We start from the raw sequence: 72,089 nt of genomic DNA, 5'->3' as shown, positions 1-72,089 counted from the left end.
CTCGAGTGCTACGTCCGACGAAGGTTCGGAGTTGAATAGAAGCCGACGCTCAAAGAAAGTGAAGAAGTCACAAGAATTCTTCAATCACCTTTCGGAAGAAGAGACTAACAACAGAGTTAGGAAATCCAAGTGTCAGAATTTTAGACTGGCAGATATAAAAGCCTTAGAGAAGGTTTCTGGAGAAATAAATTCTGTCTCGGCCGAACGATACATCGAAAGTTTAAAGACCTATCTAGATATAATGGAAGTTTCAGAATTTTACAGGTTGAAAATTTTACCTTCCTTAATGACAGTAAAGGGCAAATCCTGGTTTATAGCAAATGAAAGGAAGTGGAAGAGTTTTGATCAGTTCTGTTATGCATTTGGAAAGCAGTATGCTTCCTTAGAGGCTAAACAACGAGAAATGCAGCTGTTAAGGAATAAGAAATTTCAGAGGTCCCTTGGATTAACGTTAGAGGAATACTGCTGGGAAGTCTATGGAATCTACTGCAATCTGGTGGAAGTAGTAAATCAGGGTGAAGTCTTGCATTTGATAATCAGCCAACTTCCGGTGAAAGTTCGACAACTAGTATTGACTCGAGATCCTAAAACCATGGAACAACTAGCAAGTTATCTTAGTCGATATGAAGCTTCCGAACAACTGGAGATAAGTAGGGGAGATAACCCCAAGGTGGAAGACAGAAGGCAGTTTCAACCCAGAGTTAGGCAGACTAATATAGTTTCGTCTAGGTTTAACAACGAAAGTGAAGGAGCGACCAGAACGCCTCAGAATCCTAATAGGAACAATAATAGAAACCAGAGGGGTTACCAAGGGCGGAATTTCTATAGCAACGGCAATAGAAGTCAACCATATAGACGACCATGGAACCAATCCCGTTTCCCCAACAACCACTTCAATAGAAATTCTAATACAAAGGAAATCTCCTGCCAAACTGAAGAAGTCCCAACTGAGTTAAATCCTGTCGCTCCAGCTTGGGAAGGTTCAATGCTCCCAAATCAAAATTTAAACCAACCCTCGTTGTATATGAAGCTCTCTCATTTACAACGGAAGGGAAAACTGCATCGGAGAAAAATGAGAGTACCGACAATTTCCTCACCGAAGATTTTTTAGAAGTATTGCATTTAGAATTAGAAATCGAAAATGAGGAATGGGAAAAAAGAGAAAAACCTGAACATAGGGGAATATTGTTGTCCAAGAAACCAGAAATTATCGCCCAAATTTTAGGATTAAAAATTAAGTGCACTATAGATACAGGGAGTGAATGCACTATAATGAAATATAAAATTTGGCTTAAGTTACGGGACAGGTTACCCGGACTTAAACTTCAGAAATGTCCCGGAGTTAAACTACGAGATTTTACTGGAAAAGAAAGTTCTAGAATAGTAGGATGTAGAAGAATTCACTTTGAAATTGGGGGATGTGTATTTGAAGATTTGGTCTATGTAAGTCGGAATTTAGATGCTGACTTATTAATGGGCTACCCATTTTTGGAGAAATATCAAGCAAATTTAGATACAAAAAACCAAAGACTGTATTTAATGAAAGAAGGACTGCTGGTGGAAGAAGAATTATTAGGAAGAAATACCTTGACGGGAAAAAATACGTCGGACTTTGAAAACGGTATTAGTCAAGTAATCATTGATGCCTGGATGGCCAATGAAGAAGAAATAAGACAGAAAGCCTATTCTCCTGATATACTCAACTTTAAAAGGAGAGGAAGGAAAGATCAAATGGGAAACCAAATTGTTCCTGGCCTCATATAAACCAAGAACTCAGAAAAAGAAGAGCGAGCAAAGCGGATATATTTTGAACATCGGAGATTTAGTGTTAAAAAGAAATCGTAAACTGAGTTCGGCACCAAACAAAGAAATCGCCAAATTTTTCGAATATTTCCTAGGTCCCTATGAAATAATAGAAATAGGGAATAATGTGGCTTTGCTAAGGGATCCCTGGACGAAGGAAGTTTTAGGAAAGGAGAATTTCCACAACCTTAAAAAAATTAATTGTTCAGCCGAACGTAGAAAGGAATTGCTGGAGAAGTGGAGCTAGAGCCGAGGAGGACTGGAACCTAGAAAAACAGAAATTTAATAATAGTGCAGAACCTGAATGAGAAAGACCTTATAAACTGATCACAGGGAACCGAGGATGTTTCCATAAGCCGAGTAAGCGTTATTGCTTGGTAAGCCAAGGAAGGGCTACCAGGGGAAAATGTTGATTCCCTTACTCTTCGAGGATAGAAGAGAAATTGCTGTAACAATTTAAAGGAAGAAATTGTTATTTTAAGAGGCTGAGTCCTCATAGCGTTAGCAAAAATGGCTTAAATTGTAAACGTTTATACGAGAGGTCAAATAATAAGGAAGAGTGAGAAACTCTAGAATTAAAAGGTTCTACTGAGAAAAAGAGAGATCAATAATTATTACATAAAGGTCTAGGTCTGGCTCGAAATTCTTTAAAAAGCGAGATTATGATAAACGGTCAAGCATTACGTATCAAGATTGTTAGAGAACTAACATGGCTGAACGACAGAGCTCTGCTATTCAGATACCCAAAGAGTTAAGCTTAGCAGAACAACAAATTGTGGAGGAGTTCGACAAGTCCTACAAACAGTGGTTTCAACAATCCAACGCTTGGACTTCTGACAATGAAAGATTAGAGGGATATTTAGAGGATCTTACGAAAAGTTTTACCTCAATATTGACCCAAACTAGGCGAAAGGAAAACGAACGACTACAGGATACCTTTAGGAAGATCGAAGCTGAGCAGAGGCAGCATAGGGCTGAACTAAGAGACATACTAAACAAATTTTCCTCTAGTATTGAGACAGTCTCTAAGGAAGTTGGGAACGACAAAAACGTTAACAAACTAACCTGTGATGAGCTAGTGGACGACCTTCCTGTTGAAGCTTTGATAACCCTAGTGCGCAAGGAGTTAGTAAACGTCCCTGAACTAATTAATGACCATTTTTATGACGATCAACCTGCCCCGCTAGTTACTAGTCCTCTGAAGGAAGACAAGGTTCCTAAAAAGAATGTCCCTGATTGGCAAGGATGGTTCCTGGAGCTAAGCCCGGAAGTGAAAATGAACAAGAAGATTTTCCTCCAACTCTTGGCAAAGAAACTAAAGTTAAGTCGGAATGGTGCCAAGCGAGAAATGAAGAAATTGTTTAGTTGGAACGGGATGCGGTTTATTTTAAAGAAAACCTAATTAAAGAAAAAATGGTGATTACTGAAGTAGCTTATAACTGAACATCACCTTTACAGGAAATAATTAATCAAGCAACAAATTCTTGTTTAACTAAATGTGTGTAACCTTGATATGTTGTATTTGTTAATTCTTTAAAAACTGTTGTGTTGAATTGAAAAAAAAATATATAATAAAAAAAGAAAGCCGTTTAAAAAGTTGTGATCAAATATTATCGTTTGAGAATTGTATGATATGTTGATTTAACAGTTTAAAATTTGAATATAAAATTGTATTTAAGACATGTACTTAATTGAAATCTAACCATATAATTTCTAGTGTTGTGTTATAAATGTTGATAAAGCATTAATATTTGGGAAACAATATGATTATTAGTTGTACTGAACTAATCATTTAATTTGAAATAATAAACGCAATTGGTGTATATATAAAAAAATGTATAAGAAAGGCAAAGAGTTTAGAGAAAGAAAAATTTGTTTCACTTTCGTTTCTCAAATTTTCCTTTAAACTACAGAGGGGGGAACCTGTTACGACCTTACTTATTTTGTAACTTTGAGATTCCGTGTTAAAAGAAAATTGATATAGTGTTACCTCAAGTCATTGTTAATGTCCGTGATACTACATGTTGTGACGCAAATATGAACGCGCCAATCAAGGCGTTGTTGAACTAATGTATTCACCTTTCTGTAACTATCAAATGAAGACAGCTCGCTTAAGACAACGAGCATTTATTATGATGTAAATATAGATTTGCCAATCAAAGATTATCCATGTTTGATGAACTAACCTAATTGTAATTAAATAATGGCGGAACATTTAAATTTGTATATTTCCAAAATGTAAGATTTTATCAACGTTAAAGAAATAATTGTTAACTCAAATGAATATGTAAACTTTCTTTGTAAATTATTAATTGCCAAACTATGTATTTTTCAAATATCTTTCTATTGTAATTTAGAGTATTGTAATAAGAAATTACCTAAAGACAGGTGTTCGAGGCTGGAACTTTGGGTATAAATACGAAGGAATTTGGTCCGTAAGGAGGTCTGTTCTGGTGTCAGTCTAGGTAGAAGTGAATAGGTGCAAGCCGCTCTTCTTTAAAGACCTAGACTGGCCAAATAGGAACGGTCTAATCTAGGAAGAAGTGAATAGGTGGGGTGTAAGGGGTGCTGCTTCCACGTAGTGCACCCAAAAGTCAACCTCACTTCCACGTAGTGCACCCTGGACAAGAGACTAACGAGGCTCTGGCGACTGGCGCTATGGCCAGTATAATTTTGTGTGTGTTGTCCTGTTTTATGTCCATGTGAGTGCTGAGTGCGCGTGTACAGCCTCAGCTTTTAACAAGTCAGAACATTTTAAGGTTTTAAAGTTTTTAGTTATGCAACGTTTGAGTTGTAATTTGTAATGGTAAGGGGCTGGACCCCGTATAATGTGACGGGAGCAAATTAGCCTAAGTGCTGACGCTCCCAAAATTTTAAATTCAAATTCAAATTCAAGTGAATAGGTGTATGCCGCTCTTCTGTAAAACCTAGGTTAGCCGACCTAGGTTAGTTTGACCTTGAACGTAACACACTGCTGAGGTGGCCGTAGAGCAGCAGCTAGTGCATCGGAATTTAAGGACACATCTGCCAGCATTTAGACCATAGCTGTACACTGACCTTCACATTGGACACATCAGTGCTTCAGTATCCAGGTAGCTGTTGTCCAGTTTGCATGTGTTTATGAAGTGTTAAATTGTTAACAAATGTTTTGAATTGTTTTGTTTTAGTTTACATATTAACTGGTGTTTTCTGCAGTCTAATAATGATGTGCTATATGTACAATTTTAAACAACAAATTCTTAGGTATAAAAGGAATTTTGCAGCAGAATTCCTAGATATTCCTGTTTCACACAGACAGTGTTTGGAGACTTGTGCACACATTTAGGGAAACAGAGCCTGTTCTTCATAAGAAGCGAAGGGTAAAATAGTGTGTGCTTACTGAGGGTGAACTAGATGATGGTGGAGCATGATTGGAATATTCTCCTCAAAAATGTCTCCTGTGCCGTTCACAAGAAACATACATTTTTGTAACATCTGTGTGGCGAGCTACCAAGCTTTTATATCTGAAGCCATAACTTAGAAGAATTGAAAGAAATTAAAGAAAACACGAGGAAAAAAATTGAAGCAATTTTGGAAGAGAAACTGATACGTGTTAGTGAAAATTTCCCATAAATATGCCATAAATGAGTGGATGCAGGAAAACATCATTTCAAACAGCTCTTGTAACAAACTACATGTTCATTTTAATTGAAACTGTCATTGCAATTGTATGAGCTTATTACGTAGCTAACGATTCTAGTTATGCGGATGTTGCATCCAGTTTGCCGGTAGACATGCTTTTTCTTCTTGGTGCCCTAGCCGCCACTCCACGGTCACCTTGGTTGTGAAAAGCACTGTACATATATAGAATATACCTCCACCTGTTATATCTATTATCAGCTTATCTAAAAAAAATCCTGAGTATTAGTTCTTGACACAGGATTACTCATTGCCAGTATTTTGAACAGAATTAAAATTTTCAATGGTATTAAAATATGTGAAAAAATTTAGATGAATTAAATTATATTTATGGAACATTAAAATTGAAAAGTTTATTTTATATCTATAGAGTTTTAACAATGGTAACAAATAATTTTAACATTGAGTGACAATTCTATAACTATGAAAAATGAATCTTGTACTCGCAAAACTGCTAATGGCAAGAAGAGAGAGCAAAACAAATATTCATAAGATTTGCCAATGGCTATGAGATAACATTTCCATGCTCATGCTGTTGGAGAGAATTCATCTATGCCAAGGAATGTATATATGTATATATAATGTATATATAATATATGTATATATATAGTATATGTATATAAATGTATATATAATACTTTTTCCCCTCAGAAAAGGGAAATTCGATGGTATATTGTTACAATGCAAGCAACTACACAGAACTCGAAGCGATGAGCGAGAGGGAAGCAAGAGAAGAAACAAGTAACTATCCACCTTAGTTCATACGTTTGCTTGGGTTATCTCATTTTGGTAGAACTGATCTTCTTCATCTTACCCCATTTGGAGCATGACAGAGTCATAAAACACTTGGTGTCTTACCTTGAATGTTAGAGATAAGGACATTGATTGTAGAGAGTGAGAAAGAGGAGGGCAAATCATCTGACAGCGAATCTGGCTTTGAAAATTTACTAAATGCTTTCAAAGGAGAGGGAGAGTTGAAACAGTTTGTACATGATCAAAAAGTTCCCTGAAATGGGATATTCAATGGCAATTGTGAAAACATTGTCAGATGTGAAACTATCACATGTACCTACAGATCTGAATAAATAAGGAGGAATGTTTTTTTTAACCCCCTCCATGTAGGACTGCCTTGACAGGGCGAGGGAGCTTAGTAGGGAGGCCATTTTCATCTCATCATTTCACTCATTCTTCACATCCATACCTCACGTTTTCACCATTCCATCACGTCGTTCATCTCCATATCTTTGACCTCCCTATAACTAAGGGTCCTGCTAGAGGAGACAACCTCGATAAAAAAAAACTATTCCCAGGTGTGAGTTGCACGTGCCGATGGGACAGTGTTGGCTGCAGGGGTAGGTGCAGTCGCGAACGTGGCCTCTGGGATTTCGGTTTGGTCCTCGAGTAGCCTCCATTTTGGGGGGTAGGCCTTTCTCGGCACAGAGGGCATGTCGAGGCGACAATTTATGTACCCTCCACAATAATAACATTTTGTATACGGGTACAAAAAACAACACAAATGGGGGAATAACCCAAAATGGGCGTGGCCTTTGAGCCCGCTTCAATTGTTGGAAAAGACAAGTAACGTTGCACGTTATCTTGTAATTAGTATTGTTCAGAAGACCGATAGTAACGATGATTCTGCAACAAAAAAGAAACATGGACCTGCTACATTGAAGGACTTGTCACCATTTCTTATCAAGAAACAGCTAGACTACGCCGCTAGTTCAGATGTACCAGATATAAAAGGCTGAGAAACGGTAGTCTACTTATCCAGACCAGCACAGATCGCCAGACAAACAACCTTTTAAAGCTAGGATATTTGGGAAACTTCCCTGTTGAACCCCATCGTCAACTTGACAGTAGTAAAGGTGTGATTCGCCACTGGGATCTGCTAAATGCTGAGGCGGAAGAGATTCTTGAAGCACTCTCAGACATGTCACCGCAGTGCAGCGAATAAGGACGCGAAAGTCCGGAGAACTAGTACCAACTGCTTCACTTATGCTGACGTTTCAAACGACCATTCTCCCAGATAGGGTACGGGCTGGATATTTGAGACTGAAAGTCCGGCCGTACATCCCTAACCCGATGCGGTGTTTCAAATGCCAGCACTTTGGGCACACTCAGCCTTCCTGCAAGGCCACTAACACCCTTTGTGGTAAGTGTAGTCTGCCTGAGCATGGGACCGAACCTTGCTGTTGTGGTCCCAAATGCATTAATTGCCAAGGCGAGCACGCAGTCTGGCATCGTGACTGCCCCTCTTTCCAACAAGAGAAGACAATCAGAGAGTTGGTCGTCACAGAGAAAATCTCAGCTGGTGAAGCAAAACAACGTCTCCGTGAAAGTGTACGCACTACTTTACCTGTGCCATTCGCTACAGTTGCTGCAGCTGCTCTTACCCGTCGCAGTGTAGGTGTCCAACCAGCGACGTGTCCACCCAAACAACAATGCTTCCCGGAGTAGCTCGCCCTGCTTCGTGGAAACCAGCAACCACTCCTCGCTCCACACAGAAGAAGTTCAAGCAGGTGCATAGCAAGGAATATTTTCTCAAGTCCAGTAGCTCTCCAGTAAGGGCGGCATCGACCACCCGGCAGGTGCCAATAGCCCCCACCATCACTCCTCCTCCCCCATCCCCTTTGCCCTCAGTGTCCTTACCCGAGGACATGATACAGGACGAAGCTGCGGATGAAGAATTTATCAAGGTGACAGGTCCTAGAATTAGAGTACGCCTTAAAAGATAACTATCATACCTACAGCTATGGCTTATTGTCTCCAATGGAACCTTAACGGTTTCCGTACGCATCTCGAGGAACTGCAAATTCTAATATCCGAATTTGACCCTGCCATCATATGTCTCCAAGAGACACATTTTCGTCCAAATGAATCAGTGATTCTGAACGGATACATGCTTTACTGCACCGACAAGCTTCCTGAGGGTCGTCGCGCACACGGTGGTGTTGCAATAGGTGTTCGAGATACCATCCACTCAACGCCAATCTTTCTCACCACACCCCTCCAAACTATATCTGTGTGGGTCCATCTACAACAGTCAACATCTGTGTGCTGTGTCTACATCACAAAGGAGGAGCGATTCTCTCTTGAGGACCTCCTTTCTATATTCGAACAACTTCCGTCTCCTGTAGTTCTTTTGGGTGATTTAAATTCCTACCATCGTTTGTGGGGTTCCTTTCGTACAGAGCCCCGGGGCCAAATTGTAGATCAATTCCGTGAGGCGTCAAGTTTAACGTTGCTGAATGATGGGACTCCCACATATTTCAGTCCTTCCTCAGGCACACACTCTGCGTTGGACTTGTCCTTCGGCAGTCCCACCCTTGCTCCTACGACTTCTTGGAGCCTTCACCCTGATCTCTGTCGGAGTGATCACTTCCCACTCTTTCTAACTTTCGACCACCTTCAGCTCTCACGTGAACAACACCCTCACTGGCATCTCAGTCAGGCCGACTTGGGTGTCTTTGAGCGTGCAGTGGACCTTGAAGTCGATCTTGCGTCGACTTTGCCAGCCATCGACACCTTAGATATATTTGTGTCACGAGTGCATGATGCAGCACGCACCTCCATTCCACATCCCAGTGGACCTGCAAGGCCACGCCCAATCCCCTGGTACATCCTGGACTGCAGACTAACGAGGTTCTAGCGACTGGCCCAATGGCCAGTATAATTTTGTGTGTTGTCCTGTGTTTTGTCCTTACTTGAGCTGAGTGCTCCTTTAGAGCGCCACCTTTTAATGAAAGTCAGAAGATTTTACTATTTTATTATTTTATTTATGCAACGTTAGAGTTGTTATGTGTAACGATAAGGGGCTGGACCCCGTATAATGTGACGGGTGGAAAATAGCCTAAAACACCCAAAATTTTAAGTTGAAATTCATAAACTCAAAGTCCCCTATTGGACTGCGGAGATCAGTGCAGCCATCAAGGACCGCAATCATGCCCTAGATCGATTCAATAGGCACCACACTGACCAAAACTTCGAGCAGTTCCGCATTAAGCGTGCCCGTCGGCTCATTCGAGCCAGTAAGAAGGCGTGCTGGGTCCAATATGTGTCTTCTCTGATGAAGCAGGCTTCGTCGAAAGCCGTTTGGACCAAAGTACGTCGCATCCAGGGGGGTACATCTACTTCTCTGAGCGCTCTGGAGCACGATGGGATGTTGTGCACCGATTCCGGAGACATAGCTAATATCTTGGCCACGCAGTTTTCTGATGCGTCTAGCTCTGAAAATTATGAACCACGTTTCCGCCGTGAGAGGGACCGTCAGGAACGACGCCCTCTAGTTTTTCGAAGTCGTAACACCGAGCCATACAACTCTCCTTTCACTGAACGGGAGTTCGATCAGGCACTTCGAGATTCTAAGAATACAGCTCCTGAGGTGGACAAGATCCACTATGAGATGCTTCGTCTTCTGCCCATTGGAGCCAAAAATTTCCTTTTGGCGGTATTCGACAGGCTTTGGTTAGAGGACTCTTTCCCCACTTCCTGGAAAGAAGCTATTATTGTTCCCATTCTGAAACCAGGTAAACAACGCACCGCAGCCTCGAGTTATAGGCCTATTGCCTTAACTAGCTGTGTGTGCAAGTTGATGGAACGCATGACCAACAAGCGTCTCACCTGGCTTTTGGAGGAAAACTCATTGATAAGTAATTTTCAATGTGGTTTTCGCTCCAACCGTTCCACACTGGACCATCTGGTTCAGCTGGAAACACATATTTAGGATGCATTCCTCAACAAGGAACATTTAGTTGCAGTTTTCTTTGACCTCCAAAAGGCATGTGACACAACGTGGCGCTTTGGCATCCTAAAGCAGCTCCATGCTTGGGGCGTGCGTGGCCATATGGCGTACTTTATTGAAAATTTTTTATCAGATCGCTTTTTCCGCGTACGTGTTGGGAACTCCTTTTCGGATCTTCACGAACAAGAGAACGGTGTTCCGCAGGGCAGCGTACTTAGTGTGACTCTGTTTGCCATAGCAATAAACAGTGTTATGGCAAACATTCTTTCACCAGTACATGGCCTCCTCTATGTCGACGACCTCATGATCTTTTGTCGCTCACGGAATCTCGCGTCAGCTTCTCGTCAACTCCAACTGACGATAAACCGTTTGGTTGAGTGGTCCTCCCAAACAGGTTTCACCTTCTCATCCGAGAAATCCGTGTGTGTTCACTTTTGTCGTCAGCGTACATGTCATTTAGATCCTGACCTGTACATGGGGAAGTCTCCCCTGTGCTTCGTGAATGAGGTCCGCTTCCTGGGCCTCATTTTCGATAAGAAATTAACATGGCTACCTCACCTTCGCCAGTTAAAGTTCTCTTGTCTTTGAGTTCTCAACATTTTACGCGTTTTATCTCATACTTCTTGGGGTGCTGATAGGACGGTATTGCTTCGCCTATACCATGCACTCATCAGGTCGAAGCTAGATTATGGATGTGTTGTGTATTCTTCTGCTCGCCCATCTAGACTTCGCATGCTAGACACTGTGCACCATGCTGGTATACGTGTGTGCACTGGTGCCTTTCTGACCAGTCCAGTCGCCAGTTTGTATGTAGAGACATCTGAGCCGTCGCTGTCTCTGCGAAGACAGCGGCTGGTAGTTAACTACTTCCTCCATCTTCGCTCGATGCCTTCACATCCTTCATTCCACACCATCTCAGACGAGGGTAGGCTGGCAAGGTATCGGCTCCACCCTAGTGTCACTAGACCATTTAGTGTTCGTGCAGACGAGATCCTGTCAGCACTTGGTGTTGACAGTGATCTTCCTGGCGTCTGTCCACTCATTTCGCCTCTCCCTACCTGGGAGTTTCCTGCACCTTCTATCGATTTCTCTCTGACTGCCCTTCCAAAGTCAGAGACACCAATGGTTGTATACCAGCAACGGTTTTTACAACTTCGTGCGAAGCACCTCAATTTTAACGTGTTTTATACGGATGGGTCCAAGACATTCGAATCAGTTGGGTGCGCCTTCGTCCTAGACTCTCAAAGTTCCAGTTACTTGCTACACCCTGCCTGTTGCATCTATACGGCAGAGTTGTACGCCATTCTAAAGGCACTGGACTTTGCAGACGTCAATGGTCTAAAGAAAGTCCTTGTGTGCAGTGATTCGACCAGCGTGTTGCAGACCCTGAATTCGCCGTATTCCCGGCATCCGGTAGCGCAACGCATATTCAGACGGCTTGTGTCCCTATCTGCCCGTGCCGATGTACACTTCTGTTGGGTCCCTAGCCACGTAGGCATTCAGGGGAACGAAGCAGCTGATGCTGCCGCCAAGTCTGCTGATGCGGACGGCGATGTTCTCGTCCACCTTTTGCCAGCTAGCGACCTGCAGAACATGTTCCGCTGTCGCCTTCTTGAAACTTGGCAGGCCGAGTGGGATACGGAAACGGGGAACAAGCTTCACGCTATTAAGCCCACCATAGGTGCTTGGCGTTCCTCGTCCCGTCCCTCTCGGCGAGAAGAAGTCACTCTAACTCGCATGCAACTAGGACACAGCCGTCTTACGCATAGTCACTTGCTGCAAGGTCTGGACCCTCCGTTATGTCGTGTTTGAAATGTTTTATTAAGCATTCGACACATTCTCGTTGAATGTGTCGATCTTGCTTACCTCCGGCAGACTTTTAACATTTCCGGCTGTTTGTCATCCCTCTTGGGTGATGACAGCAGCATTTTATCAAATGTTTTTAGTTTTTTACGAAGAGCTGGACTCTTCCACCGTCTGTAAGGAGGTTTTTAGTTTGTTTGTTCTGACTTTTAATGTGTTTTGTTTGTCTCGTGCAGGTCTTTTTACAACCTTGCACTTTTAATGTTTTCCCAAGGGGCTATTTACACCCCTTTTTATGTTTTTAGTCAGAATTTTAGATAAGGGGCTACTTCCCCGTATACATTGAAGGGTGCAAAATGGCCTTTAGTGCCGACGCACCCAAAAAAGTTTTAAATCAATCAGTCAATCAATCAAAGCTGTGTTCTGGAAGTCCTAGCCATTTGACAAATAACTTGTTGCCTTTTCTGCGGATGATTTTTTCTATGAGATATGTGTCAGGCTGTTTAGTTTTGGTGAGTTCTTCTTCATAGGATCTGCCTTTGAGAATTTCTCCTCGGTGATCTTTTATTATATATGTGTTAAGGGTCCCAGTTTTAACTTGAACCACTGTAAATAATTCAGTGCTCCAGTTTCTTGTAAAGCCTCTTTTGAATAAGTGCTTATATTTGCTGATTCTTACTTGATCACCCACCTTGTATTTGGCCTTTCTTGTTGTTGGCTGGTATCTAGGATAATAAACAGTCCTGATCAATTTTTGCTCATCAGATGAAGTTACTTCAGAGGGTTTCATGTTGATTGCGGAATGGACCGAGTTGTTATATTTATGTAAAAGTTCTGGAAGAATATTAAGCCATTTATAATTACCTTGAAGTGTAAATGGTATGAAAGACCCCATGCTGATTACATTGCGAAACTCCCCAAAGGAAAACACAGCGTGAAAGGCTTGGGAATGACACATCCTGATCCAAAGCAATCTGTTAAGTTACCTGATGGAGTGGAGGTGCCTGTTGGGAAAGGCATATCTGCAAATAAATCGCGGGTCTCTCTGTTGTACAATGAGTATCCTTTTGAATGCATTGTGTTTAGGATTAATATTTTTTTTTTTTTACACACGATAATAATGGATTGATATATCAGAGTATCACCGTTACTTAAAAATCATTTCTTTCTAGGTAAACTATTTTTGGTGCAAGATTACGATGCACTGAACACTTGTGAATATATGTTAAAATTGAATATCCGTTAGTCCAAAATCTACTCATTTCTTCGTAACAGTTTAGCATACATTTTTCTGGTCTAAAAAAAGTTGACACATTAGTTGTTAGTCCCACACCATGCAGTCTAAGACATCATGCTTTGTGCTCTGACTATAAGACACGTGCAGGTTTGAGTCTTCTCGGGGAAGCATAACAACTTTTCTGAGATTTTGGCCTGTGTATGGGACTGATTTCCCACAGAAAATGCTTACTCTGATTGAAGATCGGCTGGCAAGAAAGCATTGTGATGATGTGCTGGAGGTTGCTTGGTCTACTATGTGGAATGTAACTGACGAAACAGCTATCAACTGTCGAAGGTTTCTGGATGGAGGAGGAATGGAATTCTTCCTCGGCTGCTTGAATGTAAGGACAATGAAACAGTCAGTGGCATCTAGAAGTCAGAATCTATGAATGTGTGCCTTAGCATTGCACCCAGAAGAGGTGCTATCACTCCCTCCCAATTGCTCACACCTGTTTGTACATATATCACGATGCTAATTGTATTGTCGATTCAAGTGTCCTATACATTATATATATATTATCATTATTTCTTGCCTTATCAGTAACTGCTTTTTGAGAGTAGGGGAGAGCGGGGGTCTATTGCTCACATTATTTTTTTTAACAGTGAGCATTATATCTTGTTTCATCTGCTATAATGAGAACATACTCTGATATAATGCTCTATGTTTTAATGTAGTAGTTGTGCTGTCTAGTATGTTTGTTTTGGGTAGTAGTTGTGCTGTCTAATTTGTTTGTGTTTGTCTTGTGTAGTAGTTGTGGTGTGTTTGTGTTTATATTTTGTTGTAGTTGTGATGTGTTTGTGTGTGTCTTGTGTAGTAGTTGTGCTGTCTAATGTGTTTGTGTTCGTCTTGTGTAGTAGTTCCTCCATTCATATTGGGGGTTAGGCGTAGAGCTGACAACTCTGCACTGTAAAAAGCCATGTCAAGAATCAGCAATATAAGGCCATGGATGTTCCCAAGGTAAAATATTCCGGAGGTAAAATAGTCCCCCGTTCGGATCTCCGGGTGGGGACTACTTTGGGAGGTCCCTGGACTAAGGATAAGATCTACGTTAGGAATAAGGATATTAAATTAGGCACCTGGAATGTTCTGAGCCTTTACCGGCCTGGGGCATTTCAGTGTACAGTTAATGAGATAGTCAAGTATAAATTAGATGTAGTAGCTGTCCAGGAAGTTAGGTGGCCAGGAGAAGGGAATTGTAAAACTAAAAATTATACTTTTTTCTATGGTGGTACTGAAAATCATAATTTTGGAACAGGCTTTTTCATAAATAATAGAATTATCTCGGCTCTTAAAACAGTAGAATTTATTAATGATAGGATATCATATGCAGTTTTACAGGGTAGGTGGTGTAAAATTATTTTAATAAACATACATGCACCAACGGAAGATAAAGATGATAATACTAAAGATGATTTTTATGCAGAGTTAGAACAGGTCTTTGATAAATTTTCTCAGTATGATATGAAAATTCTGTTAGGTGACTGTAATGCACAGATTGGCAAAGAAGAGACATTTAACCCCACGATTGGTAAAGAAAGTCTTCATGAATTAAGTAATGATAATGGTATAAGATTGATTACTTTTGCAACCTCAAAGAATTTAATTGTGAAAAGTACCACTTTTAAACATAAAGATATCCATAAATATACCTGGTCTTCTCCAGATGGTAAAACTCATAATCAGATAGATCATATTCTCATTGATAAGAGAAGGCATACTAGTATAATTGACGTTCGTACACATAGAGGTGCTGACTGTGCCAGTGACCACTATTTAGTAATTGCTAAATTAAGAGAAAGACTCGCAGTGATAAATCATAAGCAACAAAATTTAAAGGTTCTAAAATTTGATACAGGAAATTTTGCTGATGAAAGAATTAAGAAAGATTACCAAATTAAACTGTCAAATAGATTTGATGTTTTGCAGGATTTAAATGATGATGAAAATATAAATGAAACAGACGTAAATAAGAATTGGGAGCACATACGTAATGCAATAGAATCAGCAGCTAAAGAAAGTATAGGATACCATAAACCGAGAAAAAGTAAGGCATGGTTTGATAATGAATGTCATAATCTAATAGAAATAAGAAATCAGGCTAGAATTAGGTGGTTAAATAACTCTGATGATACAAATCTAAACAATTATAATAGAATAAAGCGAGAAGTTAACCGCACGTTTAGAAGTAAAAAAAGAGATTACTTGAAAAGCAAAATTAACGAAATTGAAACAAACAGCAAAAATAAAAATATCAGAGATTTATATAAAGGTGTAAATGAGTTTAGAGAGGGGTGGCAACCTAAAGTAAACTTGATAAAAGATAAAGACGGTGATTTTCTAGCTGACCCAAGCGATATTCTAAATAGATGGAAGAACTACTTTAATGACCTTTTAAATGTCCATGTAGGAGATAAATCAGAAGTGAATGAAGTACACACAGCAGAACCTTTAGTTCCAGAACCTAACTTGACTGAAGTTAAAGATGCTATTAAAAGGCTAAAGAATAACAAAGCACCTGGCATTGATTTAATACCAGGTGAGTTAATTAAATATGGTGGAAATTCATTAATATGTCTAATTCATAAATTAATTTGTTTAATATGGAATAAAGAAGAAATCCCTCAACAGTGGAAAGAATCCATAATTGTTCCTGTGTTTAAAAAAGGTGATAAAATGAACTGCAATAATTACCGTGGAATTTCTCTACTCTCAACAACATATAAAATATTATCTAACATTCTTTTAACAAGACTAACCCCATATGCTAATGAAATTATAGGTGATTATCAATGTGGATTTAAACGCAACAGATCAACTACAGATCAAATTTTTCACATCAGACAGACACTTGAAAAAAAGTGGGAATATAATCAAAATGTCCATCAGCTATTCATTGATTTCAAAAAAGCATATGATTCGGTCAAAAGAGATAAATTATATAATATATTAGTAGAGTTTGGAATACCTAAGAAGCTTGTTAGTATGATAAAAATATGCACCAGTGAAACAGAAAGTAAAATTCGTGTGGGTATTAATATGTCTGACAAATTTACAATTCATGATGGGTTAAAACAAGGAGATGCATTATCTCCATTGCTCTTTAATTTTGCCTTAGAATATGCTGTTAGGAAGGTAAACGAAACTAAAGAAGGACTAAAATTAAATGGTGTGACTCAGTTGTTAGCATATGCAGATGACGTAGACTTACTGGGGGATGATGTGAATACAATTAAGAATAATGCTAAAATATTTTTCAAAACTGCTAAAGAGATAGGTTTGGAAGTTAACAAAGAGAAAACTAAATATATGCTTACAGGCCGAAACCAAGTGTTAGGTAATAATGAAAATCTAATTATTGATAACAACTCGTTTGAAACAGTTTCCAAATTCAAATACTTAGGAGTAATATTAACAAATGAAAATTATATTAAAGAGGAAATAAAAAGCAGGCTTAATTCAGGAAATGCATGTTACTTCTCTCTTCATAAACTTTTGTCTTCTCGTTTAATATCTAGGAAACTAAAAGTTAAAATATACAAAACAGTAATTTTGCCTGTAGTATCATATGGGTGTGAAACTTGGTCCTTTACATTGAAAGAGGAACATAAATTGAGAGTATTTGAAAATAAGATCCTTAGGAAAATCTTTGGACCTAAAAGGGATGAAGAGACAGGTGAGTGGAGAAGGTTACATAATTTAGAACTACATAATTTGTATTCATGTCCAGACATTATTAGAATAATTAAATCAAGAAGACTTAGGTGGGCAGGCCATGTGACACGAATGGGAGAGGAAAGAGGAGTTTACAGGATTCTTGTTGGGAAACCTGATGGTAAGAGACCTGTAGGAAGGCCAAGACGAAGATGGAGGGACAACGTCGAGATGGACCTAAGGGAAATCGGTAGAGATGGAAAAGAGTATATAGAACTTGCTCAAGATAGGGAAAGATGGAAGGCCTGTGTTGCTGCAGCCATGAACCTTCGGGTTTAAGAAGGCTAGAGAGTTAGTTAGTTAGTTTAGTTAGTTGAAGTGTAAATTGTTTATACATAAGATTTTTTAGGGTTTTGTTGAATCTCTCTACAATTGAGGCCTTGAGATCACTGTAACTCGAGTAATGTTATATTGACTGGCTTTTAATAAATTGTTGGAACACAGAATTATAAAATTCTTTGCCATTATCTGTTTGCAAATAGCGCGGTGATCTTCCACTCTGATTGATGATTGTCCTGAAGGCTTCTGTAACACATTTTCCAGTCTTGGATTTGAGTGGCACAGCCCAGGCAAATTTTGAAAATGTGTCTATTACAGTGAGTAGATACTTGTAGCCCTTGTTGATTTTGTCTAAGTTTTTCAGCTGTCCACTTGCCATCTCAATCAAGTCGCTCTGCCATAAATCATCTATGCCTTTTGTGACTACTGGCAGTCTCTTATAATTATGTCTGGCTTGTCTGTGTAATTCATCAACAATAATTTGTCTAGATATAATATGAAAACAAGAATATTGCAACTATGGGGTGTTCAGCAGCTGATACTACAGGATTTTCTAAATATAATTTGTCTCCTATTTGTATATGAAATTCCAGAGAGCCATCATCTTCAGCATAAGATGTTTCTAATGTATTGGGATCTGTAAAATCCTCTAACTCTACACTGGTGATTTTTGGTTTGTTGTCAGCATTTGTTATTGATAAGGTGGGGTAGTGATGTGCCTGTGTTTGAAGCCAATATTTGATCTTGATTGGTCTCAGTGTGCCCCCAACAAAAAATTGGTAATAAAATTGTGCAGGGGACAGCATATATATTTTGCCACCTGGTGTAAATGATTAATCATATTCTTTGTTGGGGATGCTGTACAATTCAAGAATTATTGTATGTTTTGGATTCTCAATTATGCCTGTTATTTTTTTTTCTGTAAGCAATCTGCTTGTTACAGATTCAAGGTGCTCATTGATAGTCCTAACAACATCATCATGGCCTGGCTTGATCTTTATGTCCACAACAAGTTTCTTGTATTGTTGCACAATCTCTTGAAGCTGGGTGGCAAAAACAGACAGAGCCTTTGCTTGATTGGATTCCATGGTCCCTAGCTGTTGCTTGATATTAGCTACAATTTGTTGCAAATTTTCAATAACTGCCAATTTTGAATTTTGAGCAGTAAGATCATGGACCTGTCTTCTGATATCCTCAAACAGGGCATGCAGTTCATTAATATGTTGATTGGTTGGTAGAGTGGCCACTGTCTGAGTAAGTTGTTTGATCTCTGTCTGGATATTCTTGATATCTTCTGATTTCAATATGCGATTCACTGCTCTCTTAATATTTTTAAGTTCCTGTGATGTAGGCAGATTTGTTACAGTATTTTGCAAAGATTCAAGTGCCAATTTCACATTATTTAATTCAGAAGCATCAGCCACATTTTGCATAGCATTTTGGAGCAGGTCTATATCTGCCTGAGTGGGTGTTGATTGTTGTAAAATTTCAAGTTTTGTTTGGATATCATCGATCAAGTGATGAAAATGAGAGTTCAGATTCAGTGTTGAGGTTTTCAAGCTTTGTAATCTGTTGCTGGACACTGACAAGTGTGTCTACAATGCCAGGCAGGCGGGATTCTAGAGATTCTTGTACATTTGTCAAATCACTTTGCACTGCTGCTATTGTACCTTCAAGATGGGTTATGGTACTTTGAATTTTTCCAAAATCTTCATATGTTTCAAGTTGCAGCTTGATGTTTGCAACACTCCGAGTTATTGCACTCAAAGCATCAGAAGATGGCAAGTTGTTCATAAAATTTTCAAGTGTCTCAATTTTTTCTTTAACCTCGGCTATGGCATTGTTCAAGGGGTCCACATTAGGTATCTGGAGTGATTGAATCTGTTCCTTTAGAGTGGAAATCACTAGATCAAAATCTTCTTGTGATTTTATGCTTTTGACAATTGTTTGGAGCTGTATCTGGACATTATTTATCTGCTCTTCCAATTTCTGTTTCAATTGCTCAGAGTTAGTGGCCTGGCTCTGAAATTTGGCTTGAAGAGCTGCTACAGCCTCTTCTAAACTTTGAAAATTATCTAATGTGGCCAAATCAGTATATTTCTGAAGCAATAATTTGAGTTCTGAGTCAATTTTAAGAAGAGGGTCCATGCACTGTGATTGCAAATTTGTAATTTCTAGTTGAAGACTGGCATTGAGTGTGGTTTGTAAAGCTTGTAAATAACTTCTTAATTTCTTGACTCTGACATCAAGCATCAGAATCTCATCACTGTGATCTTCATGCCTTGTATGGCCAAATATATCATTAGGCATTTTTGTTTTAGTGGTTATTTATTATTGAATATCTCATTCTTAATTCTATAAAAAAAGGTATAAGCTTGTCATAGGATCCAGGGACCTCAATATATAAGCAGTCACCAGCAGAAACAGTATATACAGTGCCAGAAATCATGTTTGAGTGCTTAATTCTATAAATATTTCTCCCTACTGAAATCTTGACATTACCCTTGGGGGTTGTAATAAATTGTAATTGCCCACCTACAGGTAATTGGTAATGATTTAAATTATTGTTAAATATGTACAATGTTTTACCTGTTTCATCATCAACATCTGTAAATATGCTGTTCAGATGAATAAATAACAAAGCACTTAGTTTAGATATGATATCAGAAGAGGGTTGTGGTCTTGGCAGGTCCATAATAGCCTGTTTTTTGAACCCAAATAAGTTCATAGGCATGTTTATTTATTTCAAATCATGCTCTGTAATTGGGCATTGAATACCACTTCTCAAATCACAATGACCCCATGGTAGAGTATGTATGCCACATGATAAAATGCATCTCTCATCATCATGTGGGTCCAGAGCCACTTTTCTTACAATATTTGTAGTCAAGAAGTGATCCACACTCTGAATTCTGGATTCTGATGTTCTGATTGTGCTACATGATTTGAGGCAATTTTTGTAATCTTCAAATTCAAGTTCTTTGTCTACAGTCACTCTGCCAATGCCCTTGGCCTTTTTTTACAACAGCACCACTACATGTTTCAAAACTGTACATCTTGGCCCTTAACCCAGCAAATGCCACAATAACATCACCAAGTGTCTCATCTTTTAACTTGCCAGGTACTTTTTGTTGTGGTGTTGAATTTTTGAATGTTCACTGGTATCAAAGTATTTAAACAATTCAGGCTGTGTTATATCTTGATAAACATCTTCTGTTTGAATATCAAGAACAAAGCTATCTGTGTCCATGTACATCAGTTTTACACGATCCTTATAAAAAGGCTTGAACACATTATAAAACAATTTTAACAAGTGTAATTTGGCCAATTCCAATATCACAGCCCCTACAAAAATAGGCTTATCAAACTTAATCTTTGTTTTTTTTCATGTTGAAAAGTGCCATATTCATCATAAATTCTTCTGTAATTGAAATTGGGCTTTGCAATCAATTTTTTGCTCCGGTTGGGGTCAGTAATTATTTTAACATCAATATGTTTTCTGACATTTTCAATTGTTTTGCCATACACTGAATTGACCATCAATTTAAACAAGGTTTTATCAAATTGGCCCATTGCAGATGTTCGAAGCTCTGTGTTTGTATCAATATATGGCTTCAACCATCTTGAGTGCCTGAACCTCAAAACTTTTCCAACTTTGGTCACTTGAACACCATGATTCATCAGGAACTGGAGGTTTTTGTAATATAAGACATAACCCTGTTTCGGCTCTAGAGTCATCATCAATTTCTTTTGTTTAGAGCCAGGTGAGCACTCAACCTCAGGAATTGGGGGCAGATCAGAAAATGTGTTGTGTAAATCATCAGGAATTGTCAGATCAACCTCTAAGAACAGGCCATAGTTACTGTCATCAAAATCCTTAAGATCTTCAATATTGAAATCTTCAACCCACTCAAGCCCTGCATATGGCAGTTTTTTCATCATAGCATAACCATAGAGGCTATTGGCATCTACATACAGTATATAATTTGATGGCAGTGCTGGATCATAATCAGGAATATATTTGTTATTTGCTCTGGCATATCTCTGAGAACATTGCACCATGCCTCCTCTTATACATTGTTCCATAAACAGATACATATCTTGAACCTGGATCAGATCCAATTGCATTTTAGTGTTTAAAAACATTGCAGACCATGCTAGGCCCGGAGCACTGTAAAAATACATTGGATCCAGATTATAATTTTCCATGGAAGATTTTCTTAATGCCTGCAATATATCAGCTAAGAGGGTCACATCAAGTTTTAAATATGCCTTGTGATAATCACCAAATGTCTGGCATTTTAAATTGTTCCACATCAACTGGGCATGGTGATATTCTTCATCAGTGATTCCAGATCCTCTGATTTTGCTGTAAAACTCTTGTTGTGGTGGCAGAGAACACTCATCAAATTTAGAAAAATCTGTAACATAATCATATGGATATACACCCTTCCGCCTAATTAATTTCAGGTCCTGATTTGGAAACATGGTACATGTGATTTTGAATTGATCATCAGATAATTGAGTGGCCAGTGTAGCCAGGCTAGCAGACAGAATTCTGTATGAATCAAGAAATCTTAAGTGAATAGGAACACCATTAACTTTAATTATTTTGGTAATAGCAATATATTTCTCATTATTTTCAGCTAAAATATTTAAATTCTGCTTGTCAAACCCCTCGTACCTGATCAAATGATGAAAATCATAATTGGATGCACCATGGCAAAATATGGGGACAAATTTTGGTCTCTGGATCTTAATATTACAGCTATTACACAGGGCCATTAAGAATTTACCATCTGTATGAGAATGGTGTTTCACCTTGATATTTGTATCTGAAAATTCAGAATCACATACCGGGCATTTTTCTGCATTGTTGAAATCTTCAATCTGATCCTCTGTTAAAGGCAACATGGGTTTTGATTTTAATAAGATATTAGATGCTATGTCACGGCACTCATTTTCTATTTTATGTGCAAATTTTTTGATGGCATCTGCTCCCATGTATAAATATTCTTTACTAACAACATCATCCTGTACAATCACATAACAAAAACTAGAATATTCATGTAGCTGGTATGATGTAATTGAAGGTTCATCAGGATCTGGGCTACAGAATACAAGGGGTTTGAGATTTGATTCAAAATCACAGACTATATATGCTGGGTGTTCCAACAAGGCTTCAAATTTTTTGAATTTGGCATTTTCACTTGGATTAGGCATTACCATATGAACAGGTTTATGGTTGCCACAGTATTTCAGATGCTCAATTAACTTGTTTTTAGCAATTTCTGCATTCTCTTCCCGAACCCCATTCACCATTTTTTGACCATCAAATACAGACAAACATCTTCTGCACAACTTGAATATTGTATTGGATTTGTCTAGTTGTTTTCTGACTAAAGCTTCAAGATTATGTATCAGAGTATAATGATATGTGCCATATCCTTCAATTAAGAGCAGATCAATCGGAACAGCAGAATCATCATCAAATGTACTGATTCTGAGAGGTTCTATCAAGCAATTGCCACGGCCAGTAGAACAAGTAAATACATTAATAGATAATTGTTTACCATTAATATCCCTGGCTTTTTTTTTCAAATTTATCAATATTCTGAACAGACATTGGATATTCTAAGCCCTTCATTGCATCATCAAAATCATTTTCATGCTGTTTATAATAACTTATTCTCTCAGGATGCCTTGAAACTGGATACAAAGCAGCTAAAATACACCACAAAAAGCATTTCTCATCATTATTTTCTATATTAACCACGGCTCTTTTGTTTTTAATATTGGCAGGTAATGGCAGATATGTAGATCCTTGTAATGGGCTGAATTCAGAAATATTAACATATAACTTGTGTGGAGATCCGCATAGGCTCCATCCTGACTCTTTTCCAGCAAATTCAGAGTGTTTAATATTCAATTGATCTATCAAACTGCTTATTATTTTGTCTAAATTTCCATTTGAATATACAGGTACAGTTTCTGTTATGTGGGGCTGTGTAAATTTTGTGCCATTTGGCTTCTTATATTGTGTAAATAATTTGAGGGACAGCTTATAAGAGCCATTTTGTGCATTTAGAATTGTCTGCACATCAGGATTTAAACTGTTCAAAAAATTCTTAATACTACATCTTGGCTCTGATACAAGCCGGTAATCCCTAAGTTGGCCATTAAAACTGCTATGGATAGGTAGTGCATAGCGTGGCTGCTTTGCCGGTCCAGCATTAACAGGTGCTTCATGCTTCCTTTTCAGACCAGATGTAGATGGTTGATGGGTCAATATTGATGACTGTGCAGAACAAGTACCTTTATGTTTATATGTGAAGTATTCCATGCTGTATTTTCTATGGCATTTAGGGCATATTTTTGTGGGAGTTATGCATTTGTCTGGATTACAATTCTTTTGATGCTTAGCCCAATTGGGGCTGGATATATTCTTTTTGCATTGATTACAATGTTTTTGATTTGACATTTTTTTGTTGTTGTTTATTATATAAAATTTCCTGGGCTTCAATTCAAAATTCTATGCTTAATAAAAAAATATCAGTTGGGTTCAGTAGTGTGTTTTTTATATTTAGTGTGTGTGTGTGTGTATGTGTGTGAATATTTTTGGCTTTGGTATTTATATAAAATTTCTTGGGGTTCAAATCAAAACTCTATACTTAATAAAAATATCAGTTGGGTTCAACAATGTGCTTTGTGTGTGTGTGTGTGGGGGGGTGGGTGTGTAGGTGTGTGTGTGTGTGTGTGTGTGTGTGTGTAGGTGTGGGTGTGTGTGGCTTTTTGCCTTAGTTTTTAAGTGTAGCCAAAACAATATCAAGGGGGCATATTTTTGACAAGTTTATGGACAACAAACTGAGAGATGTAGCTTTTACACACATGGGCAAATCTGTCTGAGAGGAGTTCTACACTAGAATTCAAAATTATTTAGATTTAAATATGTACACTCATTGCCGATTGGGCTATATGCCCCCTCTTGACATAATTTTAAGTGTGGGCAAATCGGGGCATTTGAACTCTTCTTTTCTACACTAGGATTCAAAATTCTTGGAGATTAAGAGCATATCACGCTTGAAGAAATGGGGAATAAGGGGATCTTGGCTTAGTTTTAAGTGTAGGCAAATCGGGCTGTTTAATCATATGAGCTCTTCTTTTCTACACTTATAAGTGGGGTTTATTATAGCATCAATTACACTACTTGTGTGTGTGTGTGTGTGTGTGTGTGTGTGTGTGTGTTAATACGTTTGCTCTTGTTTAAATGTAGCCAAAAACAAAATCAAGAGGGGCTTATTTTTAACAAGCTTATGGACAACAATCTCACAGAAGTGCCTTTTGTAAGTGTAGTCAAATCATTCTGAGGGGGGTCATACTTTCACAGGAAATTCCCGAGGGCATTTTTACAAAAATCTTGGATTAGACAGGGTTCCACACTTGAGCAAAAAACTCATATGGGCATGTTGAGCTTGTTTTAAGTGTAGCTAAATCTGCCTGAGGGGGGTTCATACTTTCTCGGGTTTATAATACCCTCAATCATACTACTAGATTTGTATCGAAGATTTTTTTGTGTGTGTTAGAGGAAGAAAGTCCGTGCTTCGGAAAACGCGATGATGTGCGTGATGATTTCTTCGGTCTCCTGTTTAGACTTGCGCCAATCATCCGTGTATCGTCTTCTCCCCTGCCTCGCCTCGTGCAATTCATCCAATCTATCGTTTAATTTTTCCCCTGCGGCCGAAAGAAGAGTGTCGAGATCACCGCACCTCAGGCCGCTGATCTCTCGAAGATGGTCCTTGACAACCATTTCACAAGGGATACGAAATTCCGGCGTCGTTTTTGCTATGATTACAAGTTTCCCTACATCCTCACAATATCCGTTTACTGCGTGTTTGAATATTTTACATAACAGTTCGTGCGGTAAGTCGGTTATACAAGACATGTTTTTTTTTTACTGTATGTTATTTATTTATACACCCCACCCAAATTTTTGTTTCGTGTTCATGGCGATGGTGGTGCCCAGTGCTGCAACTCTTTCTTCCAACGATGCGTCTCTGCTGACGAATCTTTCGAAAGCGGCATGTTCCAATTTCTTGTCTGCTTCGTGACGTGCATCCAGATCGGTGCGAGTGTTGTTGTAAGCGATGTCGTGATCTTTGCATGCAGCGTCCAACGGATTCACACCCTTGTCTCCTGTCTCTAATCTTTTCTCGAGTTTGGTACCCCGGTCCGCAGTACTGGTAGCCAGGTAAATGCATCTCGAAAGGTAACTTGTTGATGATGTCGTTCACGAGTCCCTTTCCTTCGGCCACGTTCCAGAATCTCGGAGGCAGCGTGTTGATAATTTTGATCAGGTAACCTATGCCCTTGTCGTCGTTCACGATGAAGTTGGAAATTTTCGTGCTGATCATGTCCACGATGCCAACCTTCTCGTTGTAGAAATTACGATTGCCTGCATTCTCTTCGCCGGCTATCACCAACAATCGGTCCACGAGCTTCCTCACGTCGTCCACCCAAACGAATTCTTTGGGTAACGTGTTGTAGCGTTTGACGCCGCTTCCATTTTTCACCTCGTTCCAAATCGGTTTGATGAGATTCCTGTACTTCTCACCGCTACTCGATTTCACCCTATTCTGCGAGGCAACGTTGTTCTGGTACATGGCATCCGTCATGATTAGAATTTCCCTGTAACTCTGGTAATCTTCGTCGGTGTAATCCTTCGGCTGCTTTTTGGCAACGAGTTCCCACAGTCCCACCGTACCCGGATACCTGGTCCAACTATTTTTATCCCCTAAATTAACTTTAATGTCGTTGCCTTCGAAGGTGACCTTCGATTTTCCAATCTTCCACACCACACCGCCTTCGTTGGTTTCCATGCTCGGATACAATCCGAACACTTCATCCTTGTCGAATTTCCCCGTGCTCAGGTAGTCTCGTGCCAAAGGTCCCAACTCGATCTTATCCGAGGACGACGACGTGCTACCTATGGCTTGACGTCGTGCCGGTACGTCCTTCAGTTCGAACGGCGTCGAAGGAATGCTCGAAATGGGCGTGGGTACATCGTAAATTTTAGCTGCAAGTGGTACGAGTTCGTTGATCAAATTTTTATTTTGTTCCGTGACACTTTTAATTTCTTTACCTAGACCGCTGATGGCATCGATCACAGGTTGATCCTGACGTTTCTTCTCTTCGTAGGATCCGCGATTCTCGGATTTCCAACCTTTGAAGCGTTTCACTAGATATTCCCGCAACTTGAGATTTTCGTCTTCTTGAAATTGACGTTTTGACATTTTTCTATATACGTTGAAACGTTTCTGAAACGTCGAATCCTCAGCCTATACGTTCGGTTCTCGTAGTTTTCTTGCTGTCACCCGCTTGAGACTATCCACTTTTTCTAACACTCACTTTTTGTTGTAATGGTTATTTTATATGTGCTTGTCAGACGTTTGATAAAAAACGTTTTTTCAAATTTTATTTTTTAGATACTCGAAATCTGAAATTGTCCTCTTGTTAGCCTTTGAGACGTCTAGATAAACGTTTATTTTATTCCTATATTTTCCATGGTTTGCTTTTCGAGTCATGTCAATGGTCACGAATCCGAAATCGTCACTGTTCCAACAGTGAGAGCAGAATTTAGAAAATAGATTGTAATTTATGTCAGCCCCTACGTAATCATCGTGTGCATGTTTTAAATTGGTGTGGTCTTGTCGAAACAAACATACGAAATTAGCATTATCGCGTAGCAGTTGTTTCGGAACCTTGGAAAAAGTTTGTGCCAGGTAGAAACAATCTAATCCTTTGTGACGACCTCGAGTGAAAAAATTACGAATCTCGTTTTGATTTTCCAGGATCATGTCGTCGAACACCACAACGGAATTCTCGAGACAATCGTCCAGTGGAATGATTTCAGATGCGAAATTTGCAATGCTCAGTCCCTCGTACAGTTTCATAAGTTGCTGGTATTCCGGTTGTTCGAGACTTTTCGAAAATACGTAGAGGTGTCTGTTTTCCCAGTCTAACCAATTGGGTGCGAGGATAAAATTATCAATGAGCAGTGTCGTCTTTCCGCACCCCGAAGGTCCTACGATCAGACATCGTATGCTATCGGGGAGCAATTCGCCGTTCCTTTTTTTCGTTTGACTTTCCGAATCAGGTAAACGTTTCACGACATTCCACGTACTCATAGAATCACTTCGTTTGAATCGATCCAACTCGTTCCCGGAAGTCCCAGCCATTTCACCAAAAGTTTGTCACCGCTCTTACGCAAAACTTTTTCGATAAGGTACGTGTCGGGGTATTTAGTTTTAGAGAGTTCCTCCTCGTAGAAGCGCCCCAATAAAATTTCACCGCCTCTGTCCTTTATTATATACGTGTGACGGTTCCCGGGTAAAACTCGAACCACGGTAAAAAGTTCCGTGCTCCAATTTCGTGTGAAACCCCTGTCGAACGTTCGCTTCAATTTACTGATCCTCACCTGGTCTCCAATTTTGTATTTAGCTTTTTTTGTCGTGGGTGTGTACTTTGGACAGTAAACGCTAGAAATTAAACGTTGCTCGTCGGACTTGGTAACGTCAGCTGGCTTCATGCCTATCGTTCTGTGCACCGTGTGATTATAGTCGTTAACGAGTTCCGGAAGAATGGTGACCCACTTGTAGCTTCCCTGAAGCGTGAAGCGTGACCACATGCGCGATTTCAGAGTGCGATTGAATCTTTCCACGATGCTGGCCTTGACGTCACTGAAGGTCGAGTAATGTTGAACGTCGTGTTTCCGAATAAACTTTTTTAATACGGCATTGTAAAATTCCTTCCCCTTGTCCATGTGCAGAAACCGAGGTCGTCTGCCGCTTTCGCGGAAAATTGTCTTGAATGCTTCCGTGACGCATGTTCCCGTTTTCGCCTTCAACGGTAGAGCCCATGCGAATTTCGAAAATGTGTCTATGACGGTGAGGAGGTACTTGTTGCCCTTGTTCAATTTATGTACATTTTTTAGATTGCCGCTACTCATCTCCACGAGGTCACTTTCCCAGAGGTCGTCGATGCCCTTGGTTACCACCGCTAAACGTTCATAGTTGCGGCGTGCTGGTTTATGCAATTCTTGGACGATGACTTGCCTAGACATTTTTTTAGAGATTACGTTTGAAGAAAAGTACCAGCGTGATGGGATTCAAAGAGGGTGGCACCTCGCTCGTGTTTTGAATGATCAGCTTATCGCCGGCACTCACGTCGAAAACGGTAAGATCTTCGTCTTCGTGTATTTCATATATGTTGCGCGTTTCGTTCCAACGTGCCAGAGGAATGTTTCCTGCTTTCTGGACACCACGATTCGATATCAACGTCATGGTTGGAACGCTAGCTTTTCTGCCGTGAGACCAGTACGAAAATTCGTTTATCTGAATCGTGCCATCGAGGAGAAACTTGTAGTACGGATGATAAGGATGTAACATGTACAGTTTGTTACCTTCGACGAACGTGGAGATTCTCTGTTGATTGCGTACGCTGTTGATTTCGATGGCTTGCAATGTGAACAATTTGGCGATTTTAGTGTCGACGCTGAGCAGATTACTGTGAACGTGTCCAAGTTTATTTTCGATGGGCAGCAAATGCTCGACTATGGTATCCGTTACGGTAGAAAATGACGGTTTGATTTTCACTTCCACGTTCAACTGCTTGTAGTTTTCGTTCAGTTCTTGCAACTTGGCACCGAAAGAGGTCAGCGTCGATTCCTGCGTGGATTCCAGCACTCCAACTTGATCTCTGATGTTGACGACAATGTTCTGAAGGTTCTCAACTTGATTCAATTTCGAACTTTTCTCGGTAAGATCGTTCACGATGCTTCGCATCTCAGTAAACTGCGTGTGTAGATCCGCGAAGTGGGCAACGTCGACACCAGCGAACTAATTTCATCTCGAATCTGTTCCACGTTTGCCGTTTCCGTTTCCAGTCGTTTCAGCATTCAAGATATGTTCCTTTTCAAAGCGTGTAATTCTTTGGAGGTGGGGAGATTGGCCACCTTATTTTCGAGATCGCTCAATGAACTTTTGATGTCGCTCGATTCGGATAGTGCCGTCACCGCCGTTTTCAATTTTTCCAAATCTTCCTTCGAGGTACGCTCGTCCGTAACGATTCCAAGTCACCCTGTATGTTGTCGAGTACGTGATGAAAATGAGCAAGTTTCGATTCGACGTTCAAATTTTCTAAATATTCCATCTTCTCCCGAACCGTGCTTAACGTGTCTTGAATACTCGTCAACGCGCTTGCTTGAACGTGAATATTTTTAATTTCTTCGTTGATCAACTCCAGAGACGCCTGAAGCGTAGCGATCGTGGTTTGAATGTGTTCGAAATCTTGATAGGCCTCCAATTGAATTTTTATGTTCGCGACGCTTTTACCGATGACCTGCAGTTCGTCTGACGATGGTAGGTTCGTCATTGTGTCTTCCAAAGTCTGTAACTTGGATTTAATTTCTTCCAACGTGCTGGTGAATTCTTCTTGTAATTTGGAAACGACGACATGCAAGCGTTCTACATCGATATCCTTCACGACGGTTTGAAGTTCAGAGAAATTCTTTACGATTGCGGAAGTTCGTTCTTCGATTTCGAGCTTCAATTTTTCCAAATCTTCATTTTTCGATTGAAATTGCTGTAATTTGGCCAAATCATTTTGAAGCGAATCCACGCTCAACTGTATATTTTGAACGTTGTCGTAAGAAGGTACGTCAACATAATTTTTTATGAGCGTTTTCAGTTCGGAATCGATTTCCAGAATGGGATCGAGACATTGCGTTTGGAGCGTAGCGATTTCCGACTCTAAACTTTTGTTTAAGGTCTCCTGCAAAGCGATCAAATCGCTCCTCAACTTTCTAACTCGATCATCCAACATGAGAATCTCTTCTGCGTGGTCTACACGCTTGGTGTGGCCGAAAATGTCGTTAGGCATTTTGTTAACGGTTATTTATAATAGGATAGACGATTCGTAATTCTACGAAGAGAGGAATGAGTTTGTCGTAATCTCCTAGGAGTTCCACGTACAGGCAATCTCCTGCAGACACTTCGTACGCCGTGTTAGAAACCACCTTGTCGTGCTTCATTCGAAAAATGTTCTTGCCGGTAGAAATTTTGATTTTTCGCCCTTCGTTCTCCGGATTCACGGTGATTTGAAGTTTCCCACCGATCGGAATTTCGTAGAAATGTAAATTGTTATTAAAGACATAAAAAATCTTGCCCACATCATCATCCAATTTTGTCCAAATACTGTTGAGATGAACAATCAGTAGACCATTGAGTTTAGATAACACGGAAGGTAAGAGGTTATTGGAATTTGGTGGTGGAGTTTCCATGATGGTCTGTTTTCGAAAACCAAAAAGATTCATTGTCCCTGTTAGTTATTTAAATTTCTACATGCTGTGCCCCTTTGTAGATCGAATAAAAAAGAAAAGAGAAAAGAAGAATTTCCTCTGCGGCGATGCAATTCAAAAGACTCGAACATGTAATTATGTCATTAGATCACGATGAAGGAAAAAAAAGTAAGAGTTGAATTTAATGAGGCCTCGTTTAGAGCGAGCTTAACGACATAATAACAACTTCCAACTTTTCATCGCCCGAGGGCTCCTCTTTTCCTCCGTATGTTTTTGAAGAATGGCAAAAGACACAGCGGACTTCATGGCTATGGGGTTACAGTTAACACACGTCACATTTATCGCTTCCATTGCAGTGGCCCCACTCTCTCGTGTGGATTTGACAATCGAGAACATGTAACTTTTTGTCTCTGGCATCCAGTGCTACTTTGGTTACGCGCATCGTATAAGTTCGTGTAATTTATTCGCAATGCGATGATCGGTGCTAAGTTTTCTTTTACCTTGAAACAGGCATTCTTTGTAGTCTTTCATGCTAAATTTACTGGTACTTATTTTTCCTACCCCTTTCGCTTTCTTGATCTCTTTTTCTTCTGCAATCTTGACGCAGTACATTTTGGCACGAAGCCCCGCAAATTCGCTGATGTAATTACCAGCCGCTTCGTCTTTGTATTTACCAATCGTCATTTTATTTTCTGTCGAATGCAAGTGATGGCCTGATGGTAAGTTGCTAAAATCAAAAAGATGCTTCAGCGAACTCAGATCATGTTCGAGGCTTGGTGTTTGGATTAGAAAAACGAAGCTATCCGTGTCAATGTAACATATTTCAATGTTATCTCCATAAAAGGGTTGAAACTGATCGTAGTAGGATTGGTACATGTGCAATTTAGATAGTTCAAGGACGGTGGCACCTATGGCAATCGGCTTGTTGAGCATCACTCGCTTCTTGTTCTTCTCGACGAATATCAGATTCTCGTCGAAAATGGTGAAGTTTTTGAAGTAGGGGGACGCGACAATTTTCTCGAATTTCTTTTCGTCCGTGACCAACGTTACGTCGATGTAATTGCGCACGTTCTCCATCGTCTTGCCGTAGATGGCGTTATTGAATAGTTTGTACAGATCCTTGTCTCCAGGCGATGTTGATTGCGCTCTGCGTTGCGTGTTCTCGGCTATGTAGGGTTCGAGCCACTTGCTCTGTCGGAACTTTAATCCTCTATGTATTTTCTTCAGCTGCAAGCCGTGACTCACGTAAAATTGAAGGAGTCGATAGTGCAGAACGTAATTCCGCTTGTTCTCCATGCTTAGTATTAATTTTGGCTCCGATCCTCCAGGTGGCTTCTCTTTGGTGGGGTCCAGGGCCAATCAGTGATGTTTCTCGTGAAGCGTTTCGGGATAATCGAGATCCACTTCCAAGAAACAACCCCATTCGTTATTTTCGGTCCAGTTGAGAAAATCCTCGCAGGAGAGTTCCTCTTCGGTCATCCACACGTAGTCGCTGATGGGAAGACACTGGGACATGGAATGGCCATACAAGTTGTTGACATCCCAGTAGACGATGTAGGTGTTGGGCTTCGATGCATCGTAACCAGGCGTATGAGGATTGTTTGCCTGAGCATGGCGCCGGGGACATTGTACGATGCCACCGCGTATCGCACTCTCCATGAAGGCATACTGTTCTTTCTCTGCGATGAGACCCAGTTCCACGTTGGTGTATTTCATCATAGATTCCCAAGTCAATCCCGGCGTCGTGAAGAAATACGCAGGATCCAACTTGTAGATCGAGATGCATCTCTTGCGAAACGACTCGAAAATGTCCATGAGAAGTGTCACGTCTAATTTAAGATAGAGATCGTGATAGTCGCGAAAAGTTTGGCAATTGAAGGCCGTCCACACACTACGAGCGTGTTCGTAGTCCTCTTCGGAACAGACGTCCTCCGTGAGATGAGAATAAAATGCCTCCCGGGGTGGAAGTTCCGTCTCGTCAAATTTGTCGAAATCGTTGACGTACTCGTAGGGGTAGACGCCCTTGCGACGCAACAGATTCAAATTCTCATCTCTCCCCGAAAAATAGTTTTGCTTGGTGGCCACAAGATCTTCGTCGCCAAGTTGAGATGCAAGGGTGGAGAGGCTGGAGGACAGGAAATTGTAAGAGTCCAGGATTCTAACTTCCACACTTCCTCCTTCTTCGAGAGGGATCCACACTCTCACTGCAATATACTTCTCGCTCGTTCTAGGGATGATGCTGATTCGATTCGTGATATTGTACAACTCTTTGATGAACAGATGCGTATCGTATTTTTCCGTGTAATGCAGAAACACGGCAACGAAATGCGACTCCTTAATTTTAAGATTACACGAATTACAGATGGTGCTCAGGAATAATCCATTCTGATGGTCATGGTGCACGACCTTGAGATTTTCGGGGGTGAAAGCCTGGTTACACTCCGCGCATGTTGTCGCCGTGTCATGTCTCCGCTGTTGTTCCGTTGTGAGAGCAGGTGGAGAAACGTAAGAGCCTTTCAGGCTGGGTGCAAGTTCTCTTGCGCATTCCGCTATCTTCTTAACAAAATGTTTTGCCGCATCAGGTCCGCAATACAAGATGACATCATTTAATTTTTCTCCGTAAATTGAGAAACTGCAAGGCTCGTGGTGAAAAATTTGCATTGTGCTTGAGGTAGAGGGATCAGGGTTGCAAGACGTCATGGGAACTTGGAAGCTTTCAAAGTCGGTATAAAGGAAAGCGGGATGGTGGAGAAGAGCCTGGTATTTCTGAAATTTCATCTTGGTTCCGGGTTCCGGCATGACATCTTCGGGTTCTGCATTCACGGAGCCAAAACACTTGTGCTGTTCTTTCATCTTCTTTCCCACGCGAAGTATTCTCAAACATCGATCGCAAATTTCAATCCTATCGTGATTCTTGCTCATCTGTCTTCCGAGTAATCGAGAAAAATTCCGTATCAAACTGTAACGGCCATCTACTAGCAAGAGTCGAATTACATTATTCTGGCTTCTCGCAGGTCTTAACACACGAATGTTGTCGCAATCGTCAACCCCAAACACAGAAATATCGAGATCTTCTCCTTTTTCCTCTCTATAGTTTTTTTTAAAAATTGATTTGATCTTATTCAGGGGCACAGGATAGGAAATTCCTCTCATGACATTCTTGTATTTCTTCTCGTATCGTTTGTAATTGGACAGACGTTCGGGGTTAACATTATTAGCCGGGTGTAATGCGGCGATGACAGACCATAAGAAACTCTTCCCATCATTACTTTCTATGTTCAACACGGCTTTTTTTTTTTAATGTCTGGTGCAACATTTTTTTTTGGGCGCTGCGTAACGGTTTGAAGTTACATACTCGAAGCTGTAACATGTGGCTGCGACCGCAAAGACTCCATCCACTTCCTCTACCTTCAAACTCTTCTTGTTTTTGTCCCAAGTGCTCGAATAGCCGTGTCACAATTTCATCAAGATCGTAGTGATTGCCCTCATGTAAGCCTTCGCACCCTACGTAAAAGCTGAAAGTGCTTGTCTTGGACGAGACAACTTTCTCATACAGCAGGGTCAAGACGAGATGAATTTTTACTGCAACATTAATGAGGCAATCACGTAATTGATCAACTACCAGAGATTTCACATTGTCGAGGAAGGTGCTCGAGTCACATTTTTCGTCGCTTCCAGATTTATACGTCATGATGCGTGCACTTTGATTCAAAGCACCGCCTTCATGCGCATCAATGCGAGATTTCTTTGCCGGGGGACGACATCATGTTCAGGTAGACGACATTTTTTCAAATGCCTAGCAATATTAGGTTTCGAAATTAATTTTCCACAGTTGCGACATGCCACTTTCCCGCAAAGACCGGAGGGACCTGGTTGCGATTCCATATTTCTCTGTTATTTATATATACAGAGAAATTTTTTGGGGGTATGTGGTGGTAGGGGAAAGCGCACTGAAACAGAAGGAAAAAAAGTTGAAAAATGCTACATTTTTTTCCTTCCACAAGTGCATATATACGTATATTAGACGCGAACAGAGTGTGTGCACTGTTGTAGGAGGTGAAAAGAAAAAAAAATGTGTGTGTCAATTTTTTTATGATTTCTCTGAATATGTGTGTGTGTGTGTGTGTCAGACGCAAAACAAAATAAATATATATATATCATGAAAAAGAACTTACCTTTTAAGAGAGAGACAGACTTCAAAAAAACTTGTAGCTCACTAAAACTTCCACGATGATATATATGTTTACTGTCAGACACACAATTAAGAATACTGAACTGCCACGATTGACGTTCACTATGATAATGATGTACAAAAGGAGAAACTGGTGTGTTATATAGGAACCCCACCCACTCGACCCCCTTTGGTTAAAACACAATATCCTAGCAATGAACCCCCGTTGACCGATTCACTCATGCATGTGGTACAAACGAACAATGCTATACTTTTTTTTTCAACCAAAGACTTTTCGATGCGCACAATATCCTGTGGGGGACAAATAGCAATGAACGGGCGTTGACAGTTCCACCCATGCATGTTGTCGATCATTTCCTCGGCCTCTTCCACGCCCCGTCAGGGGTGGTGTGTGAAACGGGCGACCTCGCTCTGCGAGAACCAGCACAAAACTCAACCATGCCTGAAACGAAACGGTGGACGCTTCGTTTCGTGCTTGTGATTCCATAAAAATAATACGCGAAAAGGTTGAAAAAATTCCACGTGCAACAATGCAGCTTTTTTGGTCGAGCCTAATGTGGATAGATAAATTTCCAAAGCGAAAGATGCTGCTGTGCTTGCTTCCGCCGCATCCGCTTCTGATTCGATTGTTATCGGGGATGTGGTGGATTCTTCATTCATGACCGTGGAGGTGGAAAAAAAATAGATCCGCTTCAGGTGGAAGCGGATGCGAGCTGAATAGGTTCGGGGAGTTGCCGTTGTTTGTTGCGGTGGCGGGGTTTCCGAGGTGGGGTCGTCCGCTGCGGAAGCGGGTAGCATGGGCAGTACGGCGATTATTTCTTGCGCCCTCGAAAAAAAAATAACGTTGTTTCCCAATCGAGCACACGCTTGCAAGAAAGACAAAACTTGCGAGCGAAATTGCGAATCGTTCCAATATGAAGGCACGGAGCAGAAAAAGCAAGTGAGGTTTCGAAGCCACGAACGTTCGATTTCCGCACCACCCGCACATGTCGCCTCCAAAATTGCGTCGTTGCACGATGCTAGTTTCGGAAACGCTTGCAAGATACTTTGCACGTTGTGCGAAAACAATTCCATCTCGGACGAAATTTTTTCGCGTTCTTGCCGTGCAAGCTCCGGAATGGTTAATATGTAGGGTGATGTTTTCATCGAATCGAAAATCGATTTCAATTTTTCTGTACCACTCTAGTAGTTGTATTTACGGTGGGATTAGCGCGAGAAAGGAAGAGCAGCCCTCCAGCAGCTTTGCTATACTTAAAACTTGCTCAACATGAGCATATGAGCTTTTTGCTCAAGTGTGGAACTCTGCATAATTCAAGATTTTTGTAAAAAATGCCCTCGGGAATTTTTCAGAAAGGAAGAGCTCTTCTCATGCAGATTTGATATACTTAAAACTTGCTCAACATGGTCATATGAGCTTTTTGTTCAAGTGTAGCACCTGCTTAACCCAAGAGTTTTGTAAAAATGCTCTTCGGAAAGTATCAACCCTCCCCCCCCATCAAGCAGATTTGCTAATATTTACAAAAATTGCATCAGCCAGATTTTTGTCCATAAACTTGTATCCATACCCACCTATACATATTTACTTCAGGTTTAAGTTCAATTGGAAACCAGGTTCCCCTCTAGTCTAGCCATAACCTTGTTATGTATTGATTTTTGCTTTCCGAGTTGTGCGTAAACAATTGCCCGAGCGAACAAACATGCTTCCATGTTTTTATAATCTTTTGATCAGTCCCATGTTTCGGCCAACAATAAATCATTCTTGCCTGGGAGTTGTATGCCAAAAGATATAATCTTTATTGTGTTTTTTCAGAGAGTTATTCATCATCAAAGAGTAATTGCCTTCTTTCTATATGCCTGAGTGATTATATCTGTTGATATTACTTGCACTGTGCCTTTTCTGAGGGAAATTACATGTCATTTGTCATGGAACTCAAAGAGAAATTATTATCTACACGCTACCCCTTTCAGGGAACTATCCATTATATTGAGGAAATTCTTGGATATTGGCTTCATGGATATTGTCATACAAACTGAATTGCAGCTTTGGTCTTGTCGCAATACTATAAGTTCAAGTCTGTAACTTACAGAATAATTACTGCAATATTTCTGTATTTAAGCTTTTGGCTGTGTTATTTGGGTAGGTAATATATTCTGCCACGAGCAGAGGTACTATAAAATTTGGGTAAGTAATATATTTCCTGACAGCAAAGTGTTGCTTTGTAATCAAGGGCCTCTGTGTTTGAATCGGGCCTCTAGAATTGCTCCGTGACTCTTTCATTTCTTACATCATAAACATATGATTTTTCACCTATGAGAATGACGCTACAAATGGTATCATCGGGTAATGCCTCGTGGAATTCACAGATAATTTTAATGTTCGTCCTGTCATTCACCACAACTTGTTTCCTTTTTGAAGTGTTGATTACAAACATGGGTCTCTGTATTTTGAATTCATCTGGAGTGTAATACATATCCGTATTGCCCGTAGTGACCCTCTTGAAAGCCGAAAAAGCCTCATATAATTTGAGGAAATCATCCTTGGAAATGTCTAAATTGTAATTTTCTCTAGGAAATACCTCATTTCTGCCATTTTTAAGATATATGTTCTTGATGTTGCAGTTATCAAATTTACTTGAAGTTTTTTCCTGATTGTTGTGTCTTCCAGTCTGAAACAATACCACTACAAAATCCGGCATGTCATATTGTATGCTGGAGAATGAATTTGTAGCATCAAATTCATAATAAGTACCAGTGGCAACCTTCTGTACGCATTGATATGTATAAAATTGCAGAGGAATGTGTGGATTTTTTAGGATATCAGCTTTGTATTTAAGAGCATAGCCGGCTTCATATTCAACAACCGGGATTCTTAACTCCATAGTCTGAATAATGCACTTGCCCTCATCAGGTAGGGTATTAGGCAGAGCTTCCCCTGTAGGGTTTATCGCACTGTACCTCATCAAAGCATTATTATCATTTGCAGCTCTTCTAAATGTAATTCTTAACCCACCCTTCCACATAATTTCTTTGTAATCCGAGAAGAATCCTGGCAACAGGCGCATGGGGAACAGCACTGTGTGGCTCTTGGATAATATCTTATCACCAGCCTCAAATCCACCTATTTGATAGTATGAAGCCTCTGTTTTGGATAATTTTAGTGTGGCCAAAGCTGTGGAGGTAATGCCGGGATAATCTATTCTGTTTATAACAACACCATGTTTTCTGACCTCAATTTCAGAGTACAGATGCGGTACAAAATTGTCTACCAATCTTATGTTTGAATTTGCCGGATAATCTGTTCCATCGAGCTTTACAACATCAAATTTGATGTATAGATCTGCTCTGTGGGGGTGTATAAATCCGTCCCCTACATCAAGATCAACCTCTATTTCTGTGTTGGGTTGATTTAAATTTGCAAATGTCCTCCTGTTTGGAGGGAATGATTGTAGCTCATAACTCTCAATATTTTCCATTGTATGTATTTTTATTTAAATGTTAATCTCTATGATAGCAGTTGTTGTGGCTCCAGCAAAATCAACTAATTCTTCTTTTTCATTAGTGACCATCAATTCAATGTAATCTATTCTATTATGACACACAGGAAAATATAATGTTGGGGATGGATTGTAGATGATGGGCTCCATAAATTCAGAATTAGGTTTGAATGTTGCAATGATGCCGGTTTGCTTGTGAGTGCCTATGCCATTTGATTTGGTGATCATACCCTCAGCCACATTACAGTGAATATTCAGAGTCTCTATGGCTAAGAATTTGGGTATATTCATAGCAGTGTGTTTGATTGCTGGTTCAAGTTTTGTGTTGTTCTCAAATCCTAACAGCTCTCCTATAGTACCCAGATCCACTGTCTCTGTGGCAGACACAATCTCTACTCTGTGAGTGACAGAATTTTGACTTAACACTATACCTCTGGGTAATTGAGCATTTAGAGTGGACAGATTATACTGCCCTGGAGTGATGACAATATTTTGATCCCCAACTGCAATTGTATTGTTGTGGTGAGTAATATTAGGTATCAGGTACATGCCGTAAAATGCTCTGAGAGCTATTGTTTTGGGATATACTATGTCATCATGCAATTTGAGTTTCAATATTGAATTTTGGCTGGTGAGATGGAATACCCCCATGATGTTTCAGATACCACAAGGCTTTTTGAAAATTTTCAATTGATGGTTTATTTATTTGAGACATATATCTGAGAACAGATAAACACAGATGTCCACAATTAACATCTTTGAAGTTTTGAACACGGGCATTATTGTAATAAAGATTAGCTGATTTTAGATATTTTACTAAATTTTCAGGTGGAACACCTCCAAATGAATCAAACACAAATGCCTCATTGTTTAAATATTTAAGATAACAGATCCAGTGAGTGCCCTGATTTTTGTACTTATCCAAATTAACAATGCCACACTCTTTGTTGAGTGGTTGTTCTGGCAAAGAATCAGACATGTACACAACTTTAAAATTTTTGATGCCCAGTGGCTTGATTAAAGCTTCAATATCTTGGTTTGTAAGCGGCTCTTGTTTTTTTTAAACTTATTCATGGCTCTCTTAACACCTTTGCCTTTTTTCTCCATGGCCAGGTTATGGCGCTTCTGCTCATCTAATTCTGCCCTATTCTTCTTGGCATCTATTACTGTTTTTGCTATGGCAGCTGAACCCCCAGCCAAGCTCCCCACAGCCCCGAGAGCAGCTAAGATGGCAGGGATAGTAAATATGAATCCCCCACATGTGATTTTTTCCTTGATTGCTGTAATTTTTTTAATTGGGGTGTGCTAAGCAACAATTTCATACCATGCCCCTTTGCAAGACAAGAGCTTTTTTTCTTGCGCTGCTTTTTGGTTAAAAGACTATCAATAGTTTTAAGAGATTTAAGACCTGCATAAGGTATTTGATACATAACACCCTTGGCCTTCATTGTAGGTTTATTATATATATATTCACAACCCCCACCCCAGTTTTTGTTTGGTGCTCATAGCTATGGTGGTTCCCAATGCTGCTATTTTTTCACTCAAAGAAGCATCTTTGCTTACAAATCTACCAAATGCAGCCTCTTCTAATTTCTTGTCTGCAACATGTCTCTTGTCAAGATCAGAATGTGTGTTGTATGCTATGTCATGGTCTCTGCAAGCAGCATCTAGGGGATTAACACCAGGATCACCTCTGTTTAATCTATGGTCCAATTTTGTGCCTGGACCACAATACTGATAGCCTGGAATATGTAGTTCAAATGGCAGCTTGTTTATAATGTCATTAACCAGGCCCCGACCCTCAGAAATATTCCAAAATTTGGGGGGTAGAGTATTAATAATTTTTATGAGATATCCAATCCCCTTAGGGTCATTCACTATAAAATTAGACAATTTGGTGCTTATCATGTCCATAATTCCAACCTTTTCATTGTAAAAATTGTGGTTCCCTGCATTTTCCTCCCCAGCTATCACCAGCAACCTATCTATAAGTTTCCTGACATCATCAACCCACACAAATTCTTTAGGCAGGGTGTTGTATTGTTTGATCCCACTACCTGTCTTGATCTGTGACCATATGGGCTTGATTAAATTATTGTATTTTGCTCCACTGCTAGACTTGACTCTTTTTTGTGTGGGATCATTGTTCTGGTATAGAGCATCTGATTTTATTAATATTTCTTTGTAATGTTCATAATCTTGATCTGTATAGCTGCCAGGCCTTTTCCTAGTCATCAGTTCCCACAATCCAGGTGTGCCGGGGTACTTAACAAAAGCACCTTTTTCTTCGAGACGAGATTCTGAATAAACAATCAGATCATCTCCCATAAATGTTACTCTGAAATTGCCAATTCTGTGTATGATACTGCCATCAAGCTCTGTGTCAGCATATAAACCAAACACCTCATCTTTATTGTCTTTAGGTGTGGTTAAATATTTTTGAGCAAGAAGACCCAATTCAATAGGATCCTGAGTAGCTTCAATTCTTCTAGGAGCAACAGGACTAGGTGTATGAATACTGGAAAGTGGGGTGAATGGATAATCTAATATGTTCCTAGCAGCTACAGGTACAAGCTCTGTGATCAAATTTTGATTCTGCTCTGTAACAGTTTTGATATTCTTACCTAAATTATTAATAGCATCAATTACAGGCTGTTCTGTTTGTTTGTGTTTTTCATAAATTCCACGGTTCTCTGATTTCCATCCCTTAAATCTTTTTACAAGATAATCTCTTAACTTAAGATCATCAATGATTGGCCTTTTCATGGTTATTTATTTATGTCTCAACGTCTAGAAAATCGTTGATTTTATTTCTGTATTTGCCACTATTGGGTGTTCTTGTCATATCAATTGTGACAAACCCATAACTGTCCTGGCTCCAGCACCTGCTGCAAAACTTGGAAAAATCATTGTAGCTCAAGTCCCCACCTACATATTCATCATGTATGTGTTTGAGGTTGGTATGATCTTGATGAAACACACATATAAAATTGCTGTTGTCTCGGATCAGCTGCTTCGGTATTTTAGAAAAAGTCTGTGCCAGGTAGAAGCAATCAATGTTTTTGTGTCGGCCCTGTGTAAAGAAATTTCTAACCTTGTTTTGATTATCCAGTATAATGTCATCAAACACAACAACAGAATTATCGAGACATTCATGAAGTGGCTTAACATCTGGTTCAAAAGTGGCTATATCCAATCCATCATATAGCTTCATCAGCTGCTGATATTTTAATTGTTCCAAGCTCTTAGAGAAGATATACAAGTGCCTGTTTTTCCAGTCTAACCAGTTGGGTGCCAATAAAAAATTATCAACCATTAGTGTAGTTTTACCACAAGCAGATGGCCCAACAATAAGACATCTAATATTATCAGGCAGCAATTTGCCATTTCTCTTATTTTGCTGTTCAGGTTCTGGCAGCCTTTTTATAACATCCCAGGTGTTCATATTATCACTTTGTCTGCATCGATCCAGCTGTTTTCCGGGTGACCCAGCCATTTGACAAGTAACTTGTTGCCTTTTCTGCGGATGATTTTTTCTATGAGATATGTGTCAGGCTGTTTAGTTTTGCTGAGCTCTTGTTCATAGAACCGGCCTTTGAGAATTTCTCCTCGATGATCCTTTATTATATATGTGTTAAGGGTCCCGGGTTTAACTTGAACCACTGTAAATAATTCGGTGCTCCAGTTTCTCGTAAAACCTCTCTTGAATAAGTGCTTATATTTGCTGATTCTTACTTGATCACCCACCCTGTATTTGGCCATTCTTGTTGTTGACTGGTATCTAGGATAATAAACAGTCCTGATCAATTTTTGCTCATCAGATGAAGTTACTTCAGAGGGTTTCATGTTGATTGTGGAATGGACCGAGTTGTTATATTTATGTAGAAGTTCTGGAAGAATATTAAGCCATTTATAATTACCTTGAAGTGTAAATTGTTTATACATAAGATTTTTTAAGGTTCTGTTGAATCTCTCTACAATTGAGGCTTTGAGATCACTGTAACTCGAATAATGTTTTATTGCCTGGCTTTTAATAAATTGTTGAAACACTGAATTATAAAATTCTTTGCCATTATCTGTTTGCAAATAGCGCGGTGATCTTCCTGAATGATTGATGATTGTCCTGAGGGCTTCTGTAACACATGCCCCAGTCTTGGATTTGAGTGGCACAGCCCAGGCAAATTTTGAAAATGTGTCTATTACAGTGAGTAGATACTTGTAGCCCTTGTTGATTTTGTCTAAGTTTTTCAACTGTCCACTTGCCAACTCAATCAAGTCGCTCTGCCATAAATCATCTATGCCCTTTGTGACTACTGGGAGTCTCTTATAATTATGTCGGGCTTGTCTGTGTAATTCATCAACAATAATTTGTCTAGACATAATATGAAAACAAGAATATTGCAACTATAGGGTGTTCAGCAGCTGATACTGCAGGATTTTCTAAATATAATTTGTCCCCTATTTGTATTTTAAATTCCAAAGTGCCATCATCTTCAGTATAGGCTGTTTCTAATGTATTGGGATCTGTAAAATCCTCTAACTCCACACTGGTGATTTTTGGTTTGTTCTCAGCATTTGTTATTGATAAGGTAGGGTAGTGGTGTGCCTGTGGTTGATGCCAATATTTGATCTTGATTGGTCTCAATGTGCCTCCAACAAAAAATTGGTAATAAAATTGTGCGGGGGACAGCATATATATTTTGCCACCTGGTGTAAATGGTGAATCATATTCTTTGTTGGGGATGCTGTACAATTCAAGAATTACTGAATGTTTTGGATTCTCGATTATGCCCGTTATTTCTTTTTCTGCTTTGAGCAATCTGCTTGTTACAGATTCAAGGTGCTCATTGATGGTTCTAACAACATCATCATGGCCTGGCTTGATTTTTATGTCCACAGCAAGTCTCTTGTATTGTTGCACAATCTCTTGAAGCTGGGTGGCAAAAACAGACAGAGCATTTGCTTGATTGGATTCCATGGTCCCTAGCTGTTGCTTGATATTGGCTACAATTTGTTGCAAATTTTCAATAACTGCCAATTTTGAATTTTGAGCAGTAAGATCATGGACCTGTCTTCTGATATCCTCAAACAGGGCATGCAGTTCATTAATATGTTGATTGGTTGGAAGAGTGGCCACTGTCTGAGTGAGTTGTTTGATCTCTGTCTGGATATTCTTGATATCTTCTGATTTCAATATCCTATTCACTGCCCTCTTAATATTTTTAAGTTCCTGTGATGTGGGGAGATTTGATACTGTATTTTGCAAAAATTCAAGTGCCAATTTTACATTGTTTAATTCAGAAGCATCAGCCACATTTTGCATAGCATTTTGGAGCAGGGCTATATCTGCCTGAGAGGGTGTGGATTGTTGTAAAATTTCAAGCTTTGTTTGGATATCATCTATCAAGTGATGAAAATGAGATAGTTCAGATTCAGTGTTGAGGTTTTCAAGCTTTGTGATCTGTTGCTGGACACTGACAAGGGTATCTACAATTCCAGGCAATCTGGATTCTAGTACATTTGCCAAATCATTTTGCACTGCTGGGGTGTAAGGGGTGACCTTCCACGTAGGCGCCCAAGAGTCAACCTCACTTCCACGTAGTGCACCCTGGACTAAAGACTAACGAGGCTCTGGCGACTGGCACTATGGCCAGTATAATTTTGTGTGCGTTGTCCTGTTCGTTGTCCTTGTATGTGCTGAGTGCCCGTTTACGGCCTCAGCTTTAAACAGAAGTCAGAACATTTTAACATTTTTAGTTATGCAACGCTAGAGTTGTTATTTGTAATGATAAGGGGCTGGCCCCCGTATAATGTGACGGGAGCAAAATAGCCTAAGTGCTGACGCTCCCAAAATTTTAAATTCAAAATCAAAATCAATTTTGCACTGCTGCTATTGTACCTTCAAGATGGGTTATGGAACTTTGAATTTTTCCAAAATCTTCATATGTTTCAAGTTGCAGCTTAATATTTGCTACACTCCGAGTTATTGCATTCAAAGCATCAGAAGATGGCAAGTTGTTCATAAAATTTTCAAGTGTCTCAATTTTTTCTTTAACCTCGGCTATGGCATTGTTCAGAGGGTCTAGATTAGGTATCTGGAGTGACTGAATCTGTTCTTTTAGAGTGGAAATCACTAGATCAAAATCTTCTTGTGATTTTATGCTTTTGACAATTGTTTGGAGTTGTGTCTGGACATTATTTATCTGCTCTTCCAATTGTTGTTTCAATTGCTCGGAGTTGTTAGCCTGGGTCTTAAATTTGGCTTGAAGAGCTGCTACAGCTTCTTCCAAACTTTGAAAATTATCTAATGTGGCCAAATCAGTATATTTCTGAAGCAGCAATTTGAGTTCAGAATCAATTTTAAGAAGAGGGTCCATGCATTGTGATTGCAAATTTGTAATTTCTAGTTGAAGACTGGCATTCAGTGTGGTCTGTAAAGCTTGTAAATCACTTCTTAATTTCTTGACTCTGACATCAAGCATCAGAATCTCATCACTGTGATCTTCATGCCTTGTATGGCCAAATATATCATTAGGCATTTTTGTTTTAGTGGTTATTTATTATAGAGTATCTGATTCTTAATTCTATAAAAAAGGGTATAAGCTTGTCATAAGATCCAGGGACCTCAATATATAAGCAGTCACCAGCAGAAACAGTATATACAGTGCCAGAAACCATGTTTGAGTGCTTAATTCTATAAATATTTCTCCCTACTGAAATTTTGACATCACCCTCAGGGGTTGTAATAAATTGCAATTGACCACCTACAGGTAATTGGTAATGATTTAAATTATTGTTAAATATGTACAATGTTTTGCCTGTTTCTTCATCAACATCTGTAAGTATGCTGTTCAGATGAATAATTAACAAGCCACTCAGTTTAGATATCATATCAGAAGAGGGTTGTGGTGTTGGCAGATCCATAATAGCCTGTTTTTTGAACCCAAATAAGTTCATAGGCATGTTTATTTATTTCAAATCATGCTCTGTGTTTGGGCATTGATCCCCATTTTTCAAATCACAATGCCCCCAAGGTAAAGTATGTATGCCACATGATAAAATGCATCTCTTATCATCATGTGGGTCCAGGGCCACTTTTCTTACAATATTTGAAGTCAATAAGTGATCCACACTCTGAATTCTATTTTCTGATGTTTTGATTGAATTCTGGGATTTGAGGCAATTTTCATAATCTTCAAATTGGAGATCTTTTTCAACAGTTACTTTGCCAATGCCCTTGGCCGTTTTGGCAACAGCGCCACTACATGTTTCAAAGGTGTACATCTTGGCACTTAACCCAGCAAATTTCACAATAACATCACCACATGTCTCATCTTTTAACTTCCCAGGCACCTTTTTGTTGTGGGGTTGAATTATTGTATGTTCACTGGTATCAAAGTATTGAAACAATTCAGGCTGTGACATATCTTGATAAACATCTTCTGTTTGAATATCAAGAATAAAACTATCCGTGTCCATGTACAATAATTTTACACGATCACCATAAAAAGGTTTCAGCACATCATAATAGAGCTTTAACATATGTAATTTGGACGATTCCAATATCACAGCCCCTTCATAAATAGGTTTATCAAACTTGATCTTTGTTTTCTTCATGTTGAAAAGTGCCATATTTTCATCATAAATTCTTCTGTAATTGAAATTAGGCTTTGCAACCAATTTTTTGCTCCGGCTGGGGTCAGTAATTATTTTAACATCGGTATGTTTTCTGACATTTTCAATTGTTTTGCCATATACAGAATTCACCATCAATTTAAACAAGCTCTTATCAAATTGGCTCTTTGCAGATGTTCGAAGCTCTGTATTTGTATCAATGTATGACTTCAACCATGTTGAGTGCCTGAACCTCAAAACTTTGCCAACTTTGGTCACTTGAACACCATGTTTCATCAGGAACTGGAGGTTTTTGTAATATATGACATAGCCTTGTTTCGGCTCCAGAGTCATCATGAGCTTCTTCTGTTTAGAGCCAGGTGAGCACTGAACCTCGGAAATTGGGGGCAGATCAGAAAATTTATTGTGCAAATCATCAGGAATTGTCAGATCAACCTCTAAGAAGAGGCCATGGTTACTGTCATCAAAATTCTTAAGATCCTCAATATTGAAATCTTCAACCCACTCAAGACCTGCATATGGCAGTTTTTGCATCATGGCATGACCATAGAGGCTGTTTGCATCTACATACAGTATATAATTTGATGGCCGTGCTGGATCATAATCAGGAATATATTTGTTATTTGCTCTGGCATATCTCTGAGAACATTGCACCATCCCTCCTCTTATACATTTCTCCATAAACAGATACATATCTTGATCGTGGATCAGATCCAATTGCATTTTAGTGTTCAAAAACGTTGCGGCCCATGCTAGGCCCGGGGCACTGTAAAAATATACTGGGTCCAGTTTATAACTTTTCATGGAAGATTTTCTGAATGCCTGCAATATATCAGCTAAGAGGGTGACATCAAGTTTCAAATATGCCATGTGATAATCACCAAATGTCTTGCATTTTAAATTGTTCCACATCAACTGGGCATGGTGATAATCTTCATCACTGATTCCAGATCCTCTGATTCTGCTGTAAAACGCTTCTTGTGGTGGCAGGGAACACTCATCAAATTTAGAAAAATCTGTGACATAGTCATATGGATATACACCCTTCCGCCTAATTAATTTCAGGTCCTGATTTGGAAACGAGGCACGTGTGATTTTGAATTGATCATCAGGTAATTGATTTGCCAGTGTAGGCAGGCCAGCAGGTAAAAATCTGTAAGAATCAAGAAATCTTATGTGAATAGGAACACCTTTAACTTTAATTATCTTGCTAATAGATATATATTTCTCATCATTTTCAGCTAAAATATTTAAATTCTGTTTCTCAAACCCCTCGTATCTGATCATATGATGGAAATCATAATTGGATGCTCCGTGGCAAAATATGGGGATAAATCTTGGTCTCTTGATCTGAATATTGCAGCTATTACACAGGGCCTGTTTATATCGACCATCTGTATGAGAATGGTGATGAACCTTGATATTTGTATCTGAAAATTCACAATCACATACCGGGCATTTTTCTGCTTTGTTGAAATCTTCAATCTGTTTCTCTGTTAAAGGCAACATGGGCTTTGATATTAATAAGATGTTAGATGCTATGTCACGGCACACATTTTCTATTATATATGCAAATATTTTGATGGCATTTGGTCCCATGTATAAGTATGGCTCACTAGCTACACCATCCCGTACAACCACATAACAAAAGCTGGAAGGTTCATGTTGCTGGTATGGTGTAATTGCAGATTCTTCTGGATCTGGGCTACAGAATGCAAGAGGTTTGAGGTTCGATTCAAAATCACAGACAATATATGCTGGGTGTTCCAACAAGGCTTCAAACTTTTTGAATTTGCAATTTTCACTTGGTTTGTTCACCATATGAACAGGTTTATGATTGCCACAGTATTTCAGATGCTCATTTAACTTATTTTTTGCAATTTCTGCACTCTCTTCCCGAACCCCTTTCACCATTTTTTGACCATCAAATTCAGTTAAGCATCTTCTGCACAACTTGAATATTTTTTTATATTTGTCTAGTTGTGTTCTCACTAAAGCTTCAAGATTATGTATCAGAGTATAATGGTGTGTATCATCCCCTTCAATTAAGAGCAGATCAATCGGAATAGCAGATTCATCATCAATTGTACTGATTCTAAAAGGTGCTATCGGGCAATTGCCAGTGGAACAAATAAATACATTAATAGATAATTGCTTGCCATTGATGTGCCTGGCCTTTTTTTCAAATTTATCAATATTCTGAACAGACATTGGATATTCCAAACCCTCCATTGCATCGTCAAAATCATGTTCATGTTGCTTGTAATAAGTTATTCTCTGAGGATCCCTTGAAACTGGATACAAAGCAGCTAATATACACCACAAAAAGCATTTCGCGTCATTATTTTTTATATTGACCACGGCTTTTTTGTTTTTGATATTAGCAGGTAATGGCAGATATGTAGAACCTTTTAATGGGCTGAATTCAGAAATATTAACATATAACTTGTGCGGAGAGCCGCATAGGGTCCATCCAGACTCTTTTGCTGCAAAGTCAGAGTGTTTAGTGTTCAGTTGATCTATCAACCTGCTTATTATTTTGTCCGAATTTGCGTTTGAATAAACCGGTACAGTTTCTGTTATGTGGGGCTGTGTAAATTTTGTGCCATTTGGCTTCTTATATTGTACAAACAATTTAAGAGAGAGCTTATAAGAGCCATTTTGTGCATTTAGAATTGCCTGGAGATCAGAATTTTTACTGTTCAAAAAATTCTTAATGTCACATCTTGGTTCTGATACAAACCGGTGATCTCTTAATTGGCCATTAAAACTGCTACGGATAGGTTCATAGCGTGGCTGCTTTGCAGGTCCAGCATTAACAGGTGTTTCGTGTCTTCTTTTCAGACCAGATGTAGATGGTTGTGTTGATGATTGTGCAGAGCAAGTATCTTTATGTTTATATGTGAAATATTCCATGTTATATTTTCTATTGCATTTGGGGCAAATTTTTGTGGGAGTTCTGTATTTGTCCGGGTTACAAATTTTTTGGTGTCTGGCCCAATTAGAGCTAAATATATTTTTATTGCATTGATTGCAATATTTTTGATTTGGCATTTTTGTTGTTGTTTATTATATACAATTTCCTGGGATTCAATTCAAAACTTTATACTGGATAAAAATATCAGTTGGGTTCAGCACTGTGCTTTGTATGTATGTGTACGTATGTATGTGTGTATACACTTAATATTTTTGGCTTTGGTATTTATATAAAATTTCCTGGGATTCAAATCTAATCTCTATGGATTAATATTAATCTTATGACAGGTTGTAAAACCAATAGCTTTCATTCACACTGACTCTAAATATGAGTGGATTACAACAAATATCAGATTTTATTGTTCAATTAAACCAAACAGGCCGGTAAGTATGAGAAGCACTGTAAAAACACATCTGCTTTCCTCAGCCACTCTCACAATACTGGGTGATGCAATACTCGGGAATTTCTGTAAATACTGGCGCTGAGGAGAACATGCAAAACAAAAATCAATACTACCGTCTCGGGAATTGTACACATTGCCACAGAGGGGGAAACATGCAAACACGGAGCAATTCTAGAGGGGCTCTGCATATTGCATTGTTTTAATATTGGATAAGCAAATTGAACCTGGTTTCCAATTGAACTTAAACCTGAAGTAAATATGTATAGGTGGGTATGGATACAAGTTTATGGACAAAAATCTGGCTGATGCAATTTTTGTAAATATTAGCAAATCTGCTTGATGGGGGGGGAGGGTTGATACTTTCCGAAGAGCATTTTTACAAAACTCTTGGGTTAAGCAGGTGCTACACTTGAACAAAAAGCTCATATGACCATGTTGAGCAAGTTTTAAGTATATCAAATCTGCATGAGAAGAGCTCTTCCTTTCTGAAAAATTCCCGAGGGCATTTTTTACAAAAATCTTGAATTATGCAGAGTTCCACACTTGAGCAAAAAGCTCATATGCTCATGTTGAGCAAGTTTTAAGTATAGCAAAGCTGCTGGAGGGCTGCTCTTCCTTTCTCGCGCTAATCCCACCGTAAATACAACTACTCACTCTCGAGCGACATTCGATATTTTCGAACGTTTTGCAGAAAATTTGGATCGGTTTGAAAAAGCGTTTGGTCTGTAATAAAAATATTACATTGAGCGATAAAACACAATTTCTCTATAGGGATCGAAATATTCGTTCGACTGAGCGTCGCTATCCACGCAAACATCAAAAATTGCGTGAATGCTTTTGGGGGGCTTCGCACAGGAGTATCAATTTATTTTTCATGGAATAATCTACGTAAGATTCCAGCATCGAGAACGAACAACGTTGATTAAATTTCTGGCAACATTCGCAAATGGTTTTGGTGGGTTGGGCACCACGCACTCCTGGCGGGGTTATAGGGGCCAGGAATCCTAAAAAAAACAAAAAAACAATTATTATTTGTTTGTTTGCGTCACAATACAGAAATAATAAGAGACACGCGCAAGCGTGTGGCAGAGAGATCACATCGTTCCCGAGAGGTTTACAAAGGTCACGATATATAAACATTGGTCCCCCCGGACTTGGAAAATTACGATAAGGCGCATTCATCCTTCAAGGTTGAGAAAGTGAATTTACTCATCACGGCTTTTCTGCGCCGTGAAACATCGTCAGCGCAATAAATGAGGCGCGGAACGTGGAGAGAAAGTAAGTTTTTGAGGTTTTGGTGCGGTTTTCTTAGAGGTCAAAAAATCAGGGTTGCAGTGGGATGCACATTTACTGTACTACTCACCAGTGAATATCGCACGTGTTGATCAAATGATTCTTGAGAACCGGCGAGTATGAGTGTGGGATATTGCTGCCGAGGTGAATATCAGTGTCGGGAGTGTTGAGACAATCATTCACGACCACTTACGCTTCCGCAAAATCTGTGCATGGTGGGTTCCCCGCCAGCTGACATTCGATCATAAGTGGACACGCAGGACGGTCTGTGAACAGCTTCTGAATCGGTTTCGAGCAGAAGGTGATGAATTGTTGCAATCCATCATCACGTGTGATGAAACATGGTTGCACAATTCAACCCCAGAGACCAAAAGATGCAGCATGGAGTGGTGGCTTAAAGGTTCCCCACCCCCCAAGAAAAGCAAAACGCAGCCGTCTGCTGGAAAGATCATGGCAAGTGTCTTCTGGGACATGAAGGGCGTTATCCATGTGGATTTTCTGGACAAAGGGAGCACGATTAATGCCCAGTATTACTCCACATTGTTGAATGGTGCTGTACGAAAGTCCATTCGCAAGAAAAGACCTGGGATGTTGTCTGGAAATGTAATTCTTCTCCATGACAATGCCCGACCTCACACGGCCAATGTGACACAACAACTCTGGCCGACATGCGCTGGGAAGTTCTGCCCCATCCCCTCTACAGTCCGGATTTAGCCCCCAGTGATTATCATTTGTTTGCACCCCTTAAAGACCATCTGGGAGGGACGAAAATCACAACAGACGAAGCACTGCGGAGCGATGTCCTCCAGTAGCTATGACAACAACCAAATTCTTTCCACGCCAAAGGAATTCGGGAGCTGCCAGAACGATGGCAACGGTGCCTCGGCGTGCACGGAGAATACTTTGAATAAGTGACATAGTTTGGTGTTTCTTCTGCTACCTATTTCCTCTGCAGAAATAAAAGTCCCGGTCAACCTCGAACGACCCTTGTAATTAAGCAGCTATTAGTTTCTGCATCTGTTTTAGTATCGTTTCACACTCGATTGCCATTAGTTTTAGTCAAAGATGCAAGTGGCTATGTGATAGGTTGTCAGTTGACGCATGAAATAGAAGGAGTGCTGAAACTCATTGCATGTTTTTGAGCTACTTTAACAGATAGTCAGAAAAGTTACTCTCAAACTGACAAGGAAAGTTTGGCACTAGTAGAAGGTATACAACATTTCCATATATATTTGCAAGAAACAAATTTAAAATTCTTACATACTTCAACAGGTAAATCGATATTAGATCCAGACAAAGCAATTTCTCCTACAGTATCTATGAGATGGCAAAGATGGAGGTTACTTCTATCAAATTATGATTATTCCATTCAGTACACGAAGAATGTAGGGATGGCTGATGTCTCGTCCAGATTACCTGTGTCATGTTTAGTGAATGAAGAAGAGAATTTACATATTTATTTTTTGGAAAATGAAACATAATAATAACAACAATCATAACCATTCTAAACTAGTTCATATCTGCAAGGTGGTTTATGTATTGATTCACGATGCTCTTTTTTAATTGATAATGATAGAACAAAGGTTATTTATGAGGCAGAGCATTATAAGGAAGGATCTCGAGTATATTATTATTGTCTAGAGAAGGGGTGTAAGGGGTGATTTTCCACGTAGTACACCCAACTGTCAACCTCACTTCCACATTAGTACACCCTGGACTGCTTTTTTCAGACGAACGAGGCTCTGGCGACTGGCACTCTGGCCAGTGTAATTTTGTGTTTGTTGTCCTGTTTTTTTTTGTCCTTGTGTGTGCTGAGGGCCCATTACAGCCTCATAACGGAAGTCAGAACATTTTAAGTTTTTACGATTTTACTTATGCAACGTTCGAGTTGTTCTTTGTAAAGATAAGGGGCTTGACCCCGTATAATGTGACGGGTGCAAAATAGCCTTAGTGCTGACGCACCCAAAATTTTAAAATCCTAATCCTAATCCTATTGTCCAGAGAAAAAGCAGAATGAAAAAGGCGAGATAGTAGGACAATTATCGCACTCAATTTTCAAAGTTAAGAGGGAAAATTACACAAGAAATGTTCATTTTTCGTTTTTGAAGCCAGAGTTTTCCAGAAGGAACGAGAGTGGAAGATATGGAAATGGTGAAAGGTCGAAATGATGTACAGAAGAGTTTGGTGGTGAGCAAAATCAATTTACTAACTTGGACTATATGGAATTATCTTCTGTGGCTCATAATGAAGAAATGGAACAGCAGAGACAAGGAGATATGCAGGGCCTGGAGAAGCCAGGATGTTCGAAACAAGAGTCCACTGAAGCAGCAGCATTTCCACGAAGGTATGCAAGGATACATATACCACCTTGCAGATATGAACCAGATTAGAATGGTTATGATTGTTGTTATTATTATGTTTCATTTTACAACCAAGGGGAATACGAGGGCCACTATTTATATTTTGAGCCTTGGCAACACTGATTGAAGTCAGGCGCGATTTGACGTTTGCACGGAATCGTCTGGCATTATTGACCATACCGTAATTCAAATGTTTTTTCAATAGCTTCATTTGAGTTGTTTATGTTGCCTTGGAGATTGCGCGACAACAATAAAATGGAATTAACTTGTGAACATTTTCGTGCGATGATTTTTTACGATTTTCGACGTGGATTATCAAGACAAGAGTGCATCGATCAACTTACTTCAACATTTGGCGATGAAGCCCCATCCTTTGCCACTGTGAAACGCTGGATAACGAATTTAATCGTTGCCGCCATTCGCTCACCGACAAGATTCGCGAAGGTCGTCCAAAATCAGTTGTTGTTCAAGAAAACATTGACGCTGTGCAAAACCTAATACTGCAAGATTGTCATGTGACATACTGTGAGATTGAGGCAACCATAGGCATTAGTTCCACCAGCATATATAAAATATTACATGATCATTTAGCTGTGTGAAAGGTATGTTCTCGTTGGATCCCACACAATTTGACAAAAACTCAAAAAGACGCTGGTGCAAACAAATGCTCAATAAATACAATCGTGGTGCTTCAAAAGACGTATATAAGATTGTAACAGGTGACGAATCATGGATATATGCATATGAGCCGGAACGTAAAAGAGCAGTCGACTGTATGGGTGTTTCAAGATGAACCCAATCCAACAAAAGTTGTTCTCGCTCGAAGCACATCGAAACAAATGTTCGCCTGTTTTTTCGGGAAAACTGGTCATGTGGCAACTGTGCCTTTAGAGGAACGTAGAACGGTCAACTCTGAATGGTACAGAACAATTTGTTTGCCAGAAGTCTTCGGTCAAATACGGAAAACAAACAAACGCCGTCGGATCATTCTTCATCAAGACAATGCCAGCTGTCACACATCTCGTCTAACAACCAACTTTATGAACAGTCAAAAAAATCGAATTGATGGGTCATCCGCCGTGCAATCCTGATTTGGCACCCAATGACTTCTTCTTGTTCCCGAATGTCAAGAATAAATTGCATGGACAACGATTTTCGTCGGCGGAAGACGCCGTTGATGCGTTCAAAAACCATATTTTGGAGGTGTCTCAAGAAGATTGGAAAAACTGCTTTGACAAATGGTTCGAACGAATGCAAAAGTGTATTGACCATAAAGGAGAATACTTCGAAAAACAATAAAGCAGTTTTCAATGCCAAATTCCTGTTTTTTTTCATTCTTAGGCTCAAAATATAAATAGTGACCCTATTGTATATTGTTATATATTAGTAGAAGTTACGTTATAGAGCCACGGGCTGAAACAGCCATAATTTTCAAATGATTATATATATATATATATATATATTTTCTTGTTATGGTTACTTGTTGATTTGATATACATGTGATATGGAGTTAATATAAAACTGTCGAACCCAAATGTTTCATTGAATACGTCCCCCTCCATGTAGGACTGCCTTGACGGGGCGAGGGGGCTTATTAGGGAGGTCAATTTCATCTCATCATTTCACCCAATCTTCATATACATATCTCAGGTTTTTCACCATTCCATCACGTCATTCATCTCCATATCTTTGACCTCCCTCAAAGAAACTAAGGTAGGGAGGTCATTTTCATCTCATCATTTCACTCATTCTTCACATCCATATCTCACGTTTTAACCATTCCATCACGTCATTCATCTCCATATCTTTGACCTCCCTATAACTAAGGGTCCTGCTAGAGGAGACAACCTCGATAAAAAAAAACCTATCGCAAGGTGTGAGTTGCACGTGCCGATGGGACAGTTTTGGCTGCAGGGGAAGGTGCAGTCGCGAACGTGGCCTCGGGGATTTCGGTTTGGTCCTCGAGTAGCCTCCATTTTTGGGGGTAGGCCTTCCTCGGCATAGAGGGCATGTCGAGGCGACAATTTATGGACCCTCCACAATACACACATTTTGTATATGGGTACAAAAAACAACCCAAACGGGGGGAAACCCCCAAAACGAGCGCGGCCTTCGAGCCCGCTCCAATTAGTGGAAAAGACAAGTAACGTGCCACGTTACCTTGTTATCAGTATTGTTGAGAAGACCGATAGTAACGATGTTTCTGCAACAACAAAGAAACACGGAGCTGCTACATTGAAGGACTTGTCACCATTCCTTATCAAGAAACAGCTAGACTACGCCGCTGGTTCCGATGTTCCAGAAATAAAGAAGCTGAGAAACGGGAGTCTACTTATCTAGACCAGCACAGATCGCCAGACCAACAACCTTTTAAAGTTACGATCTTTGGGCCACTTCACTGTTAATGTTGAACCCCATCGTCAACTTAACAGTAGTAAGGGTGTGATTCGACACTGGGATCTGCTAAATGCTGAGGAGGAAGAGATCCTTGAAGCACTCTCAGACCAATATGTCACCGCAGTGCAGCGAATCAAGACGCGAAAATCCGGAGAACTTGTGCCAACTGCTTCGATTATACTAACGTTCCAAAGGACCACTCTCCCAGATATTGTACGCGCTGGATATTTGAGACTAAAAGTCCGACCATACATCCCTAACCCGATGCGATGTTTCAAATGCCAGCACTTTGGCCACACTCAGCCTTCCTGCAAGGCCACTACCGCCCTTTGTGGTACATGTAGTCTGCCTGATCATGGGCCCGAACCATGTTCTTCTGCAAATGTCCCAAATCATTAATTGCCAAGGCGAACACCCAGTCTGGCATCGTGACTGCCCCTCTTTCCAACAAGAGAAGAAAATCAGAGAGTTGGTCGTAATAGAAAAAATCTCTGCTGGCGAAGCAAAACAACGTCTCCGCGAAAGTATACGCACCACTTTACCTGTGCCATTCGCTACAGTTGCTACAGCTGCTCTTACCCGTCGCAGTGTAGGGGTACAAACCAGCGACGTGTCAACTCAAACACCAACGATTCCTGTAGTAACCCGCCCTGCTTCGAGGAAACCAGCAACCACTCCTCGCTCCACAGAGAGGAAGTTCAAGCAGGTGCATACAAGGGAATATTTTCTGAAGTCTACTAGCTCACCAGTCAGGGTGGCAGCCACCACCCTGAAACTTAAGGCGCAGCTGAAAGCTGCCCGGCGGGCGCTCAAAGCACCCAACCCCACTCCCCTTTCTTCATCCCCTTCGCCCTCTGTGTCCTTACCCGAGGACATGATACAGGACGAAGCCGCGGATGAAGAATTTATCAAGGTGACAGGGCCTAGAAATAAAGTACGCCTTAAGAGGTAACAACCATACCTCCAGCTATGGCTTATTGTCTCCAATGGAACCTTAACGGTTTCCGTACACATCTCGAGGAACTGCAAATTCTAATATCTGAATTTGACCCTGCCATCATGTCTCCAAGAGACACATTTTCGTCCAAATGAATCAGTGATTCTAAACGGATACACGCTTTACCGCACCGACAAGCTTCCTGCGGGTCGTCGTGCACACGGTGGTGTTGCAATAGGTGTTCGAGATAACATCCACTCAACACCAATCTTTCTCACCACCCCCCCTCCAAGCTGTCGCCGTGCGGGTACATCTACCACAGCCAATATCCGTTTGCAGTGTCTACATCACAAGGGAGGAGCGATTCTCTCTTGAGGACCTGCTTTCTATATTCGAGCAACTTCCGTCTCCTGTAGTTCTTTTGGGTGATTTTAATTCCTACCATCGTTTGTGGGGCTCCTTTCGTACAGAGCCCCGGGGTGAAATTATAGATCAATTCCGTGAGGCATCAGGTTTAACGTTGCTGAATGATGGGACTCCCACATATTTCAGTCCTTCCTCAGGCACACACTCTGCGTTGGACTTGTCCTTCTGCAGTCCCAGCCGTGCTCCTACCACATCTTGGAGTGTTCACCCTGATCTCTGTGGGAGTGATCACTTCCCACTGCTTCTAACTTTCGAACATCTTCAGCCCTCACGTGAACAACACCCTCACTGGCATCTCAGTCGGGCCGACTGGGGTGCCTTCGAGCGTTCAGTGGACCTTGAAGTCGATCTAGCGTCGACTTTGCCAGCCATCGACGCCTTCGACACCTTTGTGTCAAGAGTGCATGATGCTGCACTCACCTCCATTCCACATCCCAGTGGACCTGCGAGGCGACGCCCAGTCCCCTGGTGGACTGCGGAGATCAGTGCAGCCATCAAGGACCGCAATCATGCCCTAGATCGATTCAATAGGAACCACACTGCCGCAAACCTCGAGCAGTTCCGCATTAAGCGTTCCCGTGCCCGTCGGCTTATTCGAGCCAGTAAGAAGGCGTGCTGGGTCCAACACGTGTCTTCTCTGACGAAGCAGGCTTCGTCGAAAGCCTTTTGGACCAAAGTACGTCGCATCCAGGGGGGTGCATCTACTCCTCTGAGCGCTCTGGAGCACGATGGGACGTTGTACACTGATTCCGGAGACATAGCTAATATCTTGGCCACGCAGTTCTCTGATGCGTCTAGCTCTGAAAATTATGAACCACGTTTCCGCCGTGAGAAGGACCGTCAGGAACGACGCCCTCTAATGTTTCGAAGTCATAACACCGAGCCATACATCTCTCCATTCACTGAACGGGAGTTCGATCAGGCGCTTCGAGATTCTAAGAATACAGCTCCTGGAGTGGACAAGATCCACTATGAGATGCTTCGTCATCTGCCCATTGGAGCAAGAAATTTCCTTTTGGCGGTATTCAACAGGCTTTGGTTGGAGGACTCTTTCCCCACTTCCTGGAAAGAAGCTATTATTGTTCCCATCCTGAAACCAGGTAAACAACGCACCGCAGCCTCGAGTTATAGGCCTATTGCCTTAACTAGCTGTGTGTGCAAGTTGATGGAACGCATGATCAACAAGCGTCTCACCTGGTTTTTGGAGGAAAACTGCTTGATAAGTAATTTTCAATGTGGTTTTCGCTCCAACCGTTCCACACTGGACCATCTGGTTCAGCTGGAAACACATATTCAGGATGCATTCCTCAACAAGGAACATTTAGTTGCAGTTTTCTTTGACCTCCAGAAGGCATATGACACAACTTGGCGCTTTGGCATCCTAAAGCAGCTCCATTCTTGGGGCGTGCGTGGCCATATGGCGTACTTTATTGCAATTTTTTTAAGATCGTTTTTTCCGCGTACGTGTTGGGAACTCCTTTTCGGATCTTCACGAACAAGAAAACGGTGTCCCGCAGGGCAGCGTACTTAGTGTGACTCTGTTTGCCATAGCTGTAAACAGTGTTATGGCGAGCATTGTTGCCCCTGTACATGGTCTTCTGTATGTAGACGACCTCACGATCTTTTGTCGCTCACGGAATCTCGCGTCAGCTTCTCGTCAACTCCAACTGACGATAAACCGTTTGGTTGAGTGGTCCTCCCAAACAGGTTTCACCTTCTCATCCGAGAAATCCGTGTGTGTTCACTTTTGTCGTCAGCGTACATGTCATTGAGATCCTGACCTGTACATGGTGAAGTCTCCCCTGTGCTTCGTGAATGAGGTCTGCTTCCTGGGCCTCATTTTCGATAAGAAATTATCATGGCTACCTCACCTTCGCCAGTTCAAGTTCTCTTGTCTTCGAGTTCTCAACCTTTTACGCGTTTTATCTCATACTTCTTGGGGTGCTGATAGGACGGTATTGCTTCGCCTATACCGTGCACTCATCAGGTCGAAGCTAGATTATGGATGTGTTGTGTATTCTTCTGCTCGCCCATCTAGACTTAGCATCCTAGACACTGTCCACCATGCTGGTATACGTGTGTGCACTGGTGCCTTTCGGACCAGTCCAGTCGCCAGTTTGTATGTAGAGACATCTGAGCCGTCGCTGTCTCTGCGAAGACAGCGGCTGGTAGTTAACTTCTTCCTCCATCTTCGCTCGATGCCTTCACATCCTTCATTCCACACCATCTCAGACGAGGGTAGGCTGGCAAGGTATCGGCTTCACCCTAGTGTCACTAGACCATTTGGTGTTCGTGCAGACGAGATCCTGTCAGCACTTGGTGTTGACAGTGATCTTCCTGGCGTCTCTCCACTCATTTCGCCTCTCCCTACCTGGGAGTTTCCTGCACCTTCTATCGATTTTTCTCTGACTGCCCTTCCAAAGTCAGAGACACCAATGGTTGTATACCAGCAACGGTTTCTAGAACTTCGTTCGAAGCACCCCAATTTTAATGTTTTTTACACGGATGGGTCCAAGACATTCGAATCAGTTCGTTGCGCCTTCGTACTAGACTCTCAAAGTTCCAGTTACTTGCTACACCCTGCCTGTTGCATCTATACGGCAGAGTTGTACGCCATTCTAAAGGCACTGGACTTTGCAGACGTCAATGGTCTGAAGAAAGTCCTTGTGTGCAGTGATTCGACCAGCGTGTTGCAGACCCTGAATTCGCCGTATTCCCGGCATCCGGTAGCGCAACGCATATTCAGACGGCTTGTGTCCCTATCTGCCCGTGCCGATGTACACTTCTGTTGGGTCCCTAGCCACGTAGGCATTCAGGGGAACGAAGCAGCTGATGCTGCCGCCAAGTCTGCTGATGCGGAAGGCGATGTTCTCGTCCACCTTTTGCCAGCTAGCGACCTGCAGAACATGTTCCGCTGTCGCCTTCTTGAAACTTGGCAGGCCGAGTGGGATACGGAAACGGGGAACAAGCTTCACGCTATTAAGCCCACCATAGGTGCTTGGCGTTCCTCGTCCCGTCCCTCTCGGCGAGAAGAAGTCACTCTAACTCGCACGCGTCTAGGACACAGCCGTCTTACGCATAGTCACTTGCTGCAAGGGCTGGACCCTCCGTTATGTCGTGTTTGTAATGTTTTATTAAGCATTCGACACATTCTCGTTGAATGTGTCGATCTTGCTTACCTCCGGCAGACTTTTAACATTTCCGGCTGTTTGTCATCCCTCTTGGGTGATGACAGCAGCATTTTATCAAATGTTTTTAGTTTTTTACGAAGAGCTGGACTCTTCCACCGTCTGTAAGGAGGTTTTTAGTTTGTTTGTTCTGACTTTTTAAGGTGTTTTGTTTGTCTCGTGCAGGTCTTTTTACAACCTTGCACTTTTAATGTTTTCCCAAGGGGCTATTTACACCCCTTTTATGATTTTAGTCAGAATTTTAGATAAGGAGCTACTTCCCCGTATACATTGAAGGGTGCAAAATGGCCTTTAGTGCCGACGCACCCAAACAATTTTTAAATCAATCAATCAATCATTGAATACGTTTTTCGGAATTGAGTCTGTGGTTACAGATGTGATTGTGTAAGTGATTTGTTGCAAAGATATTTTTTGTTCTAAGTTAGAATTTGAGACTTTATAGTTTACTGTTTGAATATTAGTGTCGTTCTAAATATATGTGCGACAATGTGAACATTAATTCATGAAAGAATCTAAAGGCCGTAAAGCCAATTTTGCTGGTACAAAACCAGCCGAATCCAACATGGACACGGACATTAGTGCCATGGAACTTTCCAGCAACGTGGAAATCATAACTTCTGTAGAAGAAGTTAATAAGTTGAATTCTCAGTGTAATAATATAGATTACACCCAACAAATCAGTAAATCAAGTTCCAAGAAAGTTTATGAGCAACAGGTATTGAACTACAGAAGTAATCATTTAGGTCCGTATGAAATATTTGTGAAAACTAAACATCAGGATGCCTCAGGTGGAAATGGCAAAGGAAACATTGGTCAACTTCACATTTTAAAATTAGGCCAAATAGTCATCAAAGAAAATATTAGAGGTTTGAAGGAGATAGATAGCCTTGGGAAAAATCTAGCTAGACTTACATTTACGACATCTAATTATGCAAATGATTTCGTTTCGAATCCATTACTGTTACAGAATAATTGGGAAGGTTTTGTTCCATCACACCGAGTACGAAGAATGGGAATTATGAAAGATGTACATCAGTCAATAAGTGAAGATGAAATTTTGCAAAATATAAATTCATCAACAGCCAAAGTAATAAAGGTAAAACGCATTGTGAAGTATAAGTACGAGGAGGGTACTCGCGTTGCTGTTCCAACTCGAACGGTAATTGTAACATTCGACTCGCAATCCTTACCACAATATGTCACACTGTTTTACAAAAAGTTTGATATTGATAGATACATTCCCTTGATTAAACAGTGCACTAATTGTTTTTATTATGGGCACTTCAGTGCTAATTGCAAAAGTAAATTAAAATGCAAACGCTGTGGTGAGGATCACGAATCGTCCTCTTGCACAAATAAGATCAAGTGTTTCCATTGTAATCAGGAGCACACTGCAATTGACAAAAACTGTCCTGAAAAACAACGCCAAAAGGAAATAATCAAAATTATGACAGTTCAGAATGTTACGTTTAACGAAGCTATGAAGAAAGTCCCAAAAATTAACTATATGTATGGATATGAACCGATATCTACTGGCCATGTTTAGGAAATAGAAAAGACAGTAATGCAATTTACATATGCTTCGATATCTAACAATTCGAGTAGCACCTCATATCATAATAATATAATACAAGATCAATACAGTGTATCTAATAAATGGACATTGTACAGTTCAAAGAAAGCTGGAAAATATTTTGAAGAGACTGAGTCTTCTCAAGGAAAACGCCAGAAATCTTCTCAAACATTGAAAAAATTTGGACAAAATGAATATAAAAAGAGAATGACAAACCCTGATTATTCTTTGTCAGGATCTCGAAAAGACAATGCTCCGGATTTTTCGACAACATGCCAACAAAATAAATTATTTGTTCTTGCAGAGGCGGCTCAAGCTATCCAGCCAAATCGGGCACAAGAACAAAATTCTACAAAATTCCTAAATAATTTTTCATTATTTATAGAACAATTATGTAGCCTAGCAGGGACTTCGACATTAAACGTTAACCAGGACTGGACTTGCATTGCTACAAGTATTTTGCAATACTTATTTCAACAACCAGCATGCCAGACAAAGTCTTGAAAATATTACAATGGAATATACGAAGTTTAATTCCTAATAGACATAATTTACAACATATTTTATCTTATTTTTCTGCAGATGTCCTTCTTATACAAGAAACGTGGTTGAAAACTGACTCAACATTGAAGTTTAAAGGTTACAATTGGATAAGAGATGATCGTTTAGATGGATACGGTGGTTCAGCTATAGGTTTTAAAAGAAATATACAGTATGACATTATTTTGTTTCAAAATATAAACATTCAAATTCAGATTACAGGTGTTCGGATTGCTGATACGTCTTATGTATCAATTTACTGCCCTCCCACAATGCACCCCTGTTACAGTGTGGCAGAATATCGTTGGGCAGCTTCCACCAAACACTTCAGTTGTGCTGGCAGGCGACATTAATGCACACCACCCTATGTGGGGCTGTTCTCTAACTGATCGATCAGGTAGAGATTTGTATAATTACTTGCAAGATTCCTCAACTGTATTACTCAACGACGGAACACCTAGAATAATCTCAAGACCTAATGAACAGCCGAGTGCTCCAGACATAACTATTGCCTCAAATGATATAGCTTCAAAAATCCATTGGAGTGTATTAGATAAGTGTTACAACAGTAATCACATGCCAATTATGATAACCTTTCAACATAATAAAAATATAACGTGGTTTACTATGCGCTCTGAACAAAACAATAGTCAATATATATCAAGAAGGGTTGAATGGCAGAAATTCTCCGGAAATGTAAACAATGCAATAAAGAATGAATTGTTGAAACAAGAAGTATCGTATGACACATTGGTGTCTCTCATTCGACAAGAACAAATAAATGCAACAGTATCTAATTTTGGATCTAGAAGAAAAGTGACTCCGTGGTGGACAACGGATTGCCAGAAATGGGTAAACGAACGACAAAAAGCATACATAAATTATAAGGAGAATCCTACCATCAATCATTTTATTAGATATAAAGACATTGCAGCAAAAAATCAGAGGTTCCTAAAGAAATCAAAATCATACTTTTGGAAGTCATTTTGCTCTACATTAACTAAAGATTCTTCTATTTCAGTGACTTGGAAAATAATAAGAAGTATGTCCAATAATAATAAAAGGTGAAGGTAAAGTGCTCCCCTGTGCATAGCACCACGCCATGAGGGCGTATAGGGGGTGTGGGGGTAACGCCCCACACTTTCTTGATCCGGTCATGAGTGGGAGTGATGTGATCAGCATCATGCCCCTGACCGCCTTTATCCCCCAGGGTTTCCCCCAGGTATCCATGTTATTCGACGCTGGGTGGGCGCCGGGGCCGCTTCCATCGTTTGAAAAGTTCCCGGATTTAAACCGGCCGGGGATCGAACCCGGGACCTTTAGCATGGTAGTCAGACGCGTTACCGACTGAGTCACCGCGGCCACATAATAATACTTGTCATTATTTTGGAGGAGATATCAATTCAGCCTGGATATAAGAGTTTCACCGCAAGTTGACACCAGATACGGTTGAAACTAATCTTTGTCAATTGTTAAACTCTATGAAATATCCAGAAAAATCCACGTTAGAATCGCTATTCACTATGGATGAATTAGAATATGTTGTTCATAAACGAAAGAAAACGTCTCCGGGTTTAGATGGTATTACATACGAATGTATTCAACACTGGCCTTTGAATGGATATGAAATTTTACTAAATACATACAACTCAATATGAAATAGTGGAGAAATTCCATCACAGTGGAAAGAAATGGTGATAATACCCATATTAAAACCAGGTAAACAATCAGGAATACATACGAACTATAGACCTATTGCAATGTCTTCATGCCTTGCTAAATTATATGAACATTTAATACTCAACAGACTCACATGGTGGGTCGAATATAATCAGAAATTACCGAAACATCGGATGGGATTTAGGAAAGGAACAGGAACAGTAGATGTATTAGCGACACTAATTTTAGATATATGGCTATCTTTCATACGGCGGGAATTTTGTATCGTAGTTTTTCTCGATCTAAGTAGCGCCTATGATTCTGTCCTTCCAAATATACTGTTACAAAAATTGGAGTAAATGAACGTTCCACGTAATTTTATAAAAAGTATTCTTGGATTATTATTGGCACGTAAGTTGTACATTCGATATGGAGGACAGTTATCCACCGCACGTTATACACATAAAGGTCTACCACAAGGCGCAGTGCTGAGTCCCATGCTATTTAATATGTACACGGCAGATTTAGGCTCAAAAATTCTTCAACACACTCGTCTATTACAATATGCAGATGATATTGTTATATACACTAGTAGTAAAAATATTCAAGAAGGGGCTCAAAAAATTCAAAAATCTCTGGATGAATTATCATCATTATCATTATCATCATTATATCAATGGAATTGAAGTAAATCCAGGTAAGTCTTCGGTGGTAGTTTTTAATAAGAATAAATCTCATTCATGCATGTCAATAAATATAAACGGAAAAACTGTTAGTCAACATAAAAGTCATAAATTTTTGGGACTTATATTAGATGAAAAACTTAAATGGAAGTCGCAAGTATAACTGGCACAATGTAAGGGATCTCAAGTGTTTAACATAATAAAAATGTTGACAGTTAAGAAAAAGTGGGGTGCTGATCCTAAATTATTACATCAGATCCATAAACAGATGCTAAACACAAGACTAGAGTATGGTTCCTTTATGTACAATGATAATTTAAGTTGGGCTTTTAACACGCTATCTTCTATCAAATATAGCAGTTTATCCAGGATTTATGGCCTTTGGAAAGGAACTCCAAAGCAAGCAACTTTCGTAGAAGTGGGAGATCTACCATACAAACTTAGAGTTAAATATCTTGCGAGCAAATTTTTACTTAAGAAAATTGCCAACACGACATCTCCGATCATACCAAAACTTCAATTGTTAGACTCTTTGATGCTCAACAGACGTACAGCAAAATATAAATCCAGATTACCTATACTATATTATGCTTATAAGGACATTAATAAATTTCAAGCTAATATTATTCGTTTACCTAATGCACCATGCTTCATGACAGACTACTTTAATATGATATCTCCCATGAGGATTCATTTTCCTGCCTTCCCAAGTAGAGTTTTCAGGAAGACAATCCCTACAATTTCAAATAATATATATCAAGACTACATACATTCAAAATTACAATGTGAATATCACATGTATACAGATGCTTCAAAATCAACGTCTGGAAAAACAGGAGCAGCATTTTACTGTGATAATTCTGCAGAACTGATTGGTTGGTTATGACATAATGTGATATTGTTTCAGATGTTTTCAATGCGGTCTGTGCTTAGGCTATATAAACAGATTTTGCATTGCATATCAGCCAGTATTGTGAGAGTTGTTGAAGAGTAAGGGTGTGTTGTTGCAGTGCTGCTCATATTTTTAAACACAAAAATATTGCAGATTTGTATAAATTGAATTACAAATCTATTTGATTTAATAGACAGAATTTTTGACAACCTGTCATAGGTTTATTAAGTATAGAGTTTTGATTTGAACCCCAAGAAATTTTATATAAATACCAAAGCCAAAAAAATATTAACACACATACACACACACACTAAATATACAAAACACACTGCTTAACCCAACTGATATTTTTTTATTAAGCATAGAATTTTGATTTGAACCCCAGGAAATCTTATATAATAAACAACAACAAAAATGCCTAATCAAAAATATTGTAATCAATGCAATAAGAATATATCCAGCCCCAATTGGGTTAAGCACCAAAAGAATTGTAATCCAGATAAAAGCAGAATTCTCACAAAAATATGATCAAAATGCTATAAAAAATATAACATGAAATATTTCACTTATGCTTGTTCTGCACAGTCATCAACATTTCCAAACAAAATTGAATGGAAATATTTGTGTGATTGCCCTGTATAACTCAGATTGCAAGGCCATATCTTGTAATTTTCTAGACCAGGAGCTAGACCCTCTGCACCAGAAACAGGCCATAAAATGCCTCTCCACAAATTATACGAACATCATGGAACACACAATACACTTTACAATTTTGAGAATCTCAATTTAAATTCAGGAACAAGAGATTTGGATTTGATATATCTGGAAATATCCCTTTTTTCAAAAAATGTTTGCATCTTGAATCAACCTACAAACAATATTACATGTTAGGCTGGGCTATCTCAACAGCAGAGGCATGCAGCTTAGTGGTTTCCCGCACTCACACTCTGTAAATACATTCCATGATTTTATTATTCTATTAAAGCACCCAATGCTGCAATTTTTAAATTTTTGCTGAAGAAGATACATGATTATCTCAGTCATGTTCAACATCTGAGAATTGTATGCATCAAAATATTGCAGGTGATGATTAAAATCTGCACCACTATACAACATTCCACTATCTGTTGTAACAAATTCTGCCTTTTGGAACCTATTCCAGATGCATCATCAAAAATCTAAAATGTTTCCAATTTGAGCTCTGATTGGGAAGAATCTCAAAATCATAGAATCTCCCCACACTTGCATGATTTGAAAACCATCCTCTATAATAGGAAAAATCAATATAATAATAAAAAAACAACAAACTGTCCCACAATTCTCCTTCAAGAATTATACTTGTGGCACTCAAAATCAGTGATGTATCTCAAGTTTAGATATTTGAAGCTTTGTGTGCTGTGCAGTGCCCAGCGGAACTCTGTTTCATTATTGATTGAAAATAAATCATACTCTGAGAGTGTTGAGAATCTAATTTTGAAATCAGAAAGAAGAGATTCAGATCTAATATATTTTGCAACATCTCTTCTGTCAAAAAATGACATGAGCATTGATTCTATTGTGCACCTACACAATTGTGGAGAGCAATCATGTAGATATAAACAGAAATTGTACATGGCTCTGTGTACCTCCCGATCAGAATTTGAGGTTGAGATTTGAAGATTGCAAAAAATTGCAGTTTAAAGGTTCAAAATATCTCAAATCATGAAATTTTATCTTCAAACTCAGCAAATACAGAATAATCTCATTTGCATTTATGACCCCTGAAATATATTTTTCCCTTCTAACAAAATCCGCACCAGAAAACACCAAGCCTGTATCTGTGGTTACAAATTCAAAATCATCATAGGATTTCAAATAAGTATCATAATTTAAATGTTTCCAGTTCTCAGATATGTCAAATGGGATATGAAAACAATACATTGAATCAAAATTATTTGTTATGAACCAATAATTTTTTGTGTAAATATATATATATATATATATATTTGTAAATATATATATATATTATATTCATATAATTTGTGGAGAGGCATTTTATGGCCTGTTTCTGGTGCATAGGGTGTAGCTCCTGGTCTAGAAAATTACAAAATATGGCCTTGCAATCTAAGTTATAGAGGGCAATCACACAAATATTTCCATTCAATTTTGTTTGGAAATGTTGATGACTGTGCAGAACAAGCATAAGTGAAATATTTCATGTTATATTTTTTATAGCATTTTGGGCATATTTTTGTGAGAATTCTGCTTTTATCTGGATTACAATTCTTTTGGTGCTTAACCCAATTGGGGCTGGATATATTCTTATTGCATTGATTACAATATTTTTGATTAGGCATTTTTGTTGTTGTTTATTATATAAGATTTCCTGGGGTTCAAATCAAAATTCTATGCTTAATAAAAAAATATCAGTTGGGTTAAGCAGTGTGTTTTGTATATTTAGTGTGTGTGTGTATGTGTGTTAATATTTTTTTTGGCTTTGGTATTTATATAAAATTTCTTGGGGTTCAAATCAAAACTCTATATTTAATAAACCTATGACAGGTTGTCAAAAATTCTGTCTATTAAATCAAATAGATTTGTAATTCAATTTATACAAATCTGCAATATTTTTGTGTTTAAAAATATGAGCAGCACTGAAACAACACACCCTTACTCTTCAACAACTCTCACAATACTGGCTGATATGCAATGCAAAATCTCTTTATATAGCCTAAGCACAGACCGCATTGAAAACATCTGAAACAATATCACATTATGTCATAACCAACCAATCAGAAAACAACACATGTCTAATAATTTTTTGCATAATATTAGGTAATAATTTGTTGCAAAACATGATGCAACATAAAACTCCAACTTGAGAGCTACGAGGATTTCGGGAAGCTGCAAGGTACCATAGCTCATATTGAGGATGCTCTCGCCGTCATCAAAAATGATCTGGCAAGCGTACACGAAGCACTGGAATCCAAACTGCCTGGCATCAGGGATACTCTGGCCAGCGTCCAACAGCAGATCACCAAGCTGGAAAATCTAAACACCGAATCAGAGTTCTCGCATTTTCATCACTTGATCGACGACATACAGGCAAAGTTGGAAACTTTACAACAATCCACCCCCACCCAGGACGACATGACACAATTACAAGAAGGCATACGCGCTGCTGCTGCTGCCTCGGAGTTGGACGCGATGAAAAAAGCTTTGGAGTCGCTCCTAAACACGGTGGCCACCCTGCCTACCTCGCAGGAACTGAAAAGCGTGAAGAGGGCTCTCAACCGAATACTCAAATCCGACGACATCAAAAACATCCAAAGCGAAATTGAATTGCTTCGGGAGTCTGTTGCAACCTTACCCACCAACCAGAACATCAGCGAGCTACATGCCTTGTTTGCGGAAATTAGAACCCAGGTCCACGACCTCGCAACCCAGAGCTCCAAGTTGACACTGGTGGAAAGTCTGCAGCAGATTATCGCCAATGTGAAAGAGCATCGGCCATAACCAATTTCAGTACCCAACTACACGAGTTAAACGAAAAATTCAAGAGGCTAATTGTCGATGTGAAGATCAAGCCCGATTACGACACTGTTGTCCGTGCTATCGAGGAACACTTGGAATCAATAAACGGTAGATAGGAGGATGTGGAGAGCGAGGTTCTAACCAATGTAAACACCCTGAACGCGGGCATCGACAATCTCAAGTCCACCGTCGTCATCGAACTGTACAGCATTCCAAACAGGGAATTTTCCTCGCTCTTCCATCCGGATGCCAAACTCTACATGCTGACCCCCGCCAAAGCCTATCATCAGTTTTTCCTTGCTCGCACACTTCAGTTCGTCAAGGTTTCATACTGGTCTTTGCCTCACGCAACCCACTACCCAACGATGACCGTGACGAACATCAGTGACGAGTCTAAAATAAGAGGAGTGGAGTTGGTCGATTTCACACACCCCGAAACTCGCGAGACTGCCTATGCCGAAGACGCCACTCAAATTATCGACATAGAAGTAGGTGATAAGATGTACATAGAAAACCCGGCATTGTCTGCGACCAGAAATCCCATCCAAGCTATATTCTTATTTTCACGCAATGTCTAGGCAAGCTATTGTGAACGAGCTGCACAAACCTGCACGGCGAAACTACAAACGACTGGCGGTAGTGACCAAAAGGCATAGACGACCTGTGGGAAGCTGACCTTGGGGAAATGAGCAGTTACAATCTAAAAAATTTACATAGAATCAACAAGGGATACAAGTATCTTCTCACCGTTATAGACACATTTTCAAAATTTGCGTGGGCTTTACCCCTCAAGGCAAAAACAGGAACCTGCGTGGTGGAAGCATTCAAAACCATTTTCGATGAAAGTGGCAGGCGACCTCGATTTCTTCACACAGACAGCGGAAAAGAATTCTACAACTCTGTCTTTCGGCAATTTATTCAAAAACGAAATATTCAACATTACTCCACCTTTAGTCACATGAAAGCCAGCATAGTGGAACCGAACTCTCAAAACACGGATGTGGAAACAGTTCACGCTTCGGGGGAATTACAAGTGGCTCGACATGCTTCCAGAACTCGTTAACAGCTATAATCACAGTTTGCATCGCACGATAAACATGAAACCGGCTGACGTCCACAAATCTGACGAGCGACGTTTAATTTCTACGGTTTATTGTCCAAAGTACAAATTTACAAGCAAGAAACCGAAATACAAAATTTGAGATCAGGTGAGAATCAGTAAAGTTAAGCGTGCGTTCGAAAAGGGCTTCACAAAGAATTGGAGTACGGAACTTTTCACCGTAGTTCGAGTCTTACCCGGAAACCGTCACACGTATATAATAAAAGATAATCGCGACGAAATTCTGAAAGGAAGATTTTACGAAGAGGAACTTTCTAAAACAAAATACCCCGACACGTATCTTATTGAAAAAGTATTACGTAGAAAAGGAGACAAACTGTTGGTGAAATGGCTGGGACTGGAGGAAAAAAGTTGGATAGACGCAAACGAGGTGATTGTGAGTAGTATGATTTGACCTATAACCAGGACCGGAAAGTATAAACCCCCCTCTGGCAGATTTGGCTACACTTAAAACAAGCTCAACATGCCCATATGAGCTTTTTGCTCAAGTGTGGAACCCCGTCTAATCCAAGATTTTTGTAAAAATGCCCTCGGGAATTTCCTGAGAAAGTATGACCCCCCTGAGATTGATTTGTCTACACTTATAAAAGGCACTTCTGTCAGATTGTTGTCCATAAACCTGTCAAAAATATGCCCCTCTTGATATTTTTTTTGGCCACACCTAAAACTAAGCCAAAAATGCTCATAGGAGCCACCCACACCCACCCACACACACACCCACACCCACCCATATTCACACATATTTATTTCCGGTCCATTTCTGGCCATTTCTGCCCATTTCTGCCCACTTCCGGTCCATTTCTGGCCATTTCTCCCCATTTCTGCCCACTTCCGGTCCACTTCCGGTCTATTTTCGGCCATTTCTACCCATTTCTGCCCACTTCCGGTCTATTTTCGGCCATTTCTGCCCACTTCCGGTCCACTTCCGGTCTATTTTCGGCCATTTCTGCCCACTTCCGGTCCACTTCCGGTCTATTTTCGGCGATTTCTACCCATTTCTGCCCACTTCCGGTCCACTTCCGGTCCACTTGTGGCCTATTTCTGGTTTATTTATATTGCATCATGTTTTGCAACAAATTATTACCTAATATTATTCAAAAAATTATTAGACATGTGTTGTTTTCTGATTGGTGGCTTATGACATAATGTAATGATGTGGTGTTTTCTGATTGGTTTAAATAAGCAGGGTTTCTATTGGCTCTATAAATCTATATAAGCCAGAGCACAGTGCAGATTCTTCACCATTGCTGGATCGGCAGTGGAACCCACATCGCGGGGGTGTGTAAGGGGTGCTTCTTCCACGTAGTGCACCCAATAGTCAACCTCACTTCCACGTAGTACACCCTGGACTGCAGACTAACGAGGCTATGGCGACTGGCCCCATGGCCAGTATAATTTTGTTTGTGTTGTCCTTTGTTTTGTCCTTATTTGTGCTGAGTGTTCTTTGCAGCCTCAGCTTTTAACAAAAGTCAGAACATTTTAATATTTTAACATTTTATGATTTTAATTAAGCAACGTTAGAGTTGTTATGTGAAACGGTAAGGGGCTGGACCCGTATAGTGTGACGGGTGCAAAATGGCCTTAGTGCTGACGCACCCAAAATTTTAACATCAAAATCAAATCAAAACCACATCGCGGGGGGATAGAACCTGAACAGGCTCCACCAAAGTATAGGAGACTTAAAAGCATATAATTTGGCGGAATAACCCAAGTAAGGTCATTGAAACAATATACACTGATACAATAAAAGCCAATTTTTGGCAGGGGGGCCAAAGTGGTTCCTAAATACAAAATAATTAATATCTCAAGAACTAATTGACATAGAGCTATGCAGTTTTTTTGTCTGCACTGAACCCAACTGATATTTTTTATTAAGCATAGAATTTTGATTTGAACCCCAAGAAATTTTATATAATAAAGAAACAACAAAAATACCAAAGCCAAAAATATTAATACACACACATACACATACACACATACAAATCACACTGCTGAACCCAACTGATATTTTTATTAAGCATAGAATTTTGATTTGGACCCCAGAAAATTGTATATAATAAACAACAACAAAAATGCCAAATCAAAAACATTGTAATCAATGCAATAAGAATATATCCAGCCCCAATTGGGCTAAGCACCAAAAGATTTGTAATCCA

Source organism: Lepisma saccharinum (genome assembly GCF_977018435.1).
Source record: "Lepisma saccharinum chromosome 12 unlocalized genomic scaffold, izLepSacc3.1 SUPER_12_unloc_1, whole genome shotgun sequence".
Classification (NCBI taxonomy): domain Eukaryota; kingdom Metazoa; phylum Arthropoda; class Insecta; order Zygentoma; family Lepismatidae; genus Lepisma; species Lepisma saccharinum.
Note: the sequence above shows the minus strand (reverse complement) of the source record.